Below are 72,089 nucleotides of genomic sequence, written 5' to 3' on the forward strand. Positions count from 1 at the left end.
GCTTTTAAGTGCAGGCCAAGGTCTTTAGGCACTGCACCCAGTGTGCCCATCACCACTGGGACCACCTTTACTGGCTTGTGCCAGAGTCTTTGCAGTTCAATCTTTAAATCTTCATATTGTGTCAGCTTTTCCAGTTGTTTCCCTTCAGTCCTGCTGTCTCCTGGGATTGTAACATCATACTTAGTTTTTTAACATGATTGTGAGGTCAGGGGTGTTGTGCTCTAGAACTCTGTCTGTCTGAATCCGGAAGTCCCAGAGGAGTTTGGCGTGCTCATTTTCTGTAACTTTTTCCGGCTTGTGATCCCACCAGTTCTTTGTCACAGGCAGATGGTAATTGTGGCACAAGTTCCAATGAATCATCTGAGCAACGGTGTTGTGCCTCTGCTTGTAGTCTGTCTGCGCGATCTTCTTGCAGCAGCTGAGGACGTGATCTATTATTTCATCTGCTTCCTTGCAGAGTCTACATTTGGGATCTGTCGTCGACTTTTCTATTCTGGCTTGGATGGCATTGATTCTAATTATTATTACTAAATCATGGCAGTTGAAGTGGTATCAAAATGCATTCACTTTGCATTGTTATTATTATTATTATTCAATCATAGCAGTTGATCACTTTACATAGTTATTATTACTAATAACTAGCTGTCCCCTGCTACGTGTTGCTGTGGCCCAGTATGTGTATATAATAATAATAATAATAATAATAATAATAATCTTTATTTGTACCCCGCCACCATCTGCCCGATAGGGACTCGGAGCGGCTTACATGGGGCCAAACCCGAACAACAATTGCAATAAAGAACGACCAAATGCAAACCAAAAACGCAAACAATAAACAATAAACAACATCATAATTCCAAAAACATATGAATATACAACAATATAAAATTACAATAAACACAAACGCAGTGAGAATGGGTGTTTGTTTTTAATAGTTAAAAGTTAAAAGAATAGTTAATAGTTTAATAGTTAAAACAAGAACTAATTAAAATTGGTTAAAAAAGCTCGGTGAGGTTTTTGTGTGTATATATTTGTCTATATGTGTGTATATATGTGGTTTTGCGCATGCGTTGTAATGTATTTTTGTTTTTTGGGTTTTTTTAGTCTCTTCTACTGTGTTTTTCAGTGTATTTATGAGTAATGGTCATGCGTTGGCCTGATTGGTGCATTGTATCCAAATGTGGTATCAATTCATCCAGTGGTTTTTGTGTTATGTTAATACCACAAATGAACATTACATTCAGTTCTTGTGGGTTTTTTCGGGCTATATGGCCATGTTCTAGAGAAATGCCTCTAGAACATGGCCATATATCCCGAAAAAACCCACAAGAACTGAGTGATTCCAGCCATGAAAGCCTTCAACAATACATTGAACATTACATTTTTATTTATATAGATAATGTTGTATTGTCGAAGGCTTTCATGGCTGGAATCACTAGGTTCTTGTGGGTTTTTTCGGGCTATAGGGCCATGTTCTAGAGGCATTTCTCCTGACGTTTCGCCTGCATCTATGGCAAGCATCCTCAGAGGTAGTGAGGTCACCTCACTCCCTCTGAGGATGCTTGCCATAGATGCAGGCGAAACGTCAGGAGAAAATGCCTCTAGAACATGGCCCTATAGCCCGAAAAAACCCACAAGAACCTATAGATCATGTTATTAATTTTCAGAACTTTAGAGAGCTCTTTGATCGGATCAGTTCAGAACAAAACCCAGAGCAGATTTGTTGACCCATTGACAGGCTTAGCCGGCATTTGCAAACCCTTACTTTGCCAAAAGTGGTAAACAAGCAATAATGCCCATTGATATAATTAATCAGTATATCAGACGAGAGTTATTTCTTCTTCCTCCTTCTCTTCTTTGCTTCTTTTGCAAAATAATCTCCAGTATTTCAAACAATGCCAAAGATGGTGAGAAGGGAATAAAGTTCCAATCAGTGGGAAATGTGCAAAAAAGTTTGAGGCCCACTTGAGCCAAGTTAGAGTTTTCGACCTGACTGAGTAAATTTCCCATCCCTTGCAAGAAAGAGCTTGACTGTGTTTATCCATCTCCCCTCTGAAAGGCTCCAAGGAGGGGGCTTCTCCATTCCCTCCTCCTTTTTCTAATCTTGATCTAAAGCTATTTGATCAGATTCCAGGGCTTCTCTTGCAGCTCTCTAGCGCCACCCATAGAGTACCAGCATCATTGCACTTGCTTTTTCTTTCTTTCCCCCAATTAGAACAGTGGTTCTCAACCTTGCTTAATGCCGTGACCCCTTAATGCCGGTCCATATATTGTGGTGACCCCACAACCATAATATTGTTTTCGTTGCTACTTGATACCTGTCATTTTAGTACTAAATCATAATCTAAATATCCGATATGCAGGATATATTTTCATTCACTGGACTAAATTGAGCACAGATACCCAATATGCCCAAATGTGAATGCTAGTGGGGTTGGGGGAGGATTGATTTTGTAATTTGGGAGTTGTATTTGCTGGGATTTATAGTTGAGTTTTGGAGTTGTAGTTCACCTATACCCAGAGAGCACTATGGATTCACATAAAGATAGATCTGGACCAAACTTGGAACGAATACTCAGTATGCCCAAAATGTGAACACTGGTGGAGTTTGGGGAAAATAGACTTTGTAATTGGGGAGTTGTAGTGAGTTGTAGTTGCTGGGATTTATAGCTGAGCATTGATCTTGAGTTTTGGAGTTGTAGTTCACCTATACCCAGAGAGCACTATGGACTCACATAAAGATAGATCTGGATCAAACTTGGAACGAATACTCAATATGCCCAAATGTGAAAACTGGTGGAGTTTGGGGAAAATAGACTTTGTAATTTGGGAGTTGTAGTTGCTGGGATTTATAGTTGAGCATTGACCTTGAGTTTTGGAGTTGTACTTCACCTATACCCAGAGAGCACTATGGACTCACATAAAGATAGATCTGGACCAAACTTGGAACGAATATTCAATATGCCCAAAATGTGAACACTGGTGGAGTTTGGGAAAAATAGACCTTGACATATGGGAGTTGTAGTTGCTGGGATTTGTAGTTCACCTACAATCAAAGAGCATTCTGAACTCCACCAATGATGGAATTGAACCAAACTTGGCACACAGAACTCTCATGACCAACAGAAAATACTGGAATGGTTTGGCGGATATTGACCTTGAGTTTTGGAGTTGTAGTTCACCTACACCTAGAGAGCACTATGGACTCACATAAATATAGATCTGGACCAAACTTGGAACGAATACTCAATATGGCCAAATGTGAACACTGGTGGAGTTTGTGGGAAAATAGACTTTGTAATTTGGGAGTTGTAGTTGCTGGGATTTATAGTTCACCTATAATCAAAAAGCATTCTGAACTCCACCAGCGATGGATTTAAACCAAACTTGGCACAAAGAACTCCCATGACCAACAGAAAACACTGGAAGGGTCTTGTGGGCATTGACCTTAAGTTTGGGAGTTGTAGTTCACCTATATCCAGAGGAGCGCTGTGGATTCATGCAATGATGGATCTGGACCAAACTTGGCACGAATACTCAGTATGCCCAAATGTGAACACTGGTAGAGTCTGGGGAAAATAGGCCTTGACATTTGGGAGTTGTAGTTGTTGGGATTTATAGTTCACCTACAATCAAAGAGTATTCTGAACTCGACCAACAATAGAATTGGGTCAAACTTCCCACACAGAATCCAAATAACCACCAGAAAATACAATGTTTTCTGATGGTCTTTGGCGACCCCTTTGACAACCCCTCACGACCCCCTCAGGGATCCCGACACCCAGATTGAGAAACACTTAATTAGACATTATATTATTTGACTTTGGAGCAGAAGACAGAAAGAAGGAATGTGTTTTGGAAGCATAAGAAAATCGCTTTATTTTTCAGAGGGTTCTTTCTCTCTCTCATTTCTCTCTCATTCCGTTGTGAGAGAGTATATGTGGCAGGGAAACTTTTCAGTTTTCATTTTTGAATCCATCCCAAGAGTTTCTTTTGATAAACCTTCTTTTGATTCACCTTCCAAGTCATTGTTTATTTTCCTTCCATTTATACACTCCCATTTTGCTTCCCGTTGTCCCAGTTTTATTTCTCAGAGAAGGATAGCCATAGGAGGAGGAAATTACCTGGCAATTTGGGTGCATCTACACTGCAGAATGAATGCAGTTTGACACCGCTTTAATTGCCCTGGCGTAAGGCAAGACATGCCGGCCACATGACCTTGGAGGTGTCTACGGACAACGCTGGCTCTTCGGCTTAGAAATGGAGATGAGCACCACACCCCAGAGTCAGACATGACTGGACTTAATGTCAGGGGACTACCTTTACCTTTACCTAAGGCAAGAAAGGAAGTGACTGGACTGACCTTGAAGGAGCTGGGGGTGGTGACGGCCGACAGGGAGCTCTGGCGTGGGCTGGTCCATGAGGTCATGAAAAGTCGGAGATGACTGAAAGAATGAACAACAACAAAGGCTATGGAATAATGGGAGTTGTAGGTTAGTGAAATGCCAGCTCTCTTGGGCACAGAAAGCACAAGACCTTGCAAAACTACAACCTCCAGGATTGCATATTATTATTATTATTATTATTATTATTATTATTAATGAATTTTGATACCACTCCAGCTGACATGATTTAATAATAACAACAATAACAACAACAATAAAGTAAAGTGAATGCATTTTGATACCACTTCAACTGCCATGATTGAATAATAATAATAATAACAATAATAATAATAATAATAATGTAAAGTGAATGAACTTTGATAGAACTTCAATTGCCATGATTGAATAATAATAATAATAATGTAAAGTGAATGCACTTTGATAGCACTTCAACTGCCATAATTTAATAATAATAATAACAACAATAATAATAATGTAAAGTGAATACACTTTGATACTACTTCAACTGCCATGATTTAATAATAATAATAATAATAATAATAATAATAATAATAATATAAAGTGAATGCATGTTGATATCACTTCAACTGCCATGGTTTAATAACAATAATGATAATAATAACCATATAAAGTGATCAACTGACATGATTGAATAATAATAATAGTAATAATAATAATAATAATAATAATGTAAAGTGAATGCATTTTGATGTCACTTCAACTGTCATGATTTCATAATAATAACAGTAGTAGTAGTAATAATAATAATACAAAGACTATGGCACAAGTCAGTAAAGGTAGTCCCAGTGGTGATCGGCACACTGGATGCAGTGCCTAAAGACCTTGGCCTGCACTTAAAAGCAGGGATGTGTTATTGCCCCAACTTTATTCTCCATCTTCATCGCTATGATACTTCACCTTGTTGACAGGAAGCTTCCCACCGGAGTGGAAGTCATCTATCGGACAGATGGCAAGTTGTTTAACCTCAGCTGACTGAAAGCCAAAACCAAGGTTACAACAACATCTGTTATAGAACTCCAGTATGCCGATGACAATGCCGTCTGTGCGCATTCAGAAGAAGATCTACAAGCCACTCTAAACACCTTCGCAGAAGCATACACGAAGCTTGGCCTGTCACTGAACATCGAGAAAACCAAAGTGTTGTTCCAGCAGTCACCAGCCATCCCCTCCCCAATGCCAGAGATACAGCTTAATGGTGTAACATTAGAAAATGTTGACCATTTCCGCTACCTTGGCAGCCACCTTTCCACCAAAGTCAACATAGACACCGAAATACAACACCGCCTGAGCTCTGCGAGTGCAGCATTTTTCCAAATGAAGCAGAGAGTGTTTGAGGACCAGGACATCCATAGGTAGACCAAGGTGCTTGTCTATAAAGCTATTGTCCTCCCAATCCTGCTATATGCCTGCGAAACATGGACTGTCTACAGACATCACATGCAACTCCTGGAACGATTCCATCAGTGCTGCCTCCGGAAAATCCTGCAAATATCTTGGGAAGACAAGAGGACAAACGTCAGCGTGCTGGAAGAAGCAAAGACCACCAGCATTGAAGCGATGGTCCTCTGCCATCAACTCCGCTGGACCGGCCACGTTGTCCGGATGCCTGGCCACCGTCTCCCAAAGCAGTTGCTCTACTCTGAACTTAAGAATGGAAAACGGAATGTTGGTGGACAGGAAAAGAGATTTAAAGATGGCCTTAAAGCCAACCTTAACTCTGGCATAGACACTGAGAACTGGGAAGCCCTGGCCCTTGAGTGCTCCGGCTGGAGGTCAGCTGTGACCAGCAGTGCTGCGAATTCAAGGAGGCATGAGTGGAGGGTGAAAGAGAGAAATGTGCCAGGAGGAAGGCGCATCAAGCCAACCCCGACCGGGACCGCCTTCCACCCAGAAACCAATGCCTTCACTGTGGGAGAAGATGCAGGTCACGAATAGGGCTCCACAGCCACCTACAAACCCACAAAAATAGTCATCAAGGAAGACCATCTTACTCGTCCAACGAGGGATCACCTAAGTAAGTAAGTAAAGTAAGCACTTAAAAACAATCAGCGCTGACAAAATTACCATCTGTCAGCTGCAAAAGGCCACCCTACTGCATCTGCATGCATTATTCACCGATACATCACACAGTCCTAGATACTTGGGAAGTGTCCAACATGTGATCAAATACAAAGGTCAGTATAATGATCTTGTTTGCTGTATCAAATAATAATAATAATGAAAAGTGAATGCATTTTGGTACCACTTCAACTGCCATGATATAATAATAATAATAATAATAATAATAATAATAATAATGGTAATAATAATATAAAATGAATGCATTTTGATATCACTTCTCCTGCCATGATTTCACTTTACAGATGCACTCAATACTTAAGCAGTCTCGGATAGATTTCAAATCACTGATGGTCCAAAATTCCAATCTGTATAACTTGGCTGACTGTCAAATTGTATGGAATAGCATCACAGTGTTGGAAAAGACCCTAATGGCCACCCAGTCCAACACCCTTCTTCCATGCAGGAAAAGCACAATCAAAACACCCCTAACAGATGGCCACCCAGCCTCTGTTTTAAAGCCTCCAAAGAATGAACTTCCACCGGACTATGAAGCAAAGAGTTCCACTGTTGAACATCTCGAAAGTTCTTCCTAATGTTCAATTTGAATCTCCTTTTGTAATCTGAACCCTTTGCGTCCTAGTCTCCAGGGATGCAGAAAGAAAGCCTTCTCCCTCTTCCGCATGGCATTCTTTCAGATATGTATACTAGGCTTGGGTAACCACGGAAAAATTTGTTTCTAAACTCGTTTCGTTTTTAGGGGGCCCTTGCGTTTCATTTTTTTAAAGAATTCCGAAATTTTCCTTTTAAAAATTTCGAAATTTACAAAATTTCGTATAATTACGAATCGATTAGTTAATGGCGGACACGATATGCTAAAAAAACCTCCAAATGGGACAGGGGGGGGACTTCTGAAGCTTCCCTCTCCCTCTGTTATTGACTGTTGGTGTGATAAAACAAACAACGACTATAAAACTTGCACCAGACATGCGAAAATAATTACGAAATAATTATGAAATAATTATGAAATAATTACGAAATAATTACGAAATAATTACGAAATAAATTGAAAAAATTGTTTCGAATCTAATTTACTCCTCACACTATTCCTGCATGGCTCAATATTGGATCGTAAGCTAATTTAAATACGAATTAATAACGAATTACGAAATTAAAAAACGAAACCGCCCAAACCTAATATATACATGACTCTCATGTCTCCTCTCAATCTTTTCTTCTGGAGGCTAAACATCCCCAGCTCTTTAAGATGCTCCTCATAGGGATTCATGATCTCCAAACCTTTTAGTTGCCTTCAAATTGACACCTTCCAGCTTGTCAAGATCTCTTTTGAACTGCAAGAATTGGACACAGTATTCCAGATAAAGAGTTCTAACCAAAGCAGAATAGTGATGCACCTTGATCTGGACACTAGACTCCTTTGGATGCAGACCAAAAATCCCATTGGCTTTTTGGGGCTGCTGCATCATTGGCTCAAGTTCAACTTGTGGTCCATTAAGACTCCAAGATCTCTTCTACAGAAGAGTCCCCTCCTATCCAAAGCTACGCCTGTCTTGGCCTCACAGCCATGAATGGGGGTTCTAGGAGTTGTCCCAAAGGGCTCCTTCTCCAGGCTTGAACAAACAGCCTTCCCTTGACAGATATTGGGGGCTGAAGGGAGGAGGGGATGGTGCAATCCCCCACAATTTGTTAATTGAGCCAATTACGCCCCAGCGGTAATAACGCGCCCTCTGGTCTCAGGGCAGCCATCCATCATCTCCATATTGATCTGTCAGAGTCTCTTCCTCCTTCTCTTTCCATCAATTCAGTCCAGCTGGATGCTTCCTCCCTTAGCTAGCCCAGAGTTAATGCCTTTAGAAGAAAAAAGCAAATGAACAGGCTTTATTGTGGAGGGAAATAACAACAATAAGTAATAATATTCCTCTACAAGGTCTGTTTAATTACTAATTCTAATTCTCTTTTGTTATTTCTATTGTTGTTGTTGTTATTATTGCTATTATTATATTCCTCAACCATGAAGCCTGTTGATTGCTTTAAAAGATTACTTATTGTTATTTTACTGACACAAAAGCACAGTATGTCACAGCAAACTAGACATATCAAAAAAATCACAAGTCAAACACTTCAATTGTTGTTGTTGTTGTTGTTGTTGTTGTTGTTATTCCTCAGCCATGAAGTCTGTTCATTGCTTGAAAAAATAAATTATTATTTATTACTCTTATACTATTATTATTCTTCAATAGTATAACACTATACTATTATTCTATTATTATTCCTCAACCTTGAAGGCTATTCATTGCTTTCAAAATAACTTCTTATTTTTATTACTGTTATTAATCCCCAGCCATGGACTCTGTTCACTGCTTTAAAAAATAAATCATTATTATTATTATTACTATTATTATTCCTCAACCTTGAAGCTTATTCATTGCTTTCAAAATAAATTATTATTATTACTATTATTCCTCAACCTTGAAGCCTATTCATTGCTTTCAAAAAAAATTATTATTATTATTATTATTATTATTATTATTATTATTATTATTATTATTATTCCTCAACCTTGAAGGCTATTCATTGCATTCAAAACAACTTCTTATTTTTATTACTGTTATTAGTCCTCAGCCATGGAGTCAGTTCATTGCTTTCAAAATACATTATTATTATTATTATTATTATTATTATTATTATTATTATTTCTCAATCATGAAGTCTGTTAATTGCTTTTAAAAATAAATTATTAGTTATTATTGTTATCATTGCTATTTGATTATTCCTTAGCCATGAAGTCTGTTCATTGCTTTTTGAAATACATTATTATTATTATTATTATTATTATTGCTATTGTTCCTGTTATTATTATTCCTCAGCCATGAATTATTATTATTATTACTATTATTATTATTATTATTTTTCCCTCATCCATAAAGTCTATTATTTGCCTTTCAAATACCTTATTCTTCTTATTAAATATTATTAATAATAAGTTATTGTAAAGCTATTATTATTATCATCTTCCCTCAACCAGGAAGTCTGCTAAATGCTTTAATAATAATAATAATAATAATAATTATTATTATTATTATTATTATTATTATTATTATTATTCATCCCATACAACAGCTAGATTCAAAGGAGGGTCCAATTTCCCTTTGGGAAGTAAAGGGTGCCTTTTCAAGTTTACTTGTTTTCAGTATCAACATTGGATGTTTCTACATTGCAGAATGACTGCTATTTGGCACCCCTTGAATTGCCTTGGCTCAAGGTTTGGTAACTCTGGGAGTTGTAGTTTCCCAAGGTCTTCTCCTCCAAAGTGTACTGAAGCCTCACCCAACTACAACTCCCAGGGCCCCATAGCCTTGAGCCAGGGCAGTTCAAGGAGTGTGGAAATGCATTCATTTTACACTGAAGATACAACTTGAATGCTGCTCTCCCTCAAAGCTGAGAGCATTTCCAGTGAGTTTGTCACAAGACTCTTCCTTGCTTGTTTTCCTCCAATGGCAATCAAAGGTGTGTCAAATGGCATCCATTCCACAGTGTAGATACACTTCCAAGCCTCAATGTTTTCATTTCACACCACTTGAAACTGCCATGGCTCAAAGCTATGAAATCATGGGAGTTGTAGTTTTACAAGGTCTCTCTCCTTCTCTGTGAAAAAGTGCTGAGGCCTCACCAAACTACAACTCCCAGAACTGCCTAACACTGAAAGTGTTATTTATCCCTGTGAAAATATGTGTGTGCTGAAAAAAGGTACAGTCATTTTTTTTCAAAGAAGCTTTGTCCATGCTATGGAATCGTGGAAGTTGTGGTTTTACAAGGTCTTTTGCCTTGCTGCCTCATCAAACTATAATTCCCAGGAGTTCCCAGCATGGGGCCAGGGCAGCGAAAGTGGTGTCAAGCTGCATTCATTTTACAATGGAGATGTAGCCAAAGGCTTGCTAGTAGGTATCAACCATGCCCAAGGTGGCTTCCTTTGGTTTATTTATGACTCCACAGAGCAGAAGGCGAAGAGACAAAGGCTCCAATCGGTGGGGCAGCGGTTAAAGAAGCAGCAGCCTGAAATATTGATAGATGCCAATTCAGGAAGGAAAGATTCCAGAGTTTATAATGCACAAGGGGATTTATACTGTGTGGGGGGGGGGGGGGGAAGAAGGAAGGAAAGAAGGAGGGGGGAAGCAAGGAAGCAAGCAAGGAAGGAGGGAGGAATGGAGGGAGAGAAGGAATAAAGGAGGGAGGGAGGGAAGGGAAGGGAAGGGAAGGGAAGGAAGGAAGGAAGGAAGGAAGGAAGGAAGGAAGGAAGGAAGGAAGGAAGGAAGGAAGGGTGGAAGGAAGGAAGGAGGGAAGGAAGGAAGGAAGGAAGGAAGGAAGGAAGGAAGGAAGGAAGGAAGGAAGGGTGGAAGGAAGGAAGGAGGGAAGGGTGGAAGGATGGAAGGAAGGAAGGAAGGAAGGAGGGAGGGAGGGAGGGAGGGAGGGAGGGAGGGAAGGAGGAAAGGAGGGAGAGAAGGAAGAAGGTAGGGAGGGAAGGGAGAGAAGGAAGGAAGGAAGGAAGGAAGGAAGGAAGGAAGGAAGGAAGGAGGAGGAGGAGGGAGGGAGGGATTGAAGGAAGGAAGGAGGGAAGGGTGGAAGGAAGGAAGGAGGGATTGAAGGAAGGAAGGCGGGAAGGGTGGAAGGATGGATGGAAGGAAGAAAGGAAAGAAGGAGGGAGGGAGGGAAGGAGGAAAGGGGGGAGAAGGAAGAAAGGAGGGAAGGGAGAGAAGGAAGGAAGGAAGGAAGGAAGGAAGGAAGGAAGGAAGGAAGGAAGGAAGGAAGGAAGGAAGGAAGGAAGGAAGGAAAGAAGGGTGGAAGGATTGATGGAAGGAAGGATGGATGGATGGATGGATGGATGGAAGGAAGGAGGGAGGGAGGGAAGGAAGGAAGGAAGAAGAAAGGGGAGGATACAAAGAAGCAAGGAGAAAAGAAGGCAAGGAAGGAAGAAGGGAGCAAAGAGAGGGAGGGAAGGGAGAGACGGAAGGGAGGGAAGGGAGAGACGGAAGGGAGGGAAGGAAGGAAGGAAGGAAGGAAGGAAGGAAGGAAGGAAGGAAGGAAGGAAGGGAGGGAGGGAGGGAGAAGAAAGGGAAGGAAGAAGAAAGGGAAAGAAGGAGGGAAGGGAAGGAGGGAAGGAAGGAAGGAAAAAGAAAGGGAAGGAAGAAGAAAGGGAAGGAAGGGAAGGAGGGAAGGAACGAGGGAAAGAAGGAAGGGAGGAGGGAGGGAGGAGGGAGGGAAGAAAGGGAGGGAGAGAGGAAAGGAGGGAGGGAAGCAAGGAGAAAGAGAGGGAAGGGAAATGAATGGAAAGGCTTACAGAAATGGCTAGTGATGTGTGTCCACTTGATAGGGATGGGCTCTCAAGGCATTTTCGCTCTCTCAGAGGGTCTAACTGGATGACCTTTGGTGTCCCCTCCGACTCTGTATTGCTATGCTTCAATGTATTTTATGTTTGCCGGAGAAAATGACATTCTGTTCTGACTTCAAACCGAGAGATATATTATTCAGTGTATCTGAAAGGGAACGATGGTTGTTGAGATTCATTGCGTTTTTTTCCCATTGGTTTTACTTTCTGGTTACAGTGGGAGCTGTTTCCGGATTAAGAGGCTAAGAGGCGCAGGATCACCACTGAAACTTCAGAGAGAGAGATAAATAAATAGAGAGAGAGAGAGAGAGCATAGACTAACAACAACCAAACAATTCTTAGTGTCTTGGTTTTTTTAGGCCTGTTCCTGGGGCACTGGTTCAGAAAAAAGGCATTGGATAGACTGCATCAGCTCTAGTTTCTTTCTTAGACATAGTTACTATAGTTTTCTATTGGCGACTGCTAGATGGCCTGTATCTCCAAAACTAGAGCTCACAATAAGGGGAAATTGGTGCCATCTGTGGAATCAGCAGGTGGAATATACCCAGAAACAGGGCTAACATTTGAGGCACCAAAATGTGTGTTGGCTAGTGTAATAAATAGATTTGTATGGTAAATCCTGAGGTTGATCAAGCCAAAGCTTTAACTCTTTTATGGGGAGCTTAATTTTTTTCCAAAGTTAGATTTTCTCTGCATCTTGGTTCCTCAAAACATTTCAGGAAAAGAAGGAATGATGAAGGAGGCAGAAAGTCAGTGGGTTGGGCTAGATGATGCCTAAGTGCCCCTTCCAACTCGTATGTTTCTTGCATCTTCATGGCTCCAGATTGAGTGGAGTCAAACCCTTCTCCTCCTTCTCTTGTTTTCTCAAACCCAGGCTTGCATTGTTTGTGTGTGGGTTGAGAAGGGAGGGAGAAGCCAGCAAACAAGCAGCTCGAAATCCCAAGGAATAGTAGGAAGGATTGCTAGAGAATATATTTGGAAAAGAAAAGAAAAACAATATGGAAAAGAAGAGAGAGATGTGGTGGGGAATTTTGAAAACGTTTGGAGGAGAGGGACAGAGAGAGAGGGAGGGAGAATATATCTATGGGAAATGGTGAAACACATCCCTAGAAAATATTTAAGGGGGAAAAAAAGAAAGGGGGATTTTGAAACTCTCCAGAGGAAAAAAGAGCTAGGCAATATCTAGGGGAAGAGGGGAAAAAAGGGTAATGGGCTGATTTTGAAACCTTCCAGAAGAAAAACAAGTAGAAGTATATATTGTCGAAGGATTTCATCTCCGGAATCACTGGGTTGCTGTGAGTTTTCCGAGCTGTATGGCCATGTCCCAGAAGCATTCTCTCCTGACATTTCGCCTGCATCTCTGCCAGGCATCCTGTAGATAGTTTGTAGGTTGTGTTTCTTCATTTGTTTCCCTATGCGGCCAGTGGTTCCCTTGATATATAGCATATATCTGTGGAATAATGTCCAGAGTGGGAGAAAGAACTCTTGTCTGCTCGAGGCAGGTGTGAATGTTGCAAATTGACCACCTTGATTAGCATTGAATGGCCTTGCAGCTTCAAGGTCTGACTGCTTACTGCCTGGGGGAATCCTTTGTTGGGAGTGATTAGCTGACCTTGATTGTTTCTTGTCTGGATTTCCTCTGTTTTTAGTGTTGTTCTTTATTTACTGATTTGATTTTAGAGGGGTTTTTTATTACCCGCTTTTTGTTCATTTTCACAATTTCCTCCTTTCTGTTGAAATTGTCCACATGCTTGTGGACAATACATGGACAAGTAGAAAATATTGTCGAAGGCTTTCATGGCTGGAATCACTGGGTTGTTGTAGGTTTTTCGGGCTATATGGACTTCACAACCTCTGAGGATGCTTGCCATAGATGCAGGCGAAATGTCAGGAGAGAATGTTTCTAGAACTCACAACCTCTGAGGATGCTTGCCATAGATGCAGGCGAAAAGTCAGGAGAGAATGCTTCTGGAACTCACAACCTCTGAGGATGCTTGCCAAAGATGCAGGCGAAATGTCAGGAGAGAATGCTTCTAGACCTCACAGTCTCTGAGGATGCTTGCCATAGATGCAGGCGAAACGTCAGGATAGAATGCTTCTAGAACTCACAACTTCTAAGGATGCTTGCCATAGATGCAGGCGAAATGTCAGGAGAGAATGCTTCTAGAACTCACAACCTCTGAGGATGCTTGCCATAGATGCAGGCGAAACGTCAGAAGAGAATGCTTCTAGAACTCACAACCTCTGAGGATGCTTGCCATAGATGCAGGCGAAATGTCAGGAGAGAATGCTTCTAGACCTCACAGTCTCTGATGATGCTTGCCATAGATGCAGGCGAAATGTCAGGAGAAAATGCTTGTAGAACTCACAACCTCTGAGGATGCTTGCCATAGATGCAGGCGAAACGTCAGGAGATAATGCTTCTAGAACATGGCCATATAGCCCGAAAAACCTACAACAACCCAAGTAGAAAATAATATCAGAGAAGAGAGACAAGAGGCAAAGGAGGTGAGGAAAAAAGAGGTGGGACTGGTTTTGCCCCTCAAAAAGATCAAGGGGTGAAAGAGCCCTGTTTCGGCTCCTTGTCTTGAGAATGGATCCACTTTAAATCCGGTTTCTGCCTCCTGCAGAATTCTGGGATTTGTAGTACAGTGAGGCTGTTAAAGGCTCCTCCCTAAACTACAAACCCCAGAATTCTGCAGGAGGCAGCAACTGAATTTAAAGTGGATTCATTCTCTAGTGTGAGGAGGTTAAAACTCTCTCTCGCATCCGGCCAAAGGCGCATCTTGGAGATCTCCATCTTCATCACTTTGAGTGGGCAAAGAGGCGGGTGGTTGTCTACAGATACTCCTTCTCTTCCGCGGGATTTACTCCCGACATCACGTGGCTCCGAAGGACCCGAGAGAGGAGAGTGTAGGAAAAACATAACATTAGAAAAAAAGGAAAGAAGGAGGGGGGAAAAAACAGCCAAAAAGCGCAACGCGCGCCGGTGTGGAGGTTGGAGATTCCATCGTCTCCTTCCTCTTTCTCTCTCTCTCTCTCTCATTCTCTCACCATTCCAACCCAGTTTGGACCCATTCCCTGGCCAACCCCTCTCCCTTCCATCACCAGTTTCTTCCTCCTCCACACCCAACTCTTCTTCCTCCCCTCCCTTTCACAAACACTCCTCCGGTTTGCCAAGAAGAAGCGTGCGTAAAATCCTCCTTTTACGCACGCGTCTTCCTCTTCTCTCTTCTCTCGAGTTCTTTTCCCACCCGATAAACCCCTCCAGAACCCTCGCCATGGGGGCTCAGGGGGGCTCGGACCAGGACTACCGCCCTCCCCCTCTACTCCGAGAGCGCCTTGCCACGGTTTATCCCTGACGCGCGTCTTGGAGAGGTGGGCAAAGAGAGGCATCCAAAGAAGCACCCTTTGGATCAACCGCAGAGAGGAGACGTGGGGATGGGGCTGTGAGGAAGATCCGGGGAGGGGGAAAAGAACGGAAAGAGCGGCAAGAGGGAGGCGGGGGAAGTCGCCTCTTGGTCCAAACTCTCGCCTTTCCGACCCCCCGCCCCCTCCCCCAATAAATCTCTCCAAAACAAACCGCGGGGAAGCCAGGATGTCTTTTTCGCAGCTGGGATACCCGTATAGCACCTCTTCCCAGGTAAGTGCCACTCTCTCCATCAATTATTTTTATTTTTGGGTCGGGCGGGGGATGAAGTCTTCAAGGTTTTGGGTTAATAGCCAGGTGGGGTACCCCGCTTTCCATAAAGGAGGGGTCGTTACACTGATAGTTTTCTCTTCTTCTCTGTTCCGTGGAAAGCTTTGGTGTGCATTGCGCGCGTGTTTCCGGGCTCTGTGTTGTCAATGAGCGCCTTGTCTACTCAAGAGTAAGCCCCACTTCTGTCAGGGAAGTAGGCAAAAGAGTTGCTAACCTGCTGCTTCTCCCCCCCCCCCCCCCAACCACCACCACCCCACCTCCCCGCCTCCAATTCCTTTTCCTAGGCTGGGAACGCGCTCCAGACGTTGCCCTCCATTCTACATCCAAAAGGAAATATTTCACTTTCCTTGGGTACTTGGACAAGGGGCATTAGAAGCTTCTCTGGATGTGTCCATTGCTTTCCAACTCCCCCCACCCTTTCCCCTAAAGCCGCTTGAAGGAGGACTTTCCAAACCAAACTTTGACTCAGCTGTCAAAAGCTACGCTAAGGTGTTTGATTGGGAAAGATTAGATCATCCCACTGACCAACTTTACTTGGGAGTAGAAACCCGACTTGAAAGGAGACGAAACTCTTGAAATCCTACATTCCCCCACCCTCCCAATTGATTTTGGCTTCTCTCCCTTTGATCTCCATCATTTACCCAACTGCGTCCCCCTTCCCCCTATTTATTGGTTTTCTGGCGTGACAGGGATTCCCTGAAAAGACAGTAAATGCCATCTGATATTGACTGTATCACACAGCGGCAAATCTGACACTGGCTTGGTATTGCAGCTCTAGTCCATCATTTATTTAATGGTTGGATTTATTTTTTCTGCGCCTGAAATCACACCGCTTTTACTTGCTTCCTTGGGAAAGTTTCCTCCTCCTCCTCCTCTTCCTTCTTCTCCTCTTCCTGCTCCTCCTCCTCCTCGTCTTTTTCTTCCTCTTTCTGCTTCTCCTCCTCCTCTTCCTATTCCTCTGCTTCTTCCTTCTCCTCTTCCTCTTCCTCCTCTTCTTCTTCTCCTTCTCCTCATCCTCGTCTTCTTCTTCCTCCCACTCCTCCTTTCTCTTCCCCCTTCACTTCTTCTTCCTCTTCTCCTCCTCATCCTCCTCTTTTTCTTCTTCCTCCTCCTCCTCCTTCCTGCTCCTCCTCCTCTTCGCCTCCTCCTCTTCTTCTTCTTCTCCTCTTCTTCCTCTCCCTCTTCTTCTTCTTCTTCTTCTTCTTCTTCTTCTTCTTCTTCTTCTTCTTCTTCCTCCTCTTTTTCTTCCTCCTTCTCACCTTCTTCTTCTCCTCGTCTTCCTCTCCCTCTTCTTCTTTTTCCTCTCCTCCTCTTGTTAATTCTCACCCTCTTCTTCTTTTTCCTCCTCCTCCTTCTCCCCCTCCTCCTCTTCCTACTCTTCTTCTTCCTCCTACTCCTTCCCCTTCTCTTTTTCCTCTCCTCCTCCTCCTCCACCTCCTCTCCTTCTTCGTCTTCCTCCTCGTCGTCGTTTTCTTCTCCTCCTCCTTGTCTTCCTCTTCCTTCACTTCTTCTTCCCTTCCTCCTCTTGTTCTTCTTCCTACTCTTCCTCCTCCTCCTTCTTTTTAATTAATGAAAGAGGAAGAGTCCCCTTAGCTTGTTTGCATGCGCTTTATTGCTGCTAGCTCTTCCTCCATCCCTCCTGGATCGCCTTTTCGCTCTCCATCTCTGATCATGGGCTCCAAGGGCTTTAGGGATGGCAGAGAAAGCTTTTTTCGTAGCTTCACTTTTTTCTTGCATGAACCTCAGATCAAGGAGGATCTTGACCCTCCTCCCTCACAAATATTGTGGAGTGGGTAAGATGAGCCTTCCTCCCCCCCCCCCCCCCCCCCAAGAACAATCTACCAGAATGAGAGAACCAAAACACCAGTGGAGTCCTGCCACCTCTGGATTATCCATCAGAAATCTAAACAACCAAGCACTGAAAAATACTAAGGCAGCAATTGTGATTTCGCCTTCCCAAGGAGTGTGAGACTTGCCCCAGATAAGGTAGGCTTACTAGTGAGTAGGCTACTCTGAACACCTGTTCCTGCATCTTTGGTTTCTTATGGTCTTCCTGTCTTAAGGATCTTTTAGTGATCTTGGGTGAGGAAAGGCAAATGAGTCAAATGAATCACAACCTGCCTTTCATCTTAAAAACACCCAGTCAGGGTGTTTTCAACTTGGGGAAGGCAGACTATTTCTTTGAAGTTTGGAAAGATGGTATTTTTTAATTCTTCCCACTAGATCGATGAAGAGAGATTGGGAGGCCTGGGAAAATTGGAGATGTCTCCCCCTGTATTGCCTTGGAGTCCTGGAATGCCAAGTCTTTTCCATCCCTTTCACTAGAAGGGCCAGCTCACTTTCTTGGCTTGGGAACCATCCCTGGTATAAAGGAGCATTTTTGCTCAGGTGGATCTTAAGGAGAAGAAAACTATGTTCCTCCCTACAACTCATTAGTTATAGTAAGGACTCTTCCATGTCCAATATCCTACTGGCAACTGGCAGTTGTATTGTATTTAAAACACACACACACACAAAGTTTGAAAACTTGGCATTCTCTTAAATATCATTTGACCAGTAGCTGGCCACTTGGAGTGCCTCTGTTGTTGCTATAAGAAGGTGCTCCATTGTCCATGTGGCAGGGGCTCAGGTTGCATTGCAGCAGGTGGTCTGTGGTTTTCTCTTTTCCACACTCACATGTCGTGGATTCCACTTTGTGGCCCCATTTCTTAAGGTTGGTTCTGCATCTCCTGGAGTCTGTTCAGCGCCATCCAAGTCATCCAGTCTTCTGTGTGCCAAGGAGGGAATCTCTCATTTGGTATCAGCCATTGATTGAGGTTCTGGGTTTGAGCCTGCCACTTTTGGACTCATAGAATCATAGAATCAAAGAGTTGGAAGAGACCTCGTGGGCCATCCAGTCCAACCCCATTCTGCCAAGAAGCAGGAATATTGCATTCAAATGACCCCTTACAGATGGCCATCCAGCCTCTGTTTAAAAGCTTCCAAAGAAGGAGCCTCCACCACACTCTGGGGCAGAGAGTTCCACTGCTGAATGGCTCTCACAGTCAGGAAGTTCTTCCTCATGTTCAGATGGAATCTCCTCTCTTGTAGTTTGAAGCCATTGTTCCATTGCGTCCTGGTCTCCAGGGAAGCAGAAAACAAGCTTGCTCCCTCCTCCCTGTGGCTTCCTCTCACATATTTATACATGACTATCATATCTCCTCTCAGCCTTCTCTTCTTCAGGCTAAACATGCCCAGCTCCTTAAGCCGCTCCTCATAGGGCTTGTTCTCCAGACCCTTGATCATTTTAGTCGCACTCTTGCTTGCTGAGGTGTTCCAGTGAGTGTCTCTGTAGATCTTAGGAAACCATTTCTTGATTTAGGTTTAAGTTTTCCCCTGACATTAAGCCCAGTCATGTCTGACTCTGGGGGTTGGTGCTCATCTCCATTTCTAAGCCGAAGAGCCAACGTTGTCCATAGACACCTCCAAGGTCATGTGGCCAGCATGACTGCATGGAGCGCCGTAACTTCCCCTCCAGAGTGGTACCAATTGATCTATTCACATTTCCATGTTATCGAACTGCTAGGTTGGCAGAAGCTGGGGCTAACAGCGGAAGCTCATGCCACTCCCCAGATTCGAACCTGCGACCTTTCTGTTAGCAAGTTTAGCAGCTCAGCAGTTTAACCCACTGCACCACTGGGGGCTCGTAGTTGGCAGCATGCTGGCTGATACCCAAACAGGGGATGGGCCGGAGATGTCACTGCCTTGGTCCTTTCACTATTGGTTACTACTTCCCTGTGGATGTCAGGTGGTGGGTGTCAATTGGCAACTAAAGCAGGTGCAGGGACCAATGGCATGTCCTGTGTTTTCTGGGGGCTGCATGAATGACCATATGACCCCTTCTTGATTCTCAGACCTGGGTTACTGTTATGAGAGATAGTACAGGAAGGCCTGGTAAACACACAACAACAACAACAACAACAACAACATCTATGGCAAGCATCTATGGCAAGCATCCTCGGAGGTTGTGAGTTCTAGAAGCATTAAAGAATGCTTCTAGAACTCACAACCTCTGAGGATGCTTGCCATAGATGCAGGCGAAATGTCAGGAGAGAATGCTACTAGACCTCACAATCTCTGAGGATACTTGCCATGGATGCAGGCAAAATGTCAGGAAAGAATGCTTCTAGAACTCACAACCTCTGAGGATGCTTGTCATAGATGCAGGTGAAATGTCAGGAGAGAATGCTTCTAGAACTCACAACCTCTGAGGATGCTTGCCAAAGATGCAGGCGAAATGTCAGGAGAGAATGCTTCTAGAACTCACAACCTCTGAGGATGCTTGCCAAAGATGTAGGCAAAATGTCAGGAGAGAATGCTTCTAGAACTCACAACCTCTGAGGATGCTTGCCATAGATGCAGGCGAAACGTCAGGAGAGAATGCCTCTAGAACATGGCCCTATAGCCCCAAAAAACCTACAACAACCCAGTGATTCCGGCCATGAAAGCCTTCGACAATACAAACAACAAATTGTTCTTAGTGTCTTGGATTTTAGGCCTGTTCTTTTGATTATTTGAGGCACTGATTCAGAAAATTTTATTAGATTGACCACATCAGTTCTAGTTTCGTAGGTATGCTGGAATCACTGGGTTGCTGTGAGTTTTCCAGGCTGTCTGGCCATGTTCCAGAAGCATTCTCTTCTGACGTTTCACCCACATCTATGGCAGGCATCTTCAAAGGTTGTTTCTTGTTTGGATTTCCCCTGTTTTCTGAGTGTTTTTCTTTCTTTACTAACCTGGACACAGCGTATTATTTGAGAACACAAAAATGCTGGACCACTCTCACAACCACCATGTCAGCTACACAGAGAAGCCATTGAAATCCACAAGCATGGGGACAATTTCAACAGAAAGGAGGAAACCATGAAAATGAATAAAATCTGCCAACCAGTATTTAAAAAACTCTAAAATCAGGACAGTAAATAAATAACAACAAAAAGGGTAATTCCAGACAAGACACAATCAGGGCCAGCTAATAACCTCCCAACAAAGGACTTCCTCTGGCAGAAAGCAGCCAAGCCTTGAAGCTGCAAGGCTATTCAATGCTAATTAAGGTGATCAATTGCAGCATTCACACTTTGTTTACTCCTCAAAGTAGCAGTAGAGAAATTCCTTATAGTTCAATATAATTCCACATGTTGTATCTCCATTCAGAAAAAATGTATCCCTGAATCAGTAAATTCAATTATTATAATCTGAATATACTGCAATATTAATATGTGAAACGTTATATGTCATGTCAAAGTACACTATATATAATATGGATTGCTGTGAGTTTTATGGGCTGTATGTCCATGTTCCAGAAGCATTCTCTCCTGACATTTTGCCCACATCTGTGTCAGGCATCCTCAGAGATTGTGAGGACTATTGGAAACTAGGCAAGTGGGGTTTATATCTCTGTGGAATATCCACAGTGGGAGCAGGTGGATTGAGGCAGGTGTAAATGTTGCTATTGGCCACCTTGATTGGCATTGAATGGCCTTGCAGCTTCAAAGCCTGCCTGCCTCCTGCTTGCGGGGATCCTTTGCTGGGCCCTGATTGTTTCTTGTCTGGAATTTCCATGTTTTCTGAGTGTTGTGCTTTATTTTTGTCCTTATTTTAGAGTTTTTAAATACTGGTAGCCAGATTTTGTTCATTAAATGCTTAGCTTTTTTTGTGTAAATCACCCTGAGTCCTGATTATGAAAGTTGTTGTTGTTGTTATATTTTCATGTTTTCCTCCTTTTTGTTGAAATTGTCAACATGTTCATACCTGCATCAAACAGACAAGAGTTCTTTTCCCACCCTGGGCATCACTCCACAGATATATAAACTCCACTTGCCTAGTTTCCAACAAAACTCACAATCTCTGAGGATGCCTATTTATTGCTTATTTATTTAAAACTTTTATATCCCGATCTTCTCTACCTCTGCAGAGGGACTCAGACTGGCTAACAGCAAAGATTCAATGCTAACACTGAAAAACTAAAACATCATACACAACATTACCAATTACATATATGATAAATTACATAAATTACATAAAATTACATAAAAGCCATTCGCCAAGATAAAATCATGTCCAACTCAGTCCGTATGTCCAGTCCATATATTGTGATCAGTACCATTAGTCAATTAGACATCATTCCGCAAAAGCTTTGTTGTACAGCCAGGTTTTCACTAGCTTTCTAAAGGTCAGGAGGGAGGGGGCTGATCTATTTTCCTTTGGGAATCTAATTTCAATTAGATTCGGTTATCTAATTTCATTCAGATAGCCGAAGGGCCACCACAGAAAAGGCCCTGTCTCTCATCCTCACCAGACGCGCCTGCAAAGTTGGTGGGACAAAGAGCAGGGCCTCTCCAGATGATCTTAACACTCTTGATGGTTCATAGGGGAGAATACGTTTGAACAGGTAAACTGCCATAGATGTGGGTGAAATATCAGGAGAGAATGCTTCTGGAATGTGCCATAAAGCCTGGAAGACTCACAGCAATTCAGATGAAGGCTGGTATATATGGCATATATGATCTAAAAAGGGGAAACTGGTGCCATTTTTGGAATCATCTGGCCAAGTACATCCGGAAACAGGTCTACCATTTGAAGCACCCAAATGTGTGTTGGCCATTGCATTTAGAAGTTTCCCAAGTTGGCCTAAAAGACTGCAAAGGAACCCAATTTCCCTGGTGCTGTAGGGATTTCAGAGGAAGGAACTGGCAAAACTAACTTGCCTAAGAAGATCACATACAATTAATATAGGCAACTTGAAGTCAGTCAAGGTGGGTGTGAGGATTAGGCACCAGAAACCTCACATTCATCCACTTATTTTGCCCTTGGCCTTGTGACTTTGGGCACCTCCAAACTCTCCATATGTTTGGGTTGCTCTGTTTTGTTTTGTTTTTTTCCAGGCTGTATGGCCATGTTCCAGTAGCATTCTTTCCAGATGTTTCACCTGCATCTGTGGCTGGCATCTTCAGAGGTCTATTGGAGGTGAAGCAAGTTCAGTGTGTGTAACACACACACACATGTATCTGTGGGATGTCCAGGGTGGAAGAAAGAACCCTAGTCTGTTTAAAACAAGGGTGAATTTGCAAGGGTGCAATTGGCAAGGTTGATTACTAGCATTTAGTAGCTTCAAAGTCAATCAGTGAGGGTATCTGCATAGAGGTTGAATAGCCTCTGTTTGGGAGGTGTTAACTGGCATTTGATTGTTTGCTGTCTGGAGTTCCCCTGTTTCTGAGTGGTGTTCTTTATTTATTGTCTTGATTCTGGTGGTTTTGTTTTTTAATATTACATGATTGCTTTTTGTCCACTTGGTGTCTTGCAACCAACATGCTAACACACCTCTCCTTCTTTTTCCCTCCTCTCCCTTGTCTTCTTCTTTATTCTTCTCTATCTATCTATCTATCTATCTATCATCATCATCATCATCTCTATCACATCTACAATCTCTGTTTATCTACTTACCTACCTATCTATGTATCTACCTATCTACCCACCTACCTACCTATCTACCCATCTACATATCTACCTACCTACCTATTTATCTATCTCTATCTATTTTTCTGTCTATCTTTGTCTATCTATTCATCTATCTGTCTATCTATCTATTTCTCTGTCTATCCTATCTAATCTACCTACCTACCTGCCTATCTATTCTATCTATATGTCTATTTCTGTCTATCTACCCACCCATCTGTCTGTCTGTCTGTCTATCTATCTATCTATCTATCTATCTACCTATCTATCTACCTATTTATCTATCTAATTTATCTATCTACCCACCTATTTACCAACCTACCTATCTATCTATATTTCTACCTACCTACTTACCTTCCTTTCTGTCTAACCTATCTAATCTATCTATCTATCTATCTATCTATCTTTCTTTCTTTCTTTTTCTATCTACCTATATTTCTATCTATCTACCCACCTACCTACCTACCTACCTACCTACCCACCTTTCTATCTAACCTATCTATCTACCTATATTTCTATTTTTCTATTTATCTACTTACCTACCTATCTAATCTCTCTGTCTGTCTGTCTGTCTATCTATCTATCTATCTATCTATCTAAGCTACCTACCTACCTACCTACCTATTCATCTAATCTCTCTATCTCTCTCTCTCTCTCTCTATCTATCTATCTATCTATCTATCTATTTTTCTATCTAACTAACTAATGTACCTACCTACCTATCTAATCTGCCTATTTACCTATCTACTTATCTATCTACTTATCTATCTATCTATCTATCCTCTCTGTCTGTCTGTCTGTCTGTCTGTCTCTCTATCTATCTATCTAATATCTATCTGTCTGTCTGTCTGTCTGTCTGTCTAATCTACCTACCTACCTATCTTATCTATATCTCTCTATCTATCTCTCTAATCTATCTCCCTACCTATCTATACCTACCTTCCTATCTTATCTATCTACCTATCTACCTATCTAATCTATCTATCTAATCTACCTACCTACCTATCTACTTACCTATCTAATCTGTATCTAACCTCCCTCTCTGCCTGCCCCTCTCTGGCCTCCTCCTCCTCCTCCTCCTGCTGCAGTTCTTCGTCTCGGCCAGCTCCAGCGGCTCTTGTTGCGACTCGGGGTCCCGCTCGGGGCCGGATGCGGCGTCGGGCGGCTCTTCCCAGGCGGCGGCGGCGGCGGCGGCGACCCTCTGCTGCCCCTCCTACGAGAACCGGCTGCTGGGCAGCTCCCGCCCGGAGCTCAATGCGGCCGCGCTGGGCATGTACGGCTCGCCTTACGCCGCCGCCGCCAGCCAGGGCTACGCCAACTACCTCCCCTACGGCGCAGACCCCTCCGCCCTCTACACCACCCTGGTGAGTCAGTGAGAGAGGGAGTGGGTGAGTGGGTGAGTGAGGGAGCGAGTGAGTGAGTGAGTGAGTGAGGGGCCCAAGAAGCCCCCGCTGACTGCAATAATAAGGCAGAGAATGAATGCCCTTTGGCACCCCCTGAACTGCCATGGGATAGTAATATTACTCTAGGTAGCAAACTTTGGCACAACATTCTGTTCCTGGTTTGAAAGTCTTGTTTCCTGTTTCATTGTGCGGTACTTACTTTGGGAGTAGTAGTTCGACTTCAGAGTCGAACTATTGAGGTTGGAGGAGATATTCACTGAAAAAACTAGAGCAAAATGTGCTGCCGGATGTCCCTCCCTCCCACAGAAACAAAGATTTGGCAGTTTCATAAACTTTCCCCATGTTTTTATGATAGAAGCAATTAGGAAATGGCATTTATCACCCAGGAAGAAACATAATTTTACATAGTGCTATTATTATTATTATTATCAATGGTAATAACATAATGTGTGCTGTGTTGTTGTGTACATATAAGTATAATAATAATACATGTAAATATAATAATAATACATGTAAATATAATAATACTAATAAACTAATGTTTGCTGTGTTGTTATTTATATGAAATATAATAATAATAATAATACATGTAAATATAATAATAATAACCTGATGTTTGCTGTGTAGTTATTTACATGAAATATAATAATAATAATAATAATAATAATAATAATAATAATAATACATGTAAAATAACAACACAGCAATCATTAGGTTATTATTTATTATTATTATTATTATTATAACCTAATGTTTGGTGTGCTGTTATGTACACATAATTATAATAATAATACATGTACATATAATAATTGTAATTAATAATAATAAATAATAATAGCCTAATGTTTGCTGTGTTGTTATTTTACATGTACATGTAATAATAAAATTAATAATAATAATAATAACCTAATGTTTGGTCTGCTGTTTTGTACATGTAATAATAATAATAATACATGTACATATAATTACAATAAATAATAATAGCCTAATGTTTGCTGTGTTGTTATTTTACATATAAATATAATAATAAAATTATTATTATTATTATTATTATTATTAAGAAGAACCTAATGTTTGGTGTGCCGTTTTGCACATGTAATAATAATAATAATAATAATAATAATAATAATAATAAATGTACATATAATTACAATAAATAAATTATAATAGCCTAATGTTTGCTATGTTGTTATTTTACATGTAAATATAATAATAAAAATTATTATTATTATTATTATTATTAATAATAATAACCTAATGTTTGATATGCTATTTTGTACATGTAATAATAATAGTAATAATAATACATATACATATAATTATAATAAATAATAAATAATAATAATAACCTAATGTTTGCTGTGTTGTTATTTTACATGTAAATATAATAATAAAATTAATAATAATAATAACCTAATGTTTGCTGTGTTGTTTTACATGTAATAATAATAATTAATAATTATTATAATGTAATATTTGCTGTGCTGTTATGTACATGTAATTATAATAATAATATATGGACATATAATTATAATTAATAATAATTAATAATAATAACCTAAAGTGTGCTGTGTTGCTATATGCATGTAAATATAACAATAATAAATAACCTAATGTGTTCTGTGTTGTTATGTACATGTAAATATTATAATAATAATAATAATAATAATAATTTTTATTTCTTATTGGCCTCTTCTTACAGCACAACATTGTTAAAAATACGTCATCATAAATCAGGAAAATGCATATAGTAAAATGTATTTCTATAAAAGACACATCCTAAAATACATAGAGCAACTATTAAAATACAGCAAACACAGGACAGGATCACAGGAGCTGTCCTTTCCTAAAGCCATCAAGACCCTTCTGCAGAGGAGGCCAAAGGCTACAAGGCCCACAATTCCATTACATGGAGCCACCAGTTCAAGTGGTGCCAAACCTGCATTTATTCTACAGTGTAGATGCAGCTTTGTGTCTTGAATCTGAATTAGGAAAAGAAAAGAAAAAAGAAAGAAAGAGGTAGGGATGGAGGGAGAGGAGAAAGGAAAGAAAGAAAGAAAAAAAAAAGAAAGAAAGAAAGAAAGAGGAAGATGGAAGTGTGTTAAGGGAGGGAGGAAGTTGAGGGAGGGAGGAAATGAAAGAAAAGAGGAAAAGGAAAGGAGGGAGGGAGGAAGAAGAGAAAGTGAAGACTGTAAGAATGGAGGTGGAGTTGAAGGAGAGAAGGAAGGAAGGAAAAGAAAGGAAAGAAAGAGGTCGAGAGAGAGGGAGGGAGAGGAGAAAGGAAAGAAAATGGAAAATGGAAGATGGAAGGGTGTTAAGGGAGGAAGGAAGTTGAGGGAGGGAAAGAAAGAAAAGAGGAAAGGAAAGGAGGGAGGGAGGAGAGAAAGAAAGAAAGAAAGAAAGAGAAAGAAAGAAAAAGAAAGAAAGAAAGAAAGAAAGAAAGAAAGAAAGAAAGAAAGAAAGAAAGAGGAAGATGGAATAGTGTTAACTGAGGGAGGAAGCCGAGGGAGGGAAAGAAAGAAAAGAGGAAAGAGAAGAGGGAGGGAGGGAGGAGTGAAAGAAAAAAGAGAGAAAGAAAGAAAGAAAGAAAGAAAGAAAGAAAGAGAAAGAAAGAAAGACAGGCAGGCAGGCAGGCAGAAAGAAAGAAAGAAAGAAAGAGGAAGATGGAAGAGTGTTAACTGAGGGAGGAAGCCGAGGGAGGGAAAGAAAGAAAAGAGGAAAGGGAAGGAGGGAGGAGAGAAAGAAAGAAAGAGCTGGAAGAGTGGAGGGAGGGAATGAAAGAAAAAAGGAAAGGGAAAGGAGGGAGGAGAGAGAGAAAGAGAGAAAAAGAGAAAGAAAGAAAGAAAGAAAGAAAGAAAGAAAGAAAGAAAGGGAAGAGGGAGGGAGGGAGAAGAGAAAGGGAAGACTGTAAGATGGAGTTGAAGGAGAGAAGGAAGGAAGGAAGGAAAAGAAAGAAAATGAAAGAGGAAAGAAGGAAGGAAGGAAAGAGGGAAAGGAAGAAGAAGGAGGAGGAACAGAAGGAAAAATAAAGGAAAGATGTTTTTAGAGTTGAGGGGGGAAAGGAAGGGAGGGAAGAAAGAAAGGAGAAGAAGGAAGGGAAGGTTGGAAGATGGAAGAATTGAAGTGTAGTTGAGGGAGGAAAAGAAGAAAGACAAAGGAGGAAAAGGAAGGGAAGGGAAGGGAAAAGGAAATAGAGTTGAATGTAGGCATAACCAGGAGACAAATTGGGGGTGGGGGAGAGGAGGCAGAGGGGAAGCTTGAAATGTGGAGAGGACAAACTGACCAGCTCTTTCCTCCTTTGTGCAGAACTCCCAGTACGACCTCAAGGAGGGCTCCTCGGCCTTGCACCCAGGGATTGGGCAGCCTGCAGCAGCAGCCTACTACACCTACGAGCCTACTTTTGGGCAGTACCAGTACGACAGGTGAGCCCAGGCTTAACATCAAAGGAGGGGAGAGGCTCCAGGGGGGTAAATACACTGTAGAATGAATGGAGCTTGACACCACTTGAACTGCCATGCTCCAGTGATGGAGAATCTTGGGACTTGTGGTTTGATCAGAGACCCCAGCCCAATGTAGAGAAGGAGAAAGGCCTTTCTAAACTGCAACTCTCAGGGTTCCATAGCACTGAGCCATGGCAGTTCATGTGATGTCAAACTGCATTCAATCTGCTTTGTAGACGGTCCCTACTAGATTCTCACCACACTACTTTATGGTAGTGTGAAGTCTTTGCCTAGTAGAGAATGAGATTATATAGCAGAGGGGGGAAGATAGACAGAGATATGGAAGTTGTGTTCCTTTAGGGGTGGTTAAAGGTCTTTGATGGGAGATTTCAGGGTCACAAAAATGGGGTCCACAAGCAGCCTGTGGATCTCATTTTTGTGACCCTGAAGTCTCCCATTGAAGACTTTCAAACTCCCCCAAAGAAACACACCCTTCATATCTCTATCTTTATCTCCATCTCTATCTCTCAATGCAACTTTTGCATTGTCTATGCCTCCCAAACTATTCAGAAACCGGGTTGTTGTAGGTTTTTCCGGGCTATATGGCCATGTTCTAGAGGCATTCTCTCCTGACGTTTTGCCTGCATCTGTGGCAAGCATCCTCAGAGGAAGTGGCTTCCTAGTCAGTCGAAAGGCCAAACAGGGCATAGGGTTAAAGTCTGTGTTGGATGAGGTTACACTCCCCCCGAAGACACAGGTTCGCAGCTTGGGAGTGATCCTGGATTCATCACTGAGCCTGGAACCCCAAGTTTTGGTGGTGGACAGGAGAGCTTTTGCATAACTCAAACTTGTGTGCCAGCTGTGCTCGTACCTTGGGAAGTCTGATCTGGCTATGGTGGTCCATGCTCTTGTTACATCCAAATAGATTAATGCAACACACTCTACGTGGGGCTGCCTTTGAAGACTATTCTGAAACTTCAACTAGTGCAATGAGCTACAGCCAGATTACTAACTGGAGAGACATATGGGGAGCATACCACCCCCTTGTTGTGTCAGCTCCACTGGCTGCCGATCCACTTCTGAACTCAATATACTCTATACTCTATATGGTTCTGGCCCAGCTTACTTGTCCAAATGCATCTCCTGCCTTGCAGTTTAAGATCATCCGGGGAGGCTCTGCTCTCGCTCCTGCCAGCGTCACAAATACGTCTGGCAGGGATGAGAGACAGGGCCTTCTTGGTTGTAGCCCCCCACCTATGGAACTCGCTTCCCAACGCGGTAAGATCGGCTTCATCCCTCCTGTCATTTAGGAAGAAATTGAAGTCGTGGTTCTGCGACCAGGCTTTTGGACATATGGATATGGAATTTGACTGGAATGGTGATACGGCGGTTAATACTGTTTTTATTGTTTTATTTATTTATTTATTTATTTATTTAGCAGTTTTGTATACCGGTCTTCTCACCTCCGTTCAAGGGACTCAGGCCAGTTTCCAACATCAATATTACAGACAGTCATTAAAACATCATATTCTAAATCACACTACAACATTAAAACAGCAAACTACAATCATATAATTACAGTGGTCAGTTGTCATCAAAAATCATTATTCATCGTCATCCATTTTAATGAATGTTCTATTTATTGTTTTAATTGTTGTTATATTGCTTTGTTATATTTAATGGCATCAAACTGTGCCAAATGTAAGCCATTCTGAGTCCTTCTTCGGGGGTTGAGAAGGACAAGGTAGAAATGCTGGAAAGAAAGAAAGAAAGAAAGAAAGAAAGAAAGAAAGAAAGAAAGAAGGAAGGAAGGAAGGAAGGAACCCCGGGAACAGTTCTAAAAATGAAGACACCAATTTTTTGTATTGTCGAAGGCTTTCATGGCTGGAATCACTAGGTTCTTGTGGGTTTTTTCGGGCTATAGGGCCATGTTCTAGAGGCATTTCTCCTGACGTTTTGCCTGCATCTATGGCAAGCATCCTCAGAGGTAGTGAGGTCTGTTGGAAATAGGAAAATGGGTTTATATATCTGTGGAATGGCTGGGGTGGGGCAAAGAGCTTTTCTCTGCTGGAGCTAGGTGTGAATGTTTCAACTGACCACCTTCATTAGCATTTGAAGGCCTGGCTGAGCCTGGGAAAATCCCCTGTTGAGAGGTGTTAAGATGTGCCTGGTTGTTTCCTCTCTGCTGTTTTGCTGTTGTAATTTTAGAGTTTTTTAATACTGGTAGCCAGATTTTGTTCATTTTCATGGTCTCTTCCTTTCTGTTGAAATCGTCCACATGCTTGTGGATTTCAATGGCTTCTCTGTGTAGCCTGACGTGGTGGTTGTTGGTGTGGTCCAGCATCTTTTTTTGTTGTTTTTTGTTGTTGTTGTTGGACTGTGTTAGGGATATGACTAGGCTACTCTTACTGGCTTATTAAATATTTTTGAACTGGTACCAGCTCCTAAGTTATACTGAAACTAAACATTACGCAGACCTTCATTTTGCCTGGAAAAGTGGGTTACTCCAATATAGTATTTTGTTCTCCGCCAGGTATGGAACAGTCGATTTCAGTAGTTCGGCCAGACGCAAAAATGCTACTCGGGAGACCACCAGCACTCTGAAGACATGGCTGTATGAACACCGCAAGAACCCCTACCCGACCAAAGGGGAGAAGATCATGCTGGCCATCATCACCAAGATGACGCTGACCCAGGTCTCCACTTGGTTCGCCAATGCCCGCCGCCGCCTCAAGAAGGAGAACAAGATGACCTGGTCTCCGAAGAACAAAGCAGGGGAAGAGAGGCAAGAGGATGGTAGAAGGAATGGGGAAGACTGTGCCAGTGAAACTGAAGACAAAGGTAAAAGTGGAAAGGAAGGGGATCCATGTTATTGGGTTGGTTCTGGCCCCAGCAGTGAGAAAAAAAAAGTCGAATGATGAGTCAAAGTATAGGCAAATCCCATTGATTTAATGGTTTCGAATTATTAACAGGATTGATGGCCACCTCTCAACGTGACAGAGGTGGGAAGAATATTAGCAAAATGATTTAAAATGTTTTTTGGAGTGTTGAGGAGCCCTAACTAGAACAATATTGGTCTGATACAAATGTTTGTAGTTCAGGACGTATTCTGTGCAAAATTCGTATGTGGGTGATTTTGTTTTACAAAATTTATTTATTTATTTATTTATTTATTTTATTTACTTATTTGCATATCACCTTTCTCAGCCCGTAGGTGACTCAAGGTGGTTACAGGGCAAAATCCAATGCTTACAATGTCATAAATACATTTAAAAACATAACATATAATAAAAACTAAACAAATCAATAAAATATAAATTCATAGTGTCTCCTTCTTAAAAACGTTGTCCAGACTCATTGTCTAGTCGTTCCATTTTCCTGTGTCAGTTACTCTGCATTTGCAAATGCTTATTCCAAAAGCCACATCTTGACTTTTTTCCAGAATGTTAAAAGAGAAGTGGCCAATCTAATATCTATAGGGAGGGTGTTCCACAGCCGAGGGGCCACCACCGAGAAGGCCCTGTCTCTCATCTCTGCCAAACATACTTGTGATGGTGGTAACAACAGCAGAGCCTCCCCAGACCATCTTCTTTCAAATTTGCAGAAAGGTTTCCTGCTGTATTCAGAAAATGCTGCATTTGAGGAAATTTTCTGTGCAAAATCTCTATATCAGTAATTTCCATAATGAGCAGCATTTTCAACAAAGGAATTATATTTTCCTCATGGAAAAAATATATTACTATGCAGGACGGAGTATTATTTTCTTCCAGAAAATACTACATTTTGTACAGAAAGTCATTTTTCTATGTAAAACAACTACATGTGAGTTTTGTACAGAAAACCTCCCAAATTACAAATAGTTTTTAAAAACGATGTAATTTTTGAGGACTTTCTTGCAGCAAGAAAATAATTGCTAAAAGAAAGCAACAGCTTAGTATTAACTTATTTAGAATATGAAGTTCCACCTAGTTAGCATATTTAATTGCTACTGTGTCTACTTTGAAAACTATTACTTCTTGTTACCATTACTACTTGCTACTTAGTAGTGTGATAGTAGTTGTACTGCTACTATTCCATACTAATCACATAATGTATACCTGCATGCTGTCTGCTTGGGGTATACCTTTGTGTTTCTTATACTCAATCCATTCCCTCTTAATTTTATTCTGAAATACAGATCCCAAAAGCTGCAAAGAGGAAAAGGAGTTACGACTGAGTGATCTAGAGGACATTGAGGATGAGGATCCAGAGATCAAAGCAGAAGCCGAGCAAAAGCACCCACACCAAGAAGGCCTCCTCATTGGAAGCAATACCTTGGCTGAATCTCAGAAAAGCAACTGCAACCTGACTTCGTCTGGCCATTTCCACACCTTCTCCTGTGCTAAGGTGGACTCAACAGTTACGGGAGATTTTCTGGGCCATAAAGGAGCCACCTTAGTGGGCAGCCTCGGAAGTCAAGTCCAAGCTTACGAAGCACCAGAAAAACCCAGGATCTGGTCATTAGCCCACACCGCAGGGGCCAACATCATTGTGGGACCCACCAGCAACTCTTCCCAAAGGACAGAAAGCCCTGACTGTTTGGTGGTCAGGGGAAGGTTGCCTGGGGCTGGAGCACAGTACAATGAAGGGAGGCCAGTGGGAGGTTTTGTGAGGACTCAGCCAATCCATGACAAGGCCTTGGAAGAGTTGGCACAGCCGGCCAAGATCTTTAAAAATTCAACCTTCAATCTCCAGTCCATCTCGTTGAACTATGCTTCATATCCCATGCTGGGGGAGACCTGCCAATACGCAGCAGGAGCTGAAGGTAGTAAACCTTCTGAAAATTACTTTGTCATCTCCTACCCAAAAGTAGAGCTTGGTTTGTCACTTGGTGGACAAAGCTCCAGCACCACCAAGATATTTTTAGATATTGGCTTTCCACTTCCCAAACTTTCTCCCATACAAAGGGGGTCAACCACTTCAGAAACATGAGTGAGGATAATATATTTGGAAAGAGCTTTAGCAATTAAGTGGATTCACACAATCATTTTGAGGTGGTCAAGTGATTCAGAAGTTTCCTTCAACTTCTTTATGTACAAAGAGTGATTCAACTGCAGAGTCGCTTTGTAATGGTGTCTGGTCATCACCCACTGACCATACACAGAAACGTTCTGGGGTGTGGATTGAGCCAAGTGGTAGAAATGGTGATCTCCTTAGAATGTGTTGGAATAAACTGATAACTGGTCAGCATCACCAACAATGGAAACAAAAATAGAACCACGGCAAAGAAATATAGTGACCCGGCCACTTCATAATAGTTACAAGTGAATCCATACCATCCAACTGTCCCAATTTGGCAGGGTCAACCACAATTAATCTTCTTTCATTCCACTTTTTTTGTATAATCTTTATTTGAAGTTATCATAGTGTACAATAGATTAAAATATTTGCAAAATTTAAAATCATGATATAGAAAGGATACAGAGAGAAAGGAAGAGAAATAGAAGATGAAAAAAAGAAAAGGGAAAAAAGGATTTTGAAACAATAGAAACAAGATAGAAAGGGAAAGGTATAGATAGAACTAGAAATCGGAAAAAGAATATAATATATATATATATAAAATCTTCGGTCCAGTTTCTGGGATACTTCAAGGTGGGGTTCTTCCTTTTCCTTCTTTTACAATTCTTCCAATTCTTCTTATTTTCTTACTCCTTGTTCTTCCATATTCTCTTCTTTTTATATGTGAGGGTTTCTATTTCATTGTTTATTACCCATCTATTTTTTCCCTTTTTTCTTTTTTTTCCTATTTCAAATATTCACTAATCAGTGTCCAATCTGTCTCTTTCTCTGATTTCCTTTGTATTTTTGTAACAAGTAGCTTAGCCTGTCCATGTTCCTTATATCCATTATTTTTTTGTTCCAGTCATCAGTTGATGGTATTTCACTTTTCCTCCATAACCTCGCATAACACAGTCAGGCAGCAGTTGTGGAGAAGAAAAGTAGTTTATCTATGTTACTCTCAAATTTTGGTTTGGTAATTCCCAATAAGAATAATTCTGGTTTAAAAGGTACATTAATCTTTAGTATTTTTGTAATCTTACACATATATATTTCCTGAAATTTTTACCTTTCTTGCATGACCACCACATGTGGTAGAAAGTTCCTTCAACTTCCCCACACTCTCAACACTTTGAGTTTATATTTTTATAGTATTTTCCTAATTTATGTGGTGTCATATGCCATCTATGGAACATTTTTATTCAATTTTCTTTTAAATCATAGGCAACCTTATATTTCAATTTTTTGTCCCAAATTATCTCCCATTCCTCCAATCTTATTGATTCTTTCATCCCACTTTTCATCTGCTTTGGCAGTGTTGCAGTCTATTATTATTATTATTATTATTATTATTATTATTATTTATACCCCGCAACCATCTCCCCAAGGGGACTTGGAGCAGCTTACATGAGGCCAAGCTCAACAATACAACCATGCAAATAAACAACATACAACAGCAGAAAAATATAAAAATAAAATACAAGACATAATATAAATAAACATCAACAATATAAAATCACAATAATTAAACACAAGAACATAAATCACGGTGGGCAAGGCCGATAGCAAGGATTAAAATTTTAAAACAACTGGATGAGAAGGCAATGTATTGTATCTATCTTTCCTTCCATACTGTTCCTTCTTCTCTTCAACTTACTTCAGTTGAAGTACACAGCGTTCCAAGTGTTAAAATTGTTTGTTAAATAAGCAAAGAGAAAAGGAGAGCAAGATACCGCAATTCTGCCCTTCCTAGTAGGCTCATGGAAAAAGCAAGTGTCAAAACCTCTCCTAGTTTGCATGTTCTTTCTCATCAATATATTTCACTGTCTTCACCGCACTTTGATGTTGCTTGGCCAAATGTGTTCCGATTTTCATTTGTGATGTGTTAGAACAGTGCTTCTCAACCTTCCTAATGCCATATGGTTGAGAGTCACCTCATGTTGTGGTGACTCTCAACCATAACATTATTTTTGTTGCTACTTCAAAACTGCAACCTTGCTACTGTTATGAATAGTAATGTATCTGAAAGGCATTATTTTTATTTACTGGACCAAATTTGGCACAAATACCCGATATGCCCAAAACTGAATACTGGTAGAGTTGGGGGGATTGAATTTGTCATTTGGGAGTTGTAGTTGTTGGGATTTATAGTTCACCTACAATCAAAGAGCAATCTGAACTCCACCAACGATGGAGTTGAACCAAATTTGGCACACAACTCCCATGACCAACAGAAAATACTGGAAGGTTTTGGTGGACATTGGCCTTGAGTTCTGGAGTTGTAGTTCACCTACATCCAGAGAGCACTGTGGACTCAAACAATGATGGATCAGGACCAAACTTGGCATGAATACTCAATATGCCCAAATGTGAACACTGGTGGAGTTTGGGGAAAATACACCTTGGCATTTGGGAGTATAGGTGCTAAGATTTATAGTTCACCTACAATCAAAGAACATTCTGAACTCCACCAACAATAGAATTGGGCCAAGCTTCCCACACAGAACCTCCATGACCTACAGAAAATAATGTGTTTTCTGTTGGTCTTTGGTGAGCCCTCTAACATGCTGTCATGACCCCCCAGAGGTCCCAACCCCCAGGTTGAGAAAAATTGTGTTAGAAGGTATGCTGCATTTCTCAAATAATGTTCAGGATGTAGATGAATTTGCAGTATGGCAGAGCTTTCAGAGCTGTGATGATGTTACAGGGGAAGGGCAATAAAAGTATATTTATTGGGGGAATTAAATATAAGACCCACAAGATAATATTCAGACATCAGTTCTCACATACTCACTAAAGAATGTATGGCCTTCCTGTTCCTGGGAGTATCTTCTTGCTTCAGCTTTGATCCAGTCTACTAGTTTATTTTGTGTGTGTTCTGGAGAACCTTGAGATTCCTTTGGCGAACACTTATCACAGAATCTACAGTCCTCCAGTGCAATTCCAGAGTAAGTTTACTATAGAGTTGGATTGAAGGGGGAAGGTGTTTCGATGGCATGGATGGTTGGGCTCGAGTCCACAGGGGGTGCTGTCACTCCATCCTCTATGATGAAGAGCCATCAGGACTTCTTCATTCCAGCATTTTCTAATCTTCTTTTTCTTTATGGCATTGTAAAGCCCCTTCCCCACTTTTAGCGGTACCTAATTTCTCTAATTACAGCTAAAGCTGTTTTCAAACTGCTTAGGTAAACAGTGAGCAGGGCTTATGGTAAGCCGCTCACGCCGACCCGGGGCTTTGAACTTGCAGCCTTTCAGTTGATAGTTCTTATAGTTGCTAATGATTTACCAGCTGTGATAAACCTCTGGAAATACCTTACCAGTTTTAACAATGATCATTTCTTCTGATATGGCATTAAAATATGTGTCAAGGTTTAGGGAATGTGCATTTTGCACAAAGGGGAAAATGAGATTTACTTTTGTGAAAGATAAAATGCCTTTTACAGTCACCCCTCCACATTGTGGGTTTCTCTTTTGTGGATCTGACCAATATGTTCTCTCTGGGAGTCTTTTGGTCTTCCAGTATGACTCTGCTGGATGTTGACCATGGAGTTGCATTGGGGAATGTAGAAATTATTAAAGAGGCATTCTATTAGCTATATTACCATTCTTCTTCAATTTTATTGGTTCTATTGACAAAGGCCTCAAAAGACGAACAGGCTGAAAAATGTTGGGCATCCGAACAACAAAACATCATTGAATAACAAAACATCATTTGACCTGCATCAATAGTGTCTAGTAGGGCTGGGCGGTTTCGTTTCGTAATTTCGTAATTCGTTAAAAATTCGTTATTTTTTTTTGGTTACGAAGTGATAACAAACCATTCAGGAGCATCTAAAAAAAGCATCTAATTGCTTCGTATTTGTTTCGTATTCATTTAGAAATCGTTTAGAAATCTTTTCGTTATTATTTCCGCATGTCTGGGGCAAGTTTTATAGTTGTTGTTTGTTTAATCAGTGAAAAAAAATTTATAAATATCACACCAACAGTCAACAACAGAGGGAGAGGGAAGCTTCAGAAGTTCCCCCTGTCCCATATGGTTTTTTAGCGTATTGCGCGATACGAATCGATTCGTATTCGTTTCATATTCATTTCGTATTGTTTCGTAATTTTACGAAATTTCGTAAATATCGAACTTTTTTAAAGAAAAATTTCGGAATTCTTTTAAATATCGAAACGCAAAAAACCCCAAAAAACGAATCGAGTTTAGAAACAAATTTTTCCATGGTTGCCCAGCCCTAGTGTCTAGATCTAGGGAAGTCATGCTCTCCCTCTATTCTTGCCTAGGTTAGACCAAACCTAGAATATTGTGTCCAATTCTGGGCACCACAATTGAAAAGAGATATTGACAAGCTGAAATGTGTCCAGAGGAGGGCGACTAAAATGATCAAGGGTCTGGAGAACAAGCCCTATGAGGAGCGGCTTCAAGAGCTGGGCATGTTTAGCCTGAAGAAGAGAAGGCTGAGAGGAGACATGATAGCCATGTATAAATATGTGAGAGGAAGTCATAGGGAGGAGGGAGCAAGCTTGTTTTCTGCTTCCCTGGAGACTAGGACGCAGTGGAACAATGGCTTCAAACTACAAGAAAGGAGATTCCATCTGAACATGAGGAAGAACTTCCTGACTGTGAGAGCTGTTCAACAGTGGAACTCTCTGGCCCAGAGTGTGGTAGAGGCTCCTTCTTTGGAAGCTTTTAAACAGAGGCTGCATGGCCATCTGTCGGGGGTGTCTTAAATGCAGTTTTCCTGCTTTCTGGCAGGAGGTTGGACTGGATGGGCCATGAGATCTCTTTCAACACTGTGATTCTATGAAAAACAACCTGAGTAGGCATAGAAAGAATATTTAAAGAATTATTGTTTCAAGAAATGAATCTTTGGATAGTAAAAAAAATAGACTAAGGCAGATGGTCTAAATTTCAGTAGAAAAGTGCCTAAAAGCTGTCTGTCATGTAATCCATTCTGAGGCAGTAGTCTCATGGATGTTTCCTTCCGAAACTAAAGGAGGCAAAGGACTAATCTACATTTGGAAGAAGGGGGAAATGACATCTGCAGGCAGCAAGGAAGCAGGAAAGCTTGAGTACACAGATCAAAGAAGGAAATGGAGAATGGAAAAGAAAGGGCAAGTCATGCTCTCAAGAATTCCCTGTCACTCATCATTTTCTACAAGTGTTGATGCCTTTTTGCTTCTAACATGGCTCACACCTTCTGTTGATAGGTAGCACAAGTACCTCTTCCACTAAAAACAACTGGTTATTTAATAGGCTGGGTTTTGGCTGGATCTTACCCTGATTTTGTACTTTGTTGTTGACTAACAATAGGGTTTGAAAGTGTGGTATCACTTGGAATTCCCTATCCCTCCAATGGATAATCGCTAAACTCAATATTCAGCTGGAGTGTCAAGCACAATGGTAGTTAAGGGTGATGGGAACTGGACATTAAGTGCCATTGCTCTCCTTTAAGGTTAAAAGAAAGTCACTCAATGACTTTCTATGGATTAAGAGGGATTCAAAATCTGGTTCTCCGGCTCCAGCATTCAAACCACTATAATGTTCAGACCAACCTCTAACGTGGTTTCACAGCCTCAGTGAAAGAGATCAATGAGCCACTATTTTCATAATGACTGTTGCATCTTTTTCCCCCTATCAAATTCTGGGAGGGCTGGAGAAAAGAAAAGGATTTATGTTGACTAAACATAATTGTTGAAAGCATTTTTTTTGTTTTTTGTTTTTTTTTGTTTTTTGTTGAAACAGGGTTTGGGAGAGGGATGAGGGCTGCTCAAGATCATCTCAATGAAGTTTGTCTCAGTCAGCAGAAATTGAGGACAGCTTTCAGACCAGTGTTGAAGAGGTGAGAAAGGTGAGTCCCTGAAAATATGCAGGAGATCTCTCCAATTCATGACGTTCCTTTTGGGATCTTATCCCATGTTGGTTGATGAGAATTGAAGTCCAAAATTATCTGAGGAGGCCCAGTGTCCTCAGCTATTAAACAAGGCCTGAATCTCATAAATGTTCCTCTTTTGAATGCTATGTTCTTCAAAAACATCATAGTTTGGTCTACAATGGAACATTAGTATCAAAAGAGGAAACCCACCAAAACCCATGCTTTGGTTACATCATGCTTGGATTGTTTTAGCATGATCTACATGTTTGGAAACTGTTCAGAAAGATCACTAAATTTCAAATGTTTTGGTCAGCTTCAGGACAGGTTAAATGAAGATCAGAGCTCTGATTTCTCCTTTACTAAGTAGCAACGGTAAGAACCGACCATGGAACAACAGACTGGTTCAATATTGGGAAAGGCATACAGCAGAGTTGTATACCCTCACCCAAACTATTCAACTTATATGCAGGACACATCATGCAATGTGCGGGGCTTGACGAATGCAAGGCTGGGGTAAAAAAAGCTGGAAGAAACATTAACAACCTTAGATATGCAGATGATACCACTTTGATGGCCGAAAGCGAGGAGGAGCTGAGGAGCCTTCTAACCAAGGTGAAAGAAGAAAGGGCAAAAGCTCGGTTGCATCTAAACATATAAAAAAAACCAAGATTATGGCAACCAGACTGATTGATAACTGGGAAATAGAGGGAGAAAACGTGGAGGCCGTGACAGACTTTGTATTTCTAGGTGCAAAGATTACCTCAGATGCAGACTGCAGCCACTTACTTCTTGGGAGGAGAGCAATGACCAATCTCAATAAAATAGTGAAGAGTAGAAACATCACACTGGCAACAAAGATCCGCATAGTTAAAGCAATGGTATTCCCCATAGTTCATCTATGGATGTGAGAGCTGGACCCTAAGGAAGACTGAGCAAAGGAAGGTAGATGCTTTTGAACTGTGGTGTTGGAGGAAGGTTCTGTGAGTGCCTTGGACTGAGAGAAGATCCAACCAGTCCATACTTCAGGAAATAAAGCCTAACTGCTCCCTGGAGGGAAGGATATTAGAAGCAAAGATGAAATACTTTGGCTACATAATGAGAAGACAGGAAAGCTTAGAGAAGACAATGATGCTGGCGAAAATGGAAGGAAAAAGGAAGAGGGGCCAACCAAGGGCAAGATGGATGGATGGCATCCTTGAAGTGACTGGATTGACCAAGGATTGAGCTGGGGGTGGTGATGGCCAACAGGGAGCTCTGGCATGGGCTGGTCCATGACATCATGAAGAGTCGGAAGTGATTGAACGAATGAACCACAACAAAGCATGTATATGGCAGTTCTTTTCTGCCATTAGATCTCTGGTGTAAGATGGGGCCAAAGGGCAGCTAATGGGTGTTCCAGGAGAGATCTCAGGTCACATATGGATGAAGTATGGCTTTCCAGATGCTGGGTTGCAACTATAATATTCCTTTTGAAGGTTGCATCCCAAAAACAATAACAACCAAAAGCAGGAATGTCACAGCTTGATCATCTGAGATGAATGACAATCCTTGTTGTAATAAACCAGTCCTACAATCATGAACTAAGCTACATCAGAGGCAATATGTCCAGCCCCTTTTGAAACAAGTGGATACCCACCACATAGAGATCTGGAGACCTATTCACATCCTTTGCAGACTACTGGTCGTTGGTCTCTTCCTGTTCCAGGGGAATTGTGTATCCATTTCAAGCTTGGGTTAAGGGAGCTATCCATGGTGCTGAACTTATATAGCGATCAGTTTGAATAGAGATCGGTTTGAGTAGAGATCAGTTTGAGTTTGCGCCGGGACTGTGATGCAACTGGCTGGGAGACAGCTTCATTAAGATCACTACTGACTGAAAGGTCAGGAGTTCGAAACCAGCCCAGGTCGGAGTGAGCTTCCGACCAATGTGTGTAGCTTGCTGTCGACCTTTGCAGCCCGAAAGACAGTTGCATCTGTCAAGTAGGAAATTTAGGTACCGCTTATGCAGGGAGGCTAATTTGACTAATGTACAAGGCCATAAAAATTTCCAGCAAACATGCAAAGTATGAGGAAGTACTTCATCAGTGTTGCAAATAGACGGTGAAGCAACAGCTCCTCTGGTGGCCAGAATACCCTCATGAAAAGCTGGAATGTTAAATAGCCTCTGAATGCCTGTCTATAAATGTTGTGTGTCTATGGCATTGAATGTTTGCCATGTATATGTACATTGTAATCTGCCCTGAGTCCCCTGTGGGGTGAGAAGGGCAGAATATAAATACCGCAAATAAATAAATAAATAGAATCATGAAATCATGTAATCCTAGAGCTGGAAGTCCAACCCCCAGAATAGCACAGATACAGCCCTGTTTCTACAAGAAATTGGACATAGAGTCACACTGGAGAACCTACAAATGCCTAGAGAAGTATTTTCTCTTGGAATCACTAGGTCTTCCAGTGCCATCTGGAGGACCTAGAGATTCATTGAGATAATATATTACTCAAATCTATGAATAATCAAATCTGCAAAAGTGAAACCTGTACATGCTGACGTCTAATTGCAGTAGGTTTCAGTTGAATGTTTTGCTCATATGGAAATATAACTGATTTGATTACCTCCTTTTCCTTTCTCAGGATAATCAAGTCTCGTTTGTTGGTGAAGCTTCTCAAGAAGGTTTGGAACTTAATGGCTTTCAGAAGAAAGCATTTGCCATTCCCGATGTGAATTCTCTCCTTCTAGCTGTATGTTTTGTCTGTTTCTCTGCACCCGTCAAAGCATGAATTGCAGCTGCTGCTTCCCTTGGTGGTGAAAGGGAAAAAGTCTTCTTATATATGCACAGCTTTCGATGGGATCCCATTGCAAGCCCAGCTGGAGAGCAGCTGGAAGGACTAATCCACACTCCATGAAACAAACACCTCCTACTTTGGGCACCAAATTATACTAAATGCACTGAACTTCTGTTGGTGTTCAGTAGAGTTCTTCAACAAATGCATTCTGAAGTTCTAGGAGATTGTGATGTCTACTGTAGACCTGAAGTCCTCTGTAAAATGCAAGCTGCCCTATTGAAAGGATAGTTTTTGTTCTTCTTCTTTGATTCATTCACTCTTTCCCTCCCTCTTCAAAATTCCATTTGGGATATGGAAAGTCATTTTCCCCCTCCCCTGTTTTTTTCAAATCCTTTCAAAAAAAAAAATCAACAAGAAGCCAACAATCCTGCACATCTTTTTCTTTATTTTCTTTCCTTAGTCTTTAATTTTGGATAAAATATATGAGGTATTTGTCAGCCATGTTGTCCTATACTTTGAAGGAGATTCATTAGTTGTGCAAAAATGCAGGATTGTTTATTTTCCGTCCTTGTACAAAGATATCATGGAAAGTATTTTTAAAAGTCTCTAATTAAAAATCAAAAATGAATGTTGTCAGCCAACAGTGTGAGCCTTTGGACAGGAGGCACGAGTACATGTGTGTGAATGTGTGCATGTGTGTATAAATTTTTCTAAAAACTTTGGGGGCCCACATCTCCAGAATCTCTGTGCCATCCTGATCTCACCTTACTGACCACAGCACATTTTCTTTCCATGTTCAGTGTTTATGGATTTTTAACTCCTACATGACCATCAGAACCAACTTGGGAAGTTAGGCTGAGTTACAATGGCTCACCAAAGGTCATTCAGTAAACTGACTGGTTGGGCGAAGAACTGGATTTGTGTTTCACTGATTCTAGACCAATTACTTTACTTAGGTGATCCCTTGTTGTCCAAGTAGGATGGTCCTCCAGGGTCAATGTGTGGTGGGTCCGTAGGTGACTGTGGAATCCTATTCTTGACCTGCATCTTCTCCCGCAGTGAGGGCATTGATTTCCAGGTGGAAGGCGGTCCCAGTCGAGGTTGGCTTGACACGCCTTCCTCTTGGCACTTTTCTCTCTTTCACCCTCAATTTGTGCCTCTTCAAATTCTACAGAACTGCTGGTCACAGCTAACCTCCAGCTGTAGCGCTCAAGGGCCAACTTTATTCTAGACCAATACCCAAAAGCTCATTATCCCAGGCTGATCTCCTGCAGATCCTTTGTCATAATTGTTGACTCAACTGCTACTTACTTTATTGTGCATCAGCTGCATGGAGAAAAAGTGGTCCAGTCTGCTGGCTAATGATGATTCTTAATTTTGGTGGGATCGGGCCAGGAAAGGTTAGTAGGGCTGTGCAAAAAAGTTGTTTGTGTCTCATTGATCATATTATTTCATAAGATTTGTACATATAAGGTGATATTAAGAAACACAAAGGGTGCCCACACCAAAATTTTAAGAATCCAAACACTCACCTATGACTTTTTGTTACAGTTAAGTAAACCTTTGAAGTCTCCCAAAGTCAGTTTCATTTTCAGCACAAGCAAGCAGCAAACACTTAGATTTAAATTAAAGTTTCTGTCTACATTGGGAGGGCAAGTGACCTGGGAGGGAGACTGTGAATTCTGTGAAATGTACTTTGGGAAGGCGAGGACCCCTGTGACAGAGAACTCAAAAGGCCCTGCCCTAAACTACAGTTCCCAGAATTCTGCTCACATCAGAAAGCCCCAATCAGATAGGAGAGAGTTATTGTCCATCCGTAGCAGCAGCCAGAGTTCCAATAAATTATTGAATTTGCGAAGAGGACTGTGTTGCACTCCAGACCAAGAAGAGTCCTCTGACTTTAAACACCACACAGTTGAGTAGAAATGCAATCCATTTATTGAAGATAATTAAAAAGCAGTAAAAGTAAAAGGCACTTTAAAGGTATAGGTAAATCCAATTAGGTAGGAAGATAAGCCGGAACAAAATAGTCTTAGGAATTAGTCCATCAAAGTCCATGAAAAACAAAAGCAGAAACTTCTATAGTAAAACCCAAAACACTGGAAACATGAATCCAAAGCACTTAAGCACATAATCATAAAATCCAAGAATCAAAAGCATGAATCAAAAGCACTTAGAACATGAATCTTTCCAAAGCAAGGCTTCCATGGAACAGGGATGAGATCTTGATTTGATTCCAAACGCTGCTTCATCTGACTACAGATCCTGTACTTGTGACTTTTATCTCCTTGTTAAGCTATGTCGCAAGCAGCCAGAGATTGGTTTCGCTTTAGCCTTGAATTTCTTATCTTTCGTTCTCTGAGCCTGGCAGAACGTTGGAGCCACTGATCTGCTTGCCTGTTTTGACTAATCGCAACCTGTCTATCTATTTGCTCATTAATAGATATATCTGGTCATTCCACAGATATATAAACCCTTTTTCCTACTTCCAACAGACCTCACTACCTCTGAGGATGCTTGCCATAGATGCAGGCAAAACGTCAGGAGAGAATGCCTCTAGAACATGGCCGTATAGCCCAAGAAATCCTACAACAACCCAGTGATTCCGGCAATGAAAGCCTTCGACTTCAGAAATGATTTGCCACCCACTAATTTAGTAATGAGTATTAAAATATTTTTTTTCATTGATCGCGCAGGCCTATATACTTAGTGTTTACCCAAGTATCTCATATAGAATAGTGGCAACTAATGCTAATAATGATGATGATAAAGGTTATTGTGGTGATGATGATGAACAGCTAGGACTGCAACCACATAAACTCTTCCTTTCTAGATTATTCATCCAGTCCTTCATGACTTCTTCATCATGGGATATGGAACAGTGGTTCCCAACCTTTGTTTGGCCATGTCCCATCTAAGCATCTCTACACTCCTGCTTCCCACTCCCCAACATATAATTCATATTACTAAAAAAGTGAACTCCTATTCATGTGGAGGAAGTAAAAAAAAGCCATTAGCTTGGTCTAAACAAGCTTCCAAAGAATATACATAGCATCCATGAAAGAGAAAATGGACATGGGCAGTAGTAATATTCGAGGCACAATTGATTTGAGTCATCTGCATCAAATTCAGGGTAATGTAAGTATTCAACTTCATTGATTATCTTGGCTGAGAAGATGCAAAAATATCCTATCACATATTTGGAAGATCTTAATGATCGAGCAGGTTGGTAATAGGCATTAATAACTTCTGGGAGAACATGAGGAAGAACTTCCTGACTGTGAGAACCATTCAGCAGTGGAACTCTCTGCCCCGGAGTGTGGTGGAGGCTCCTTCTTTGGAAGTTTTTAAACAGAGGCTGGATGGTCATCTGTCAGGGGTGATTTAAATGCAATATTCCTGCTTCTTGGCAGAATGGGGTTGGACTGGATGGCCCATGAGGTCTCTTCCAACTCTTTGATTCTATGATTCTATAACTGTGTTCTGGAATGGGCAAAGTAGGCCTTGTTAGTGGGTCATCATCCTAATTTGGTGAAAAGAGCAACATTGCACTCAACAAGGATGAGACAGAAAGGCGGACACCCTTCCGTATTCTTCTACGTTAATTAAAATTGTCACCAAACACTTTCTGGGCAGACTAATAACCTACACTGAAGCCCCGGGAAGAATGTTAGCTTTGTTCCCCACATCACTGGAAGCCGTGCCCATAATTTAATCACTGTGCTAATTAAGAGGTCATCTATAGATCAGCCGAATACCAGCTTTTCCCCAAGTTCACCAGGGTCAACTTTTACTCTAAGTCATGTGTGATCAATAGAGAGCCCAATGGATTCTGCTTCCATAAATCAGAGGAATCAATCTAGAATATTGAGCGGAGATGGTTGAAATGGACGGGTTGGTGAATAGTAAGTATGGGGCAAGTAGGGGGAAGAAAGTGCTGAGGTTTAGAGGAAAGATTAGCAATATACCCTGCTCTCCTGACATGCCACATTATCATGGGGTGTCTGCATCCTACACCAGTGGAGAAATTACACTGCTTAGCCAGTATTGCACCACCTGACATCCGGCGGGAAGTAGCAGCCAATAGTTAAAGGACCAAGGCAGAGACATCTCCAGCTCACCCCTGTTTGGGTATCAGCCAGCACGTCAACGACTTAAATCTAGGAATAGTTTCCTAAGATCTACGGAGACACTCGCTGGAACACCTCAGCAAGCAAGAGTCCAAAAGTGGCAGGCTCAAACCCAGAACCTCAACCAATGGCTGATACCAAATGATAGACTCCTCCCTGGGCACACAGAGGACTGGGCGACTTGGAAGGCACTGAACAGACTGCACTCTGGCACCACGAGATGCAGAACCAACCTCAAGAAATGGGGCTACAAAGTGGAATCCTCGACATGCGAGTGTGGAGAAGAGCAAACCACTGACCACCTGCTGCAATGCAACCTGAGCCCTGCCACATGCACAATGGAGGACCTTCTTGCAGCAACACCAGAGTCACTCCAAGTGGCCAGATACAGGTCAAAGGACATTTAATCAACTACCAAACACAAATTTTGTATTTTGCCTGTTTGTTTGCTTTGTTGTGTAAGAAATGTAATATAATTGATTGGTTGCCCTGACACAACAAATAAATCCTGACATTCTATTGTAATCTGCTTTCTATATCCATAAAAGCAAGCTATTATTTTACATTTATCATCCTCTAGATTTGGGCGGAGACAAAACATAGGCATTGATCCACTAGTAGAAAAAACTATACTTGGCCAGGGAACCAAAATATTTGTTTATTTCAATCTCTGATTTGAAAACATTTCAGAACCTTTCTTGAGCATATATGAATCTGCCCTGTAACTGTTGCAATAATTACCATCCTTCTTTTTAACAAAGCTTCATACATAGGGTGCACCTACATTGTAAAATAAATAAGAGGGTTGAATGAAATGTAATGCCTCCACATTTGTAACGCCTCAACAGATAGCAGTACTGGTATGTGGCAGGTACTGGCTTGTTCAGTAGACTCTCCTCTACAATTCCAGTTTGGCAGGAAGCTTTAGCATTGAACGGTTGTGTTGTTAAACTGAGAAGTATGGAACTCTGCACAGATGGTCGGTCAATGCGACTTAAGCAACGTACAGTCATTGAATTCTTGGCAGCAGAAGGTGTCACCCCAAAGGAGATTCATCAGAGAATGCAAGCTGTTTATGGTGATTGTGTTGATGTGAGTATTGTGCGTCATTGGGTGAGTAAGTTTAAAGATGTTGAGGTGGGAACATCTGACTTGGCATGACAAACAAAGAGTTGGATGTCCTGTGACAGCAACCACCGAGTTTCACAAGGAAAAGGTTGTCAGATTGATTCAGGACAATCATCACTCAGAGAGAAATTTCCAGCATAATTGGCATTTCACAAGAATGTGTAGGTCACATTATTGCTTTGCTTGGCTATTGGAAGATCTGTGCACAATGGGTACCCAGGATACTGACACCTGAAATGAAAGCGCAGACTTGAAACTTCAGAGACTGGATCTCACCACCGTATGTCATCCTCCATCCAGTCCAGATTTAGCACCATCAGTTCCCAGATAATGAAAGAAGATCTGCGGGGAGATCATGATGCTTCTGATGAAGACGTTGAGAGAACTGTGAGATGCTGGTTGCGGAAACAGAGTGTCGACTTCTTCCTTGATGGCTTCAGAAAACTTGTTCATTGTTGGCAGAAATGTATCCAATTGCCTGGTGATTATGTGGAAAAGTGAATAGTGGTAGTTAAAAAGTACATTCTAAGGATTATTTCTGCATTTGATTTATTAAAACATTCCCATCCAAACCCAAGTAATGAAGGTGGAGGCATTACTTTTCATTCAATCCTCGTACATTGAATCATGGCAGCTAAACTGCATGTCAAACTGCAATGGTTCTATATATGGTGTCAAACTGCATTGGTTCCACAGTGTAGTGGAATAGACCCAGCCTAGGTTGACTTCCAAATATCACCACACTCATACTTTACTAACAGTTACAAGGAACAATAGGATTAGGAATTTTTGCATGTGTACACAGACATCATGCATACATGTAATTCCAGATTTCGTCCCTCAATATACAGCACCTTTGGTCCTTCAGATGTTTGGGACTTCAGCTCCCACAATTCCTAACAGCTGGTAAACTGGCTGTGATTTCAGGGGATTAAAGTCCAAAACAACTGGAGGATCAAAGGTTGGGAACCACTGATATACAGACAGTCCCCAAGTTACAAACATCTGACTTACAAATGACTCATAGTTAAGAATGAAGGGGAGACAACAGGAAGTGAGAAACATCTCCCCCTTGGAAGAGAAATCCACTCCTGTAAAAGTTAACATCAAGAGGAAAAGGTGTCTCCACTGGAGTTGTATCCCCAATCCTTGTTTCCACAACAAACCAATATTTTTACAAAATCTAAAGTTCAGAGGGACAGAAAGTGAGGTGAAATCTTCGGAAAGGGGACATAGACATCAAAACAAACTCCACAGGGGTGTTGTTTTCTCTTCCCTATAGAATCATAGAATCAAAGAGTTGGAAGAGACCTCGTGGGCCATCTAGTCCAACCCCCTGCCAAAAAGCAGGAATATTGCATTCAAATCGTCCCTGACAGATGGCCATCCAGCTTCTGTTTAAAAGTTTCCAAAGAAGGAGCCTCCACTATGCTCCGGGGCAGAGAGTTCCACTGCTGAACGGCTCTCACAGTCAGGAAGTTCTTCCTCATGTTCAGATGGAATCTCCTTTCTTGTAGTTTGAAGCCGTTGTTTCGTGTCGTAGTCTCCAGGGAAGCAGAAAACAAGCTTGCTCCTTCCTCCCTGTGGCTTCCTCTCACATATTTATACATGGCTATCATATCTCCTCTCAGCCTTCTCTTCTTCAGGCTAAACATGCCCAGCTCCTTAAGCCGCTCCTCATAGGGCTTGTTCTCCAGACCTTGATCATTTTAGTCGCCCTCCTTTGGACACATTCCAGCTTGTCAACATCTCTCTTGAATTGTGGTGCCCAGAATTGGACACAATATCCCAGGTGTGGTCTAACCAAAGCAGAATAGAGGGGTAGCATGACTTCCCTAGATCTAGACACTATGCTCCTATTGATGCAGGCCAAAATCCCATTGGCTTTTTTTGCCGCCACATCACATTGTTGGTGATGCTATCCCAAAGTATGTGTGGATATATATATATATATATTAGGCCTGTGCGGTTTCGTTCGTTAATTCGTTATTTCGTTATTAATTCGTTATTTTTACCACATCCGACGCGATTTCAAAACACATCTTCAAACCCGGAAGGGTTTAAAAATATCGAAACAGCAGCCCCATATATTTTACGAGCTTCAGCTCGTGTCGTTAATGGGATGGAGGCTGCTGAGTGCTGCTGGTGCCTGGGAGCCAATCCGGCGCTCCCAAGCACCCCAGCAGTGCACCGTGGCTGCTTTTGATTGGCCGGGAAGGCCTTTAAAAGGAGCTCCGCGCGGCCGCGGAGCTCATTTCTAGCGCGGAGGCGAGGGAGGAGAGGTGTGGGAGGGCTGTGCTTGGTGCTTGCTTGGGTTGGCGTGGCTTGGCTTGCAGCAAAAAGACTAGTTGGTAGACTCTTCTGTTGGTGTGTGCTTTTGGGTCTTTGGTTGTGTTAGAGATCGTTTGCCCTGACTCCTGCCTGTGTTAGCTCTACATCAGGGCCAGCTGAGTTTAGTATTTTCCATTTTTGAATATTTTCTAGTAAATAATACCTTTCTTTTATTCTTAAAAAAAACTCAAAAATATTCTAAAAAAATTTAAGACTCTTCTGTGGCTGTGTGCTCTAGTTGGTCCCTGTTTGTGGCTGTGTTTGGTCCACATCAGGGCCAGTTTCTGGTTTATTTTCCATTTCTGAGTATTTTTTAAAAATACCTGTAGTGTCTTTTATTCTTTAAAAAAAACTCAAAAATATTCTAAAAAAAATTAAGACTCTTCTGTGGCTGTGTGCTCTAGTTGGTCCCTGTTTGTGGCTGTGTTTGGTCCACATCAGGGCCAGTTTTTGGTTCATTTTCATTTCGTTAATTTAAATTTCGTTAATTTCGTTAATTGTTCACGAACCAATTCGTAATTAGCGGATTGCCGAATTAACGAATTTCGTTAATGTTCGCGCATGCGCTAAAAACCCGCGGGCGCCATCTTAACGAATCGATTTGTTATTGGACCTAAATAACGAAATTTCGTTTATATTAACGAAATTTCGTAAATATCGAAACTTTTTTTTGGAAAGTTTTGTAAATATTTTAAATATCGAAACAAAAAAACACCCCAATTACAAATCGATTTTAGAAACAAATTTTTTCTTGATCAAACAGGCCTAATATATATATATATATATATATATATATATATGGCTGGAGTTACACTTTAAATGTCTCTATTCTGACTTACATACACATCCAGTTTAAGAACAAGCCTACAGACCCTCTCTTGTTTGTGACTGGGGACTGCCTGCACATGTGTGGACATTCCCATTGTCGCCTTTCCTACCCATTATCCCGTCCTTTTCTTCCATCCTTCTTGAGTAAGCCCAAGAGATCAAGGAAGACAGCACACAAGCTGGCAGAGTGACCCGCAGCTTAGAGGCAAAGAAATTAAGCTGTGAAAAGATAAACATTATTTCAAGTCGGATTTGAAGGATTAGTGCTTGTAATAAAGAGTATTAGGCCCATTCAGGGGCTTTGGCAAGACAGCCTTCTAGATTTCTCCACCCCTTCCTTTTCCAGAAGAGAGTTCAGGTGCGTTCCGATATCCCAGCAAGTTGTGCAAGAAAGAATAGGAAAACAATGCCAATGGTCTATATCTGAGCACAGTTTGATGGATCAAAACAGTAACTATTGTGTATGGGATTCCTTATTGTTTAGATTAACCAAAAGACATGGAAAACAATGGGGGCATGTGATCATGAAAGGATAAAATAATACCTTGGGGGTGATAAGACAAGAGCAACAATTTGATGCTGTCAGAAATTGATACATTGGACCATGGAAATGAACTGGCAGCCAGGACCATTGTTTCAACAAAAAGAGTTTCATATAGGGCATATAACCTGGTCAAGAGCATTTTGGATCAAATGAAATTTCCAAGAAAGGATGTGTGCAGGTACAACTGCACCAGGAGCTCCAATTTTGTTTGCTTTGCATTGAATGTTTGTTGTAGTCCTGAGTTTCAGGGACTCTGCAGATAGGTGGCTTCTTTTGGCTGCAATCATAGGGCAAGCCACCTGTCAATTATAGTTAGGTCCCGCCCCCTTTTGGGTTTTTGGAGGGAATAGGAGCCATTTTGGTTTCAGTCCACACAGAGAAGCCTTTCATGCAGGACATAATACCAAGAGCTCCTGTAGAAAGCTTTGTCTTCTACGGCTTGACTGGTTAGATATACAGCCTACAGCTTGACCGGGGTTATACAGTCCTACAGTTCCTTTGCTGAAGGACTCCAGTCAGCCATCACGAAAACCTGAACTTCCCCTGGAAGTCTACAAAGCTCTGCTTGGTAAGGGTCACTCGCGGAAGCCAGAAGCAGTTGGTACCGGGTGCAGGGGCTCCACGCCAACAGAGGCAAAGACAGACTGCCCAGATTAGAAGTTAAGGATTTCCCCATTAGTTACAGTTATGAAGATAGTGCCTGTTCCCTGTGGACAAGATTGAGAGAGAGAGCCCATAGACTGTTAAGAAAGCCTTAAAGTACCTGTTTGTTTTCATTAATAAAGAACTTTGTTGAACCTTTAAGCAATCTAAGGACTCTGTTTTAAGGAAATCCAAGGGCCTTTAATCTGAGGCAGCCCCAGCGTCCCGTTGGGCACACAGAAGTTATGTCCTGTCTACAGTCTTATGCACAGGCCCAGCATGCGACAGCACAGGATGAGTATTAAGATCTGCAGAGAATGTTTGGTAAGTTTGGTAAGGACACAGGGGAACATCTTCTCCATCGCTGCTCCAGCCTTTTGAACACCTATATAAATAAAAATGTAATGTTAGTTTGTGGGATTAACATAACTCAAAAACCACTGGACAAATTGGCACCAAATTTGGACACAATACACCTATCAGGCCAACGAGTGACCATCACTCATAAAAACATGGAAAACACAACAGAAGGGACTTAAAAAGCCAAAAAAGCAAAACAGACACTGCAGCGCATGCGCAAAAACAACAGAGTATCCCCTAGACCAGGCCCTTTAGGGAAGGAGGATGCTCTAAATGCATTGCTTCCAAGCTGCAATCTTTCTTCTCCTTGGATTTATTTGAGAGCATCCCAATCCCTGCATATTTCCTATTTCCTATTCCTGGACTGCAACTCCCAGCAATCCTCCAGATAGATGAGATAGATTACTTAGGCGATCCCTCGCTTTCTGAGGATGATTGTCTTCCAATATTCTTGTGGGTCCGTATGTGGCTGTAGAGCCCTATTCTTGCTCTGCATCTTCTTCCGCAGTGAGGGCATTGGTTTCCAGGTGGAAGGCGGTCTCGGCCGGGGTTGGCTTGACGCGCCTTCCTCGCGTCAAGCCAAGAGGATGAGATAGATAGATTAGATAGAGATAGGTAGGTAAGTAGGTAGATTGATCAGAAGGACTGCTGGGAGTTACAGTCCAAGAATAGGTAGAGAAGGAAGGAAGGAGAGAAGGAAAGAAGAAAAGGGAAGGAAGGAATGAAAGAGGGAGGGAATGAAGAAGAGAAAGAAAGAAGGAGAGAAAGAGGAAGCGAATATTAGCCACAGCAACGCGTGGTGGGTACAGCTAAGTCTTTCCATAAGAACACCAATTGCACTGGGATTGTGGCGCAGCTGGCTGAGTGTCAGCTGCATTAAGATCACTCTGACCAAAAGGTCATGAGTTCGAAGCCAGCCCAGGTTGGAGTGGGTTTCCAACCAATTGTGTGTAGCCTGTTGTCGACCTTTGCAACCCGAAAGACAGTAGCATCTGTCAAGTAGAAAAATTAGGTACCACCTTAAAAAGTGTGGGGAGGCTAAATTAACTGATTTATGAGGCCATAAAGAAGACTCCAGCAAAGCATTCCAGCAGGGAAGCATGCGGGGAATGCGGAAGTGCTTCATCAGCGTCACAGATGGATGATGAAAGCGACAGCTCCCCTGGCGGCCAGAAAAAGTTAAATAGCCTCTCTGTATGTCTGTATGTTTGTATGTCAAAAATTGGCATTGAATGTTTGCCATATATGTGTACACTGTAATCCACCCTGAGTCCCCTGCGGGGTGAGAAGGGCGGAATATAAAAGCTGTAAATAAACCCCCCCCTTTCTGTTCTCTTTCCTCTGGCAAGCCAAACTATTTTTATTTAGGCAAACTTTTGGATTTGAAATAATTCGTTGATAGTGTGTGTGAAGTGTGCTGTATTTTATTTCCTTTTAAAATCTGTTATTAACCATTATAAATGTGTTTTAGTTGGCTTAACCATGGTAGGTCATGGCTTGCTTCTTAATTCTTTTTAATCTTTTGTAAAATTAGATTTTGATTTAATCTTATTTTCAACTTCTGGATGCCACCATGGAGATACCATCCCAGGAGATAGGCAGGGCATACATTCAATAAACGACATAATAGGACAAAAAGCATATCACAACGTAACTTCTACTGATTCCAATGGCTCTATAGCAGGTGGTCCATACTACAAGGATTATCCGGAAAGTAAGGTTACAATATTTTTTTTAAATACAAAGAATGAATATATTTTAATAAAACTTACATGGATTGTAACATAGGTATTACATTATTTTTCCACATAATCACCATTCAGTTCAATACATTTTGTCATCCATGGGATATGTTTTTGATGCCTGTGTCATAGAAGTTTCCTCCACCTTTTCCAGTCAGTTCGTCACTTTGATTTTCACCTTGTCATCGTTGGAAAATGTTTTCCACCCAGGTGTTTCTTCAATTTAGTGAACAGATGATAGTCACTGGGTGTAAGGTCAGGGCTGTGAGAGGAGTGGCTTAAAACATCCCAACCAAATGAAGTCAACAACTCTTGTGTTACATGAGTGGTGTGCGGATGTGCATTGTCTTGAAGGATGCAGACTCCTGCTGTCAGCATCCCACAACGTTTGTTTTGGATGGCTCTGTAAAGTTTCTTCATGGTCTCACAATATATTCCATACCCATTTTGTCACATGCTGTCTTGACATTATGTCCTTGCCATAAACTGAAATGATTTTGTGATGAATCACAGCGACATTCATGCCCTTAGTATTTAGATAGCATATTACAGTGTGAACTTTGCATTTGGAGGGAAACAAAATGAGGACGCTCATCTCTAACTTTCACCACAATGCCAGTTGATGAGCTACTGATGACTGGCACTGTTTGCTCACTTCCACTGGCTTTCCACTACACGACAGTGATACCAACTTCCACCACGAAAATTCCCCGCAAGAGCTATGTGCCTTGTAATCTTATTTTCTGGATAACCCTTGTAGTTTTGCTTGGAGATTTGATAATGTTAGAATTTGGGATTCAACAAAGAACAAAACGTAAGTTCTATTGATGGTGATGGTTCTATTGTAGTTGAAACTAACCAGATTTGGGCCATGCTTTGAAAGCCAGTATGGTACATTGAACCACAACTTTCTGACCAGGGTTTGAATTCTTGCTCAACCATGGAAACTCATTGGGCAACACTGGGCAAGTCACACTGTCTCAACCTCAGAGGAAGGCAAACACAAACCACCTCTGAACAAATCTGGGCAGGAAAACCCTTAGGGCCACCATAAGTCAGAATGACTTGAAGGCACACAACAACAGCTTAGCTCTCCAAGCTTTGGACATTAAGTCTAGTTGTGTCTGGAGGGTTGTGTTCATCTCAATTTCTAAGCTGAAGAGCCAGCGTTGTCTGTAGATGTCTCCAAGGTCATGTGGCCAGCATGACTGCATGGAGTGCCATTACCTTCCCACAGAAGTGGTACCTATTAATCTACTCACACTTGCATGTTGTCCATGTTGGGCTAACAGCAGGAACTGGTTCGCAGGTTCGAATCCAGGGAGAGGCGGATGAGCTCCCTCTATCAGTTCCAGCTCCTCATGTGGGGACATGAGAGAAGCCTCCCACAAGGATGATAAAACATCAAAAAATCATCTGGGCGTCCCCTGGGCAACATCCTTGCAGACAGCCAATTCTCTCACAACAGGATGCTCCTGACACGACCAAAAAGCAGGAGCTCACCCAAGCTCCCCAGATTTGAACCACCAACCATCAGCAAGTTCAGCAGCTCAGTGGTTTAACCCGTTGTGCCACCCAGAAAATGGGACAAAAGGAAATTGTGGGCACTGATATCCTCTTTGAAAAATAATTAGCAGCATGTCTAAAGTTATAATAGTACTTCTTTCAATGTGAAGCATCTCAGCTGCAGGTTTGGTGATGCACAGATATGTGTAAATTCAGTTTGTCAGTTCACAATTAGTTGGTTTAGTCAAGTAAAAACATTTTAAGCACCAAAGAGCTTAACACATATCTTAAATTAATTGCACTAAAATAGTCACATTTATAAGGATGCATTACCTAGCAGGATCATCCTCTAAAAGTTCCTTTTGTTTCAGGACTCATTGTTTCTGGAGTAAACAAGTCCCATCAGTGGGGAAAGCAGGCTGGAAGAAGACAGATTCTACAATGTTCTTTTTCTGCATCCGAACCTGATATTTGACAAAGACCTTTCCAGCTCGACACATTTCAATCATTGCATTTTAATGACCGGGATTCTTTTTCTCTTAAGAGACCAATCTGGCTGAGCCCATTAGTTTATTTTCATTATGGCATTGGAAGGCCTCCCCTCGCTGCACTCTTAGTCCTTTTCCTATTAGTTTCGCATCAGTCCGAGCTCTGATTTTTAATCAAAACAGTATTCAGAATATGATTCCAAAAGATTATATTTCAAGAGATTTGCGATACATATCTTGCCGGCATGACAGATTGCAGGGAGGTCTGAGATAGCTGGATAATCTGTGGCCAGGCGCGCTTGACCTTTAATAAAAAGGAAAATTGAGGGGGAGGGAATAAAGACAAATCTTACAAGACTTCCAATAGGTCACCTTCAATCGTCAGCTCTTAATGCACAGCGGCTGCATATTAAGGGCATCCGAGAATTGCTGTTGTCTCAAGTAATCTCCCAGTGTCAATTGGGAGAAGCAGAACAATACCCAAGAAGAACAACAGGGAGATATTGGCTGAAGATGAGTTTTGGGTGCCATGGATGTTGAAGGGCCTGGAACCCTTATAACCTGAAGCTGGGTTATCTGAAACACACTCTCCTGCCATATGGTTTTTTGTTGTTTGACTAACAGTTGTTTGGCTTTCAGTCACTTCCGACTCTTTGTGACCTCATGGACCGGCCCATGCCAGAGCTCCCTGTCAGCCGTCACCACCCCCAGCTCCTTCAGAGTGAAGTCAGTCACTTCTAGGATACCATCCATCCATCTTGCTCTTGGTCGGCCCCTCTTCCTCTTTCCTTCCATTTTCCCAAGCATCATCGTCTTCTCTAAGCTTTCCTGTCTTGTCATGATGTGGCTAAAGTACTTCATCTTTGCCATATGGACCTCTGTGAAATCTAATATCCTCATCAGAGGCCTCTTTCATGTCCTATCCATTTGCAAAACTGGACATAAGGGTACACAGGACAGGGATTTCCCTAAAGTATAGGAATGAGCGTGTCTAAAAGCAGCCACTGAACCAAACTATTGGGATCCTTACAATTCTCCAAAATCTTTCCATCCCCTTTTCAAAAAGACATTTTGAAGCAACTTTCATTCCCAAACCATGCATGATGATTTGAACATGGTGAAAACATCCAAAAATGCTTTCACCCCCAGAATCACACACCATCTTCAAATTCCTTTTGCATTTTTCTTCAAAATGGCTATAGGAATTGACATCTTACTTACTTACTTGCTTACTTAAGTAAGAGGTCAAGGGTGGAGGTATGCAAGAGATAGGTTGCAGCTGGGTGTTTCTGGATATAAGGAGAATGTCTTGGAAATGATCTTCGGGAGAAAAGTATTTGTCATATTTTGGTAGTGGAGGCTGCTGGTTTTTCCCCAGGTCTCTAGATTTCGGTATCCTGACCTGTCTCCTGAACTCTTAGAATCCTGGAACCTGGCTGTTGACTACAGTAGACTCTTGATACCTGGACTTTGTTTATTGAATTCTCGGCATTTGACCACTGGACTGGACCTTTGACTATGGAGTTATCTTGAACTTGCAACAGTGTTTGCTATCTTTATGTTTTATATTTTGGACTATTAAAACAGCCAAAAAGTAAGTGTTGTTCTAATTAAATTGTTTTATACAAACTGGGTTTTTGTTTGGTTCATCTCTGTCTCTGAAAAAGGCAGAACCCTGGCAATGTGACACCGATCCAGAGGAGTTGATGGCAGAGGACCATCACTTCAATGCTGGTGGTCTTTGCTTCTTCCAGCATGCTGACATTTGTCTGCTTGTCTTCCCAAGAGATTTGCAGGATTTTCCAGAGGCAGTGCTAATGGAATCATTCCAGGAGTTGAGTGTGACGTCTGTAGACAGTCTACGTTTCGCAGGCATATAGCAGGGTTGGGTGGACAATACCTTTATAAGCAAGAACCTTGGTATCCTTATGAATGTCCCGATCCTCAAACACTTTCTGCTTCATATGGATAAAAGCCACACTCACAGAGCTCAGGCGGTATTGTATTTGAGTGTCAATGTTGATTTTTGTGGAGAGATGGCTGCCAAGGTAGCGGAAATTGTCAACATTTTCTAATGTTACACTATTAATTGACATCATGGAGCTTATCATAAAGCACATTTCTAACTGTCTTTTAAAAATTCAGAACCAGCTCCTAGAATTGCAATAAACAGTTGCTTCACTACAGATATAAGAAGCTATTTTATCCAGAAGTAGACATGGTGATGCTTCCAAACAGTCATCAAGGAGATGCGCCCCCCCCCTTAAAAGCACATTGCAGTAGTCTAGTTTACAATTGTTGCCAGCTGTCCATGGGAAAGGGAGAAAACATCAAAAACCACATATGTGTCATCAGTTCAAAAGCATTCCTAGCCACCATAGGATGTGGATTATTTTTCCATTTTGCTGTTTGAAAGGAAAAACTCCTTCCCACACACCGTTTCATTTGGCTTGAAGTGTTGTCTTGTGGGAAGCAATCTTATCTTCCCAGATTCTAGGTCCGGACGGAGCACTGTTACAAGAAAAGTGGGGAGGGAGAGAGTCTCTGATTAGATAGAAGTGTACAAGTTTGTGGTTTGTCGTTGCTCATTGTTCTTCAATTAGCGAACATGCAAACATGTCGCCACAACCCGATTAGTTCCACCTGCTGCTCCCTCCAACCCCCCATGAACTCTCCATGCATCTCTTGAGATGGGAGGAAATGGGAATTCCTGACAAATGCCAACTAGGTTAGGCAAAAGTTGAAAAACACCCACACACATCCACACATATTCACAAACACTTGTTGTGTGACTGGAGTTCAAAAGTGGATTAGTCCATCCCATCTGCACACTTCATTACACTTGGTCAAAGAGGACAAGAGGGGAAAAATGCATGCATGGCATTGTACGGGATCATGTCTAGCCGTGCTGGGAATTTCTAGGGCAGCTGATGCCATCTTCCTCTCATCCAACAAGAGCTGCTAATGAATTTTTGTCCAAGTTAATTGGAACATGCAGTGGAGACTCTGGGGCTGCGGCTATCCATGAAAAGCTGGCTTTGTACACTGGAGATGAGTGGATTCTTCTCATCTGCCCACCCATCCAAAGAGTTCCTGTGCCCCGCTTGTGACCTGGGCTGACCGTGGGATGATACTGGGCAGCATTCCACCACCACCGATGATCCAAAGCAACTTCAGGCCCGACTGGTCTCCATGACCTACATTCCAGTCTCAAACTAAGAGCTAGTGCAACCAGTTTGCTTTACTTCTTCTTGAAATCAGTGTCAAAACTTACCAACAACTTTGACCTTTGCAATGGGCATTCTGCTTCCGGATCCGATGGAATTGCAGAACCTCATAGATAATAAAGCTGATACCTGGGGAACTTTAACTTGGGAGCAGGCCTTTTTCCCCAAATACCATCTATTTATTTATTTATTTATTTATTTATTTACTTTGCTTCTATACCGCTGTTCTCAGCCCGAAGGCGACTCACAGCGGTTCACAAGGCACAGAACACAGCAGAATTCAAACACCATTACCAAACAGTCAGTAGCCTAATCTAATACACGATTAATACACAATTACTAAGATAAACCATTCACTAGCATTACGCCACTAAAAACATGATCCAGATTTGTCATCCTTTGTTCCATTCCTATGTCATTACCAGTCTAGCATTGATTATTCGAATGCCTGCACAAATAACCAAGTCTTTACTTTTTTACGGAAGACCATTAGAGATGGTGCTAATCTAATCTCTGTGGGAAGGGCGTTCCACAGCCGGGGAGCCACCACCGAGAAGGCCCTGTCCCTTGTCCCCGCCAGCCGTGCTTGTGAAGCTGGCGGGATCGAGAGCATGGCCTCCCCGGAAGATCTCAAAGTCCTGGTGGGTTCATAGGCCGAGATGCGGTCGGAAAGGTAGCTTGGGCCGGAACCGTTTAGGGCTTTAAAGGTCAACACCAGCACTTTGAATCAAAAGCATTGCCCCACCTCCCAAAATCTTTAAAAAGTAGCTTACCCTTTCATCTTGTATTATACAGTTTCTTATACAGTAGAGTCTCACTTATCCAACATAAACGGGCCAGGGGAACATCGGATAAACAAAAATGTTGGATAACATGGAGTCTCCTGCTGGATAATATTTATTTATTTATTTACCTTATTTATATACCGCCCCTCTCAGCCCAGAGGCAACTCGGAGCGGTTCACAGATTGGCTACAATTCTATACCTCAGCAATTATAACAAGTAAAACAATAACACAATTCTGTTAAAAACAATAGCATATAAAAATATAAAAACCGTACAAAGCCTTAAAACATTACCGTGTATGTCTCCACGTCAAATCATTATTCCATTGCATTATGAAGTCGTTCCATGATTTCGTGTAGCTATGCCATATTTGGGAAGGCCTGCTCAAAATAGAACTTTTATTAAAGGGATCATTAGAAGAGTGGATTTAATTTATGTTAAAGTTTTTTTTTCAGTAGTAAAACAGAATACTACAGAACATATAATTTTGAAACTGCAAAGGTTTGGATGGAAGTCAGCAGAATTTATTTTTTATTATTTTTAATCTCCTTTTTTTCTTTTTTTTTCTTTTCTTTTTTCAGTATTTTTGCCACTTTCTTACTTTTCTTACCTACTTTCTCTGTATATTATTGTTCTGTGTATTGTCGAAGGCTTTCATGGCCAGAATCACTGGTTTTTTCGAGCTATATGGCCATGTTCTAGAGGCATTTTCTCCTAACGTTTCGACGTTTCGGCCCTCACTACCTCTGAGGATGCTTGCCATAGATGCAGGCGAAATGTCAGGAGAAAATGCCTCTAGAACATGGCCATATAGCCCAAAAAAACCTACAACAACCTTATTATTGTTCTCTCACTTTACATGTACAAATGATTTTTCCCCTATTACCTCCCCCCCCCCCCAACCTCTCTTTACTTTTAATAAAAATATATTTTTAAAAAAGACTGAAATGTTTGCATCATGTAATTGATAAAAGTGGATAATACATTTGATACGTCTTTTGGAAAACCTAGAAACGCTATGAATGATGAAAAGGTTAAATCCCCCCTTTCCTTGTCTTGTGATTCTACTGATGCCTCCCCTTCCAAAAATAAATGTTTACGTTGTTTTTAAGTTTTAGGATTTTCCTGAAAAGCTTTGTTAGGAAGAGGTTTGTCTTCCTGAGAATCTGAGCGAGTGTGACTTGAAAGCCCATCCATTCTTTTACGAAATTCTATCCTAGTTATATTTCACCTGGTCTTCCTCAGCATTATTTTAAAATGTTAATCATTACATTTGGCCCAGCCATATTTTTAAATGTTATTGTGTTATTGTTGATGTTTACTGCCTATTTTTTGTTTATGAGTTTTATTTTATTGTTTTGTATTACTGTTGTTGTTGTTTTTGCTGATGCATTGTGGGCTCGGTCTCATGTAAGCCGCACCGAGTCCCTTGGGGAGATGGTAGCGGGATACAAATAAAGTATTATTATTATTATTATTATTATTATTAATTATTTATTTATTTCCATGGCTAAGAAGGGATTTGAACCCTAGTCTTGAGACCCAGTCCTCACATACCATCCATTTCTTTTAAGCCTCACATTGCAACACATTCGTTTTCCTAAGACTTTGAGTCTATTGACCCTGGAGCCGGGTGTCATTTCAGGACTCCAACATCTGCTCTCGGGCTCTTTGTTTGTATTGTTTTTACCTGCTGTTCATCTGAAAACAAATTGCAGGTCAGGACAAGGTGGATAACATCCTTGGGAAATTTAATGATTGATTTAATCTGGATTTCCCTTCCGTCCCATCCTATAAATCCACTAAGAAGGATCACTCCTTTTTTTTTAGCCTGAATCTCAAAAGCTGGATTTTTGTGATGAACAGAAAACATCCTCCTGTTTTCCTATCTAACGGCAAGCGGCATCACCTTGAATTTTGGATGGTGGGACTGTTCACTTTTGTTTGTTTGTGGAAAGGACTAGGACACATGGGGTAGAAATAAAACCAAGTCTGGAAGAGGCAGAATAACCATAATGACAGTTGTGTTGGCATGAAATTGGTATTTTATTGCAACTATGATGCCATAGTTTGAGTATTGAGTTAAGGTTCTGGGAGACCTGGTTTCCAATCGCAGCTCAGTCACAGAGGACCTTAGGGAAGTACTGATATATTAGGCTGTGTCTATATAATCCGGAGTAGCATGCTCCAAAGTTGCCCTGAATACACCATAAGAAGTCCGTACTCTGTTGGAAGTCAAACAGATTTATGGGGGGGAATTATGGGGGGGAAAGAAAAACACAGAAACAAAACCCAAAATAAATTAACAATTCAAACTGAACTCAATTGCAATGTCTATATGTCAATTCAGTATCAGTCAGTCCAAACATATTATTTGTATGTCCATTTTCCAGTAGTGAACAGTTGAAATTGGTTAGCCCAAAAGCTCAAACATTGTTCCGAAGGTTCTGAGGACACCAGATTGCACCTGATTCAGTTGAACGCTCACCACACCATTTTCAAGTTACATTGTTCTGAAGGTTCAAATGATGTGGTTTCAAATTTTGTATGTCTGAGGACACCAGATGGCACCCGATCCAGCTGAACACTCACCACACCAATTTCAAATTGCATAGATATATGTAACTTACTACATTGTATTGTGCTACCTTGGCAGCCACCTATCCATAAAAGTCAACATTGACACTGAAATACAACACCACCTGAGTTCTGCAAGTGCAGCATTTTTCCGAATGAGGCACAGAGTGTTTGAGGACTGAGATATCCGTAGGGATACCAAGGCGCTTGTTTATAAAGCCATTGTCTTCCTTACCCTGCTATGCGCCTGCGAGACGTGGACTATCTACAGACGTCACATGCAACTCCTAGAATGATTCCATCAGCATTGCCTCAGAAAAATCCTGCAAATCTCTTGGGAAGACAAGCAGACAAATGTCTCTGTGCTGGAAGAAGCAAAGCCCACTAGCACTGAAGCCATGGTCCTCCGCCATCAACTCCGCTGGAATGGCCACATTGTCCAGATGCCCGACCTCCATCTCCCAAAGCAGTTGCTCTTCTCCGAACTCAAGAACAGAAAATGGAATATTGGTGAGCAGGAAAAGATGGGCTCAAAGCCAACCTTAAAAACTCTGGCATTGACACTGAGAACTGGGAAGTCCTGGCCCTTGAGCGCTCCAGCTGGACGTCAGTTGTGACCAGCAGTGCTGCAGAATTTGAAGAGGCATGAATGGAGGGCAAAAGAGAGAAATATGCCAAGAGGAAAGCACATCAAGGTGGACTGCCTTCCACCTGGAAACTGATGCCCTCACTGTGGGAGAAGATGCAGGTCAAGAATAGGGCTCCACAGTCACCTACGAACCCACTGCCAGTACACCAATCTTGGAAGACAATCCTACTCAGACGAGGGATCGCGTAAGTAAGTAAGTATTTGCAGAATGGCATGCCAGCCTCTCTTTGTAAGGTTGTTTTTAGGCCATGTAAGTCTTTTGCATTTCCTTTCACTGTTGTTTTCTTTTATAATCATCACACAACACTTCAAGAAGCTGCGCCAAAGGTATCTTGAAATCACAAAAGAAAACAGAAGCACTAATTAATAAGCAGTGGTTTCCCATTTCTGCCCTTCTCCCAGGCAAAAGTGTGCTTCGTGGACTTTGTGGACCTCTCCCCTTGCCCTTTGATTTCATTTTGCATTTGAGACAACCAGGGAACTGTTCTCTCTTGGCTTGCCCAGGCTGCGCTCTTTAGAGTTTCCGTTGCCCATCAGAATGCACGGAGCATTCTCAATTCCTGGAACGTAACCTACTACGTGAACCTTTTGGTTGAACTCTGATGTTAAAACCTTGCCTCACTCCAGGCAATTAGGCCACAAGTATCTAAACAGGAAATGAGAGAGATTTTCCTCATTTCCTTTCAATTACGGCGATAATGTAATCTCTCCCCCTACCCTTTAAAGAACCTTGGCTAAAAGGATAATGAATGCTAATAGGTAGAATTTGATAAAAGAATCGGATACTTCAGGAACGCTAGACACCTGACTCGTCATACAGATACTATAAGGATGCATTAGCTGTTTTCCATGTACTAACAGATATTGGTCCAGTGCTTTCAAGCATTTTCAAGTGTCTGTGACATATTCCTCATTTTATTGCTAGATGTAGGAAGCGTTTCTTAGATGTGTAGTGGTTTGGCTGTGGTTGAACCCTTGCTCAGTCTCCGAAGAACGGAATGACAAACTCACTCCGAATTGTAGAGTTGAAAGAGGCCTCATGGGCCATCCAGTCCAACCCCATTATGCCAAGAAGCAGGAAAATTGCATTCAAAGCACCCCTGACAGATGGCCATCCAGGCTCTGTTTAAAAGCCTCCAAAGAAGGAGCCTCCACCACACTCTGGGGCAGCGAGTTCCACTGCTGAACAGCTCTCACAGTCAGGAAGTTCTTCCTAATGTTCAGGTGAGATCTCCTTTCCTGTAGTTTGAAGCCATTGTTTGGTGTCCTAGTCTCCAAGGCAGCAGAAAACAAGCTTTTTCCCTCCTCCCTATGACTTCCCCTCACATATTTATTAGGCTTGTTTGATTCCCCCCCTCCCCCCCAAAAAAGTTCAAAACTCGTTTTGGATGTAAGGGGCGCTGGTGTTTCAATTATAAAGTCAATTCCGATTTTCACAGAAAGAAATGTTCAAAACTTTTCAAAACTTCAGAGACTTCTTTACCTTAATAGTTTGAAAGTGTTATTTCCTGTTTCGTTGGGCGGTCTTTATTTTGAAAGGAGTTGTTTTACTCCAGAAGCAGGGGAAAGCAAGTGGAGTAAATTATTTTCTTCTCTGGTTGAAAACTGTCTTCTCTGGCTTAAGCAAGGCCAGGGACCAGAAGCGGGGAAAAGCTGAATAATTTCTGACTCACTTCATGAGTCATAACAAAAATGGAGGAAAAAGCTTCGGGAGGGCAAAGGGACTTTTAGTGTGCCTTTTCTTAAAAACTTCAAAAAGTTAATTTTTCCAAATTTATTCCGAATTACGAAGATTTCAACGGTACCTAACCATGCCTAATATTTATCCATGACCATCATGTCTCCTCAGCTTTCTCTTCTGCAGACTGAACATACCCAGCTCTTAAAAGTACTCCTCATAGTAGTAGTAGTAGTAGTAGTAGTAATAATAACACTTTATTTGTACCCCGCTACCATCTCCCCAAGGGACTCGGTGCGGCTTACATGAGGCCGAGCCCAAATACAACAATACAAGCAATAACAACAGCAATACAAACAATTAAAATAAAAGCATAGACAATAAAGTATGCAACAATTAACAATAAGACAACACACAATTAAAACTGTGGGTAGGCCAAATGTACAGTTAAAATTGGAAACAATGCCAGGGCATGGACGAAAAGGTGAAAGTGGTGTTTGTGGAAAACATACAAGCAGACCTAAAATGTAAAGTGCTTTGGAGGACAAAATGCTATGAGAACATTATTCTGGGAAGGCACACTAGAACAATCATGTCTTCAAACTCCTCCTAAAGACTGCTAGAGTTGGGGCCTGCCTGATGTCCTTAGGATTTGTTCTTCCTTAATGATCTTCTCCAGAATCTTGCCTTGTATCAACGTGAGGCTGACTGGGTGGTAATTGTTTCGGTCGTCCTTCTTTTCCCTTCTTGAAGATAGGGACCACATTTTCTCTCCTCCAGTGTGCTGGGACTTGTTCCGTTCTCCAAGAACTCTCAAAGTTGCAAAGAAAAGACCATTATGGGTCCATCTTAGGGTTGTCATATGGTGGAAACATATTGAAAACCCCGAACATCCCATAGTAACGATATAAAAAACAGAGCAAATCATAACCATGTTCTGATAGAGAACATAAGCTGATGTAACTCCAGGTTTCTTGGAAGAGCACCTATGATGGAACTAGACAAGATCCAGATGCGTCAAGATATATAATCAAACATTAACTTTAGGATTGTTCAGGCCATTTTATTTCCCATTTTAATATATGACTATGATGAACAGTGGAGAAAATGGATTGGAAGAAAATCAACTAATTTGAGACGTGGTGTTGAAAAAGAGTTCTATAGATACAGTAGACTGCTAATAAATAAATAAATGGGTCCTAGAGCAAATCAAGGCAGAACTCTCCTTAGAAGCCAAGATAACTAAACTGATATTTCTATGAGAAGACAATAGTGAAAATAATGTTGAACGGCAAGGTAGAAGGCAGCAAGAAAAGAGGAAGACCGCCTTCTAAGTTGATAGACTACACTGTTGTATATAATGGACATCCCCAGATTTTTGGTATCCATGGGTGCGCAGAAAAAAATCCTAGCACATACCAAATTCCCACTGTACACTTCCTATTCCTTGAATGCACACAATGCATCAGAAGTACAATGTTTCAATATTTCACAGTTGGGAGATGTGTGAGATCCTGATACAATGTCAGATATATATAATCAATCTGTGGAGGCAGAAGAGAACATGTTTCCTGCACTTCATCTCTCCATTTACAACCATTCACTTTGTTGATAACATCAGAAACGAAGCCTATAGCATCTGTCATGCGCATACACCTTTTCTCCAAGGCTTCCTCCTCCCAGTGTTTGCATGAGAAGGAATGTAACAGCAAGCAATAGTTCTGCAGAACCAAATCTCCCCAAAACTAAAGTCAGGAGGAAAGGAATAAAATCAATGAGAAGCTCTGTAAGGACATCCCAGTGGAAAGGAAGGAGTGAATGCATACAAGATGGCTTATCTTCTCTTTTAAAAAAATGGAAACGCCACAGCCATTTGACTCTTTTCTTGCCATTGATTCTCCCACAAACACACACACACAGACCTTTCTTCTTCTTCTAGGAATTCTCTTCTCTGTTTTCGACCTGGCTTCTTTGCCAATTTATTTGCCGGTTGCCGGAGTGTGGGTTAGAGACTTGGGTGATCTGGGAGTTTTAAAAAGAGAATCTTTGGCTGCATGCCCTTGTTAAAGCAAATAATTAGGGCTTAGTGAAATAAAGATGAAGGAGGAGATATTTCCCGTTGATCTGGTCCCATGCCTTTTCACATTTGGCTCCCATGGTTCTTCCAGCTAAATTGGTTTCCTAACCCAGGCAAGCACAGCAAGGAAGAAAAATCTCCAGGTTCTACAAGTGTACCTTATGAGGCAGAAGGAGGCATCTAAGCAAAACTGCAAAACTTTACTATCAATTAGAAACTGAGGGAACAAGCCATTTCATCTAAATACATCTGCAAGCTGAGGCTAACAGCAGGAGTTCACCTCGCTCCACGGATTTGAACCACCAACCTTTCAGTCAGCAAGTTCATCAGCTCAGCGGATATATATATATAGCTTGGTTGATCCACAAAAATATGGTTCAAAACCCATTTCGGATGTAGGAGGCTCTGGTGGTTTGATTCTAAAGTCAATTCCAATTTTCACAGAATTTTTTTCCAAAACTTTCCAAAACTTCCAAGACTTCCCAATCCTTTTGTTAATGGTTTGAAAGTGTTATTTCCTGTTTCATTGGGTGGTCTTTACTTTGAAAGTAGTTGTTTTATTCCAGAAGCGGGGAAAAGCAAGCAGAGGAAATTCCTTCCTTCTCTGTTTTAGAATTGACTTCTCTGGCTTTAAAATTGGCTTCTCTGGCTTGAGCCGAGGCCAGGAAATTCCTTCCTTCTCTCGTTTAAAACTGGCTTCTCTGGCTTGAGCAGAGGTCAGGGACCAGAAGCAGGGAAAAGCAAACAGAGGAAATTCCTTCCTGCTCTGGTTTAAAACTTGCTTCTCTGGCTTTAAAACTGGCTTCTCTGGCTTGAGTTGAGGCCAGGAAATTCCTTTCTTCTCTGGTTTAAAACTGGCTTCTCTGGCTTGAGCTGAGGCCAGGAAATTTCTTCCTTCTCTAGTTTAAAATTGGCTTCTCTGGCTTGAGCCAAGGTTAGGGATCAGAAGCGGGGAAAAGCAAGTGGGGGAAATTCCTTCCTTCTCTGGCTTAAAACTGGCTTCTCTGGCTTTAAAACTGGCTTCTCTGGCTTGAGCTGAGGCCAGGAAATTCCTTCCTTCTCTAGTTTAAAACTGGCTTCTCTGGCTTAAGCCGAGGTCAGGGACCAGAAGCAGGGAAAAGCAAACAGAGGAAATTCCTTCCTGCTCTGGTTTAAAACTGGTTTCTCTGGCTTTAGAATTGGCTTCTCTGGCTTGAGCTGAGGCCAGGAAATTCCTTCCTTCTCTGGTTTAAAACTGGCTTCTCTGGCTTGAACTGAGGCCAGGGACCAGAAGCGAGGGAAAAGCTTAATCATTTCCAACTCACTTCCTGAGTCATAGCAAAAATGGCGGAAAAAGCTTTGGAAAGGTAAAGAGACTTGCAGTTTTTCAAAAAGCTTCGATATTGCTTCCAAATTCCAAAGATTCCGACTGTACCTAACCATGCCTAATAAACACACACGCACACATATATATAACAATTCCCTTCCCCAAGTAGAGTCACAAAAGATGAAAGCTTAGTCTATCCCAGGAGAACCTAAAGGAAACAATGATCCCCACTACTTTTCCCATTGTGGTGGCACTTCTGGCCTTTTTTAATAGCTGGACAGGAAAATGGTAGCCACTCTTCTATCAAAAATCTGTGAAATTTTGCCATTTATGCACCAACTTTACCAGAGACCAAAACTTCAGTCAACCTGCTATCTTCCCTGTCGCACTCCTGCATTTTCAACTATCAGGAAATGTACAGAGAAACATTCAGAAGAAGAAAAGGGGATTTGAAAGTGTTGGTTTGTTGAAGCAACAGTCTATTAAAATAACCTCTGGACGTCGTAAGCGCTAATGCTTGTTTACAAGGATGTTGTAGCTGGCTTTGATCAGGCCTTACAAAGACGTCCCCGAGTCAATCTTAAAAAGATTACACAGAGTCTAGTCCCTTTTATAATGTTTATGACATTATGCAAATAGAATCCATAACAAAACAAACAGGAATCATCAGATGGACACATAATGGATGCTTCTTCTTTGGGGGGGAAAAGTTATTCGCTGTAAAAAAAAAATTACAATGGTTAGAAATCAGCTTAGCAGGCAGTCCTTTGGGACGTCTTTTGAGTCCAATAACTCTGTCCGCTCTAATCGGATCTCTGATTACTTTAAGTTGTAAAAAAAATGCGTTTAAAAAAAGCCATCATGCAAAAGCAATTGAAATCAATGAGGTCGCACCTGGTGTAATTTAGACGAGAATTTCATCCACTGTCGTGATCAAATATTATTTAGACGCAAGACAAAACAACCTAGGAAAACACCGGGCTCTGATTTGATGTCGTACATCATAATCTTTCCCCTAAGCCAGTCAAAACGCAGCAGGTTGGTAACAGTCCTGGGCTGGGAATCCAATTTATTCATAAAGATACAGTCCTGTTTTAAACAAACTGTTCATTTTATGGAAATGAGGTGCTTTGATTGGCAGGCGGAGACAAAGGTTGCTTTCATAAGCCAATAAAAAAATGGATCAGAGCTGCGAGACTGTTACTATCCCCCAGCATCCGTCAAATAAAAGACCATGAACAAAACACCCATTGATTTGAATGGAGTCGAATTGCGCTCCGAATGGGCATTTGTCCATCCATCATTTAGTATAATCAGCAAAGTGAGCATGTATTTGTGTCTCCAATACTATGCCACTAAGCTTTGAAAAGCTACAAAGCCAGCGTTTCTCCCCCATTGCCACCCCCTTCCCATGTTAAAAAGTTGTTTTCCTCAAACATCTCACCAATGTTTGGAAACTGGCAGAAACTTGGCAAGCAATTGTCATCTTTATTCAATATGAATTGTGTCAGTTTTTGCAGCCGTGGTTTAAAAAGAGGGGGAAAGCCTACATTTTAAGATCCAGTGGCCCTGTCATCGCTAATTCCTTTGCAATTCACTGTAAAGCTACTATTAATCATCCAAAAACATGGTGGGGTACAAGATGTAGTTCTTGGGTTGTTGGGTTGTTGTTTTTCTTAGGCCGAAGGCTTCTGACATCCTCGCTAAGAACATAACAATGAGGTGCCAACGTTTGTCCTCGGGATTCAAACCATCAGCACACGTCTTAATAAATCATTAGTCTACCCACAAGCGAATAAATATGTCTGAAGAATGTGGTGGGGATAAAACAACAACAACGTACGGCGTATTGACATCAACAACTTTGAGATTCCTTGCTTGTAGCATGAGAATAAAACTAGCATGCTAATATGACATTTACAAATAATACCTAACCGCAGTCTAATTAACTTATTGTGTGCCTGCTAAAGCAGCATACATATTGTATTAGAGAAAGAAGGGGGAGCGCAAAGTCATTATTTGTTCTGTTGCATGGAAACTTAATATATTTGCATATTTAACAAATTGTTACAGAGAAGGGGGTGGTGGTGCCTGTTTCTAATGTGGGAACCGTCATTCTGTAGCTCATAAGCTTCAAAACGTGAGATCAAAAGCACCATGCTATTATTATTTTCTTTTGTCAACAGCGTCCTTGTCGCTGCCTGGCTTGAAGGAGTTGGCTCTTGAAGCAAACCCTTGCGGAGTAGAGTGTCTGGGATGACTCCAAAGAGAAGCTGGTGGTCAATGTCTCTTCTATCACTTGGTGGAGATTAAATTTGGGGACTGGGGAAGTCCTCATCCACTCCATAAAACTCCCACAAATTATAGTTTCCATGTTAGTTCCTCTGGGGTTTCACTTGAATGTTGAAAGAATGATCAAAGATTTTCTAAATCAGCACCCCAAACCAAATCTAAAGTTGACCAAAAAACGATTCATAACCCTTTTGATACTAATATTGGAGAGTGGTCCCTAGTCAAAGTGATCCCCGTTAAAAAAACCCCACTGCTTTAAAGTTTGGACTAAAACCCAAAATTAATATCCTTTTCCACTATCACAGGAGTCACTGAGAACAATATGGCTTTGCTGTTCCTTGCTATTCTTCTGAGTTTCCATTTGCTCTAAGTTTTCATTTGGAAATTAAAGAAAAGATCAAAAATGCCATTGGGTCATAGTGTTCAGATCTTGGACAACTTCTTTAAACTTCGGACTAAAACCCAACGTTAATGTTCTTGCCCCATTTTTATGGGAGCCATTGAGCTCTGCATGCTCTGCATCTAGTTAGCCATGCTCTGCATCTAGTTAGAGCCATGACCCAATTGAGCCCATAAGGAACATCATGTCTGAGCCATAAAAGCTCTTGAATCAGTATGTCAAAAAAAGAACCATCCTAAAGAGACATGTCACTAATGAAGATAGACAAAAGAATGGGAGCTGAGCAAGGAAGAAGCTTTGGTTCTCAGGTTCTTTCGATTGCTGGAGACTTCAACTCCCAGAAACGCCAGCCAATTTGGTCAATGGTCAGGAATTCCAGGAGGTGAAGTGCAAAACGCTTGGAGAACCAAAGATTGGGAGCCACTGCTCTAGAACAGTGTTTCTCAACCTGGAGGTTCGGACCCCTGGGGGGGGGGGTGAGAGGGGGTGTCAGAGGTTCACCAAAGACCATCAGAAAACACAGTATTTTCTGTTGTTCATGGGGGTTCTGTGTGGGAAGTCTGGCTCAATTCTATAAATCCCAGCAACTACAGTTCCCATCTGTCAAGGTCTAATTTCGTCAAACTTCACCAGTGTTCATATTTGGGTATATTGAGTATTTGTGCCAAGATTGGTCCAGATCCATCATTGTTTGAGCCCACAGTGCTCTCTGGATGTAGGTGGACTACAACTCCAAAACTCAAGGTCAATGCCCACCAAACCCTTCTAGTATTTCTGTTGTTCACGGGATTTGGTTCAATTCCATCATTGGTGGAGTTCAGAATCTCTTTGATTGTAGGTGAACTATAAATCCCAGCAACTACAACTCCCAAATGACAAAATCAATCCCCATACCCAACCCCAGCAGTATCCAAATTTGGGTATAGCGGGTATTTACATTCCGATTTATAACAGTAGCAAAATTCCAGATATGAAGTTGCAACGAAAATAGTTGGGGGTCAGAACTGTTGTACAAAGCATGTTTTAGCCAAGTGCCATGCAAAAGACACACAAACAAGAGGAAAAAGGAACAGAAAAACTGTACTCTTATTATAAACTGTACTCCATAAACTTGCAATGTTTCATACAAAATCAAACAGTGCAACAAACTTACATAGTCCTTGTAACACAGAATAAGCCTTCTTCATCTTCATTCAAATGAGAGCGCAAAACATAAACCTTGAGTAGATAGTTATTCCACCATAGCAAAGAGCATCGCTGTTAGACCATACCAGCATTACAGCATATTGCTTCTCTTCCTCAGAGAAGCATATTGCTTCTCCAAACTGTATTCTAAAATCCATACAGTTATATTCTACCGGGTGTGGCCCAAACATTCTGGCTGCCCTACATTATCAGCTGCTCATAATAATTAACATCATAAGTTTTTTTTAACACACATTTGATCCTGCTACGACTTACTGTAACAAGAACAACACACAGAACCATATTAGAGGGTCATGGCATTAGGAAAGTTGAGAACCACTGCTCTAGAAGATAGGGAACAAATAGTAATAAGGCAACTGTTGTTCCAGTGGGAAGTGCATCTTGACCCGGAAGTCCTTCCTGTATATCCAAGATAGGGAGAATCAATCAGCTTTCTGTTGGGTAGAGTTTAATGGTGCTAGTCTCAACTTCTTTTGCGCCATTCGGTGTCCTTAAGACTACTGCCAGAAGTAATGTTGACATTAGAATTCCCCAACAATCAAGTTTTGTGTTGCAATTTTCCGGTGCAG

At 41.5% G+C, this 72,089-nt stretch overlaps 1 protein-coding gene across 2 annotated transcripts; it reads left to right on the plus strand.

The window, feature by feature from the left end:
* Positions 1-15,433: 15,433 nt before the first annotated feature.
* IRX6 (iroquois homeobox 6) lies at positions 15,434-42,251 on the plus strand. 2 transcript variants are annotated; one of them, XM_060788422.2, is made up of 7 exons: positions 15,434-15,532; positions 24,172-24,447; positions 27,793-27,908; positions 30,460-30,767; positions 32,104-32,730; positions 38,710-38,806; positions 41,471-42,251. In XM_060788422.2, the coding sequence occupies exons 1-7, from the start codon at positions 15,488-15,490 to the stop codon at positions 41,559-41,561; spliced, it is 1,560 nt and encodes a 519-aa protein (XP_060644405.2). In that variant the 5' UTR covers positions 15,434-15,487; the 3' UTR covers positions 41,562-42,251. The 2 variants fall into 2 exon arrangements, with proteins under 2 accessions (XP_060644405.2, XP_060644404.2); XM_060788421.2 differs by having other exon boundaries at positions 38,710-38,815; positions 41,471-41,540.
* Positions 42,252-72,089: the final 29,838 nt, after the last annotated feature.

Source organism: Anolis sagrei, chromosome 8 (genome assembly GCF_037176765.1).
Source record: "Anolis sagrei isolate rAnoSag1 chromosome 8, rAnoSag1.mat, whole genome shotgun sequence".
Lineage (NCBI taxonomy): Eukaryota > Metazoa > Chordata > Lepidosauria > Squamata > Dactyloidae > Anolis > Anolis sagrei.

Excerpts from the sequence above, each read along its gene's own strand:
- IRX6 (XM_060788422.2), top strand. The coding sequence starts at position 15,488 with ATGTCTTTTTCGCAGCTGGGATACCCGTATAGCACCTCTTCCCAG. Across the intron at positions 15,533-24,171 it reads CGTATAGCACCTCTTCCCAG|TTCTTCGTCTCGGCCAGCTC; the intron begins GTAAGTGCCACT and ends CTCCTGCTGCAG. Across the intron at positions 38,807-41,470 it reads TTCAGACCAGTGTTGAAGAG|GATAATCAAGTCTCGTTTGT; the intron begins GTGAGAAAGGTG and ends TTCCTTTCTCAG.